The following is a 68,994-nucleotide window of genomic DNA, read 5'->3' on the forward strand; positions in this document are numbered from 1 at the left end:
CGTGACCCCTCAGCGGTGCGTCACGAGACCCCACGGGGGTGGGTCACGTGACCCCTCGGGGGTGGGTCACGTGACCCCTCAAGGGTGGGTCAGGAGACACCTCAAGGGTGGGTCCCGTGACCCGAGGGAGGCCTGTTGTGGGGTCCCTGAGTGCGCACGCGCGGCCCACGTATAGGCCCGAAGGGAGCCAGCCGCGGCTCGGAGAAAACCCATCTCCTCGGGGCCTCCCCATGTTCCTCCACTCCCCAGGGAGGGCCCCTTTACGGATGGAAGAAAAGGGGGATCTTCGCAGTGGTGGGTTCCGGCCAGAGGGGTCTGGGGTTTGTCTCCACGTACGCCAGGTGCCCGCACACCGGGCCCAGGTGTTTGAGCCCCGTGGAGGCAGACGGCTGCTTATTGCTGGATGCAAGTGTCCTGCGGGGTCAAGGAAGGGCATGGGCATTCCCTGGCGACTCAGGGCACCGGGCCCTTAGAGAGTTCCATGGAAAATCCCCCGCCCAGGGCCCCGGTATCCAAGTCTGTCCTTAGCACACTGTCTGTGCGGGGCTGAGAGTGCTGCTGGGCAGTGTGGCCTAGGAGAAATCGAGCGGTCCTCTGAGTGGCAGGGAGGGCTTCTGTTTCCACTGACAGGTGCGCAGGGACCCTGTGAAACTGCTGTGACCTCTCAAGGGCGGGTCACCTGACCCCTCCAGGGTGGGACAGGTGACCTCCCAAGGGTGGGTCACGAGACCGCGCAAGGGTGGGTCATGTGACCCCAAAAGGGTGGGTCACGAAACCCCTCAAGGGTGGGTCACGTGACCCCTCAGGGGTGGGTCACGTGACCCCTCAGCGGTGCGTCATGAGAGCCCACCAGGGGTGGGTCACGTGACCCCTCAGGGGTGCGTCACGAGACCCCACGGGGGTGGGTCACGTGACCCCTCCGGTGTGGGTCACGTGACCCCTCGGGGTGGGTCACGTGACCCCTCAAGGGTGGGTCAGGAGACACCTCAAGGGTGGGTCCCGTGACCCGAGGGAGGCCTGTTGTGGGGTCCCTGAGTGCGCACGCGCGGCCCACGTATAGGCCCGAAGGGAGCCAGCCGCGGCTCGGAGAAAACCCATCTCCTCGGGGCCTCCCCATGTTCCTCCACTCCTCAAGGAGGACCCCTTTATGGATGGAAGAAAAGTGGGATCTTCGCAGTGGTGGGTTCGGGCCAGAGGGGTCTGCGGGTTTTCCTGCACGAACGCCAGGTGCTCGCACAACGGGCCCAGGTGTTTGAGCCCCTGGAGGCAGAGGGCTGCTTATTGCTGGATGATAGTGTCCTGCAGGGTTAAGGGATGGCGTGGGCACTCCCAGGGCGACAGAGGGCACCTGGCCTTTAGAGAGTTCCCTGGAAAATTCCCCGCCCAGGCCCCTGGTCCACAAGTCTATCCTGAGCACAGTGTCTGTGCGAGGCTGGGAGTGCTTGTGGGGAGTGTTCCCCAGCGGAAATCGCGTGGTCCTTTAGGTGGCAGGGAGGGCTCCTGTGTCCACGGACAGGTGCCCAGGGACCCTGTGGAACTGCTGTGACCTCTAAAGGGCGGGTCAGGTGAGCCGAGGAAGGCGTGTGCTTGGGAGCCTGAGTGCGCATGCGGGGCCCACGTATAGGCCTGAAAGGAGCCAGCCGCGGCTCGGAGAAAAGCCATCTCCTGGGGGCCTCCCCATGTTCCTCCACTCCCCAGGGAGGGCCTCTTTACGGATGGAAGAAAAGGGGGATCTTCGCAGTGGTGGGTTCCGGCCAGAGGGGTCTGGGGGTTTGCCTCCACGTACGCCAGGTGCCCGCACACCGGGCCCAGGTGTTTGAGCCCCATGGAGGCAGACGGCTGCTTATTGCTGGATGCAAGTGTCCTGCGGGGTCAAGGAAGGGCATGGGCACTCCCGGGCGACACAGGGCACCGGGCCCTTAGAGAGTTCCATGGAAAATCCCCCGCCCACGGCCCCGGTATCCAAGTCAGTCCTTAGCACACTGTCTGTGCGGGGCTGAGAGTGCTGCTGGGCAGTGTGGCCTAGGGGAAATCGCGCGGTCCTCTGAGTGGCAGGGAGGGCTTCTGTTTCCACTGATAGGTGTGCAGGGACCCTGTGAAACTGCTGTGACCTCTCAAGGGCGGGTCACCTGACCCCTCCAGGGTGGGACAGGTGACCTCCCAAGGGTGGGCCACGAGACCCCGCAAGGGTGGGTCACGTGACCCCAAAAGGGTGGGTCATGAAACCCCTCAAGGGTGGGTCACGTGACACCTCAGGGGTGGGTCACGAGACCCCCCAGGGGTGGGTCACGTGACCCCTCAGGGGTGGGTCAGGAGACCCCACAGGGGTGGGTCACGTGACCCCTCGGCGGTGCGTCACGAGACCCCACAGGGGTGGGTCACGTGACACCTCCGGTGTGGGTCACGTGACCCCTCGGGGGTGGGTCACGTGACCCCTCAAGGGTGTGTCAGGAGACACCTCAAGGGTGGGTCCCCTGACCCGAGGGAGGCCTGTTGTGGGGAGCCTGAGTGCGCACGCGCGGCCCACGTATAGGCCCGAAAGGAGCCAGCCGCGGCTCGGAGAAAAGCCATCTCCTGGGGGACTCCCCACGTTCCTCCACTCCTCAAGGAGGACCCCTTTACGGATGGAAGAAAAGGGGGATCTTCGGAGTGGTGGGTTCCGGCCAGAGGGGTCTGGGGGTTTGCCTCCACGTACGCCAGGTGCCCGCACACCGGGCCCAGGTGTTTGAGCCCCGTGGAGGCAGACGGCTGCTTATTGCTGGATGCAAGTGTCCTGCGGGGTCAAGGAAGGGCATGGGCACTCCCGGGCGACACAGGGCACCGGGCCCTTAGAGAGTTCCATGGAAAATCCCCCGCCCAGGGCCCCGGTATCCAAGTCTGTCCTTAGCACACTGTCTGTGCGGGGCTGAGAGTGCTGCTGGGCAGTGTGGCCTAGGGGAAATCGCGCGGTCCTCTGAGTGGCAGGGAGGGCTTCTGTTTCCACTGACAGGTGCGCAGGGACCCTGTGAAACTGCTGTGACCTCTCAAGGGCGGGTCACCTGACCCCTCCAGGGTGGGACAGGTGACCTCCCAAGGGTGGGCCACGAGACCCCGCAAGGGTGGGTCACGTGACCCCAAAAGGGTGGGTAACGAAACCCCTCAAGGGTGGGTCAAGTGACCCCTCAGGGGTGGGTCACGAGACCCCCCAGGGGTGGGTCACGTGACCGCTCAGTGGTGCGTCATGAGAGCCCCCCAGGGGTGGGTCACGTGACCCCTCAGGGGTGCGTCACGAGACCCCACGGGGGTGGGTCACCTGACCCCTCGGGGGTGGGTCACGTGACCCCTCGAGGGTGGGTCAGGAGACACCTCAAGGGTGGGTCCCGTGACCCGTGGGAGGCCTGTTGTGGGGAGCCTGAGTGCGCACGGGCGGCCCACGTATAGGCCCGAAAGGAGCCAGCCGCGGCTCGGAGAAAAGCCATCTCCTGGGGGCCTCCCCATGTTCCTCCACTCCTCAAGGAGGACCCCTTTACGGATGGAAGAAAAGTGGGATCTTCGCAGTGGTGGGTTCGGGCCAGAGGAGTCTGCGGGTTTGCCTGCACGAACGCCAGGTGCTCGCACAACGGGCCCAGGTGTTTGAGCCCCGTGGAGGCAGAGGGCTATTTATTGCTGGATGATAGTGTCCTGCAGGGTTAAGGGATGGCGTGGGCACTCCCAGGGCGACAGAGGGCACCTGGCCTTTAGAGAGTTCCCTGGAAAATTCCCCGCCCAGGCCCCTGGTCCACAAGTCTATCCTGCGCACAGTGTCTGTGCGAGGCTGGGAGTGCTTCTGGGCAGTGTTCCCCAGCGGAAATCGCGTGGTCCTTTAGGTGGCAGGGAGGGCTCCTGTGTCCACGGACAGGTGCCCAGGGACCCTGTGGAACTGCTGTGACCTCTAAAGGGCGGGTCAGGTGAGCCGAGGAAGGCGTGTGCTTGGGAGCCTGAGTGCGCATGCGCGGCCCACGTATAGGCCTGAAAGGAGCCAGCCGCGGCTCGGAGAAAAGCCATCTCCTGGGGGCCTCCCCATGTTCCTCCACTCCCCAGGGAGGGCCCCTTTACGGATGGAAGAAAAGGGGGATCTTCGCAGTGGTGGGTTCCGGCCAGAGGGGTCTGTGGTTTGTCTCCACGTACGCCAGGTGCCCGCACACCGGGCCCAGGTGTTTGAGCCCCGTGGAGGCAGACGGCTGCTTATTGCTGGATGCATGTGTCCTGCGGGGTCAAGGAAGGGCATGGGCATTCCCTGGCGACTCAGGGCACCGGGCCCTTAGAGAGTTCCATGGAAAATCCTCCGCCCAGGGCCCCGGTATCCAAGTCTGTCCTTAGCACACTGTCTGTGCGGGGCTGAGAGTGCTGCTGGGCAGTGTGGCCTAGGAGAAATCGAGCGGTCCTCTGAGTGGCAGGGAGGGCTTCTGTTTCCACTGACAGGTGCGCAGGGACCCTGTGAAACTGCTGTGACCTCTCAAGGGCGGGTCACCTGACCCCTCCAGGGTGGGACAGGTGACCTCCCAAGGGTGGGTCACGAGACCGCACAAGGGTGGGTCATGTGACCCCAAAAAAGTGGGTCACAAAACCCCTCAAGGGTGGGTCACGTGACCCCTCAGGGGTGGGTCACGTGACCCCTCAAGGGTGGGTCACGTGACCCCTCAGGGGTGGGTCACGTGACCCCTCAGCGGTGCGTCACGAGACCCCACGGGGGTGGGTCACGTGACCCCTCGGGGGTGGGTCACGTGACCCCTCAAGGGTGCGTCAGGAGACACCTCAAGGGTGGGTCCCGTGACCCGAGGGAGGCCTGTTGTGGGGTCCCTGAGTGCGCACGCGCGGCCCACGTATAGGCCCGAAGGGAGCCAGCCGCGGCTCGGAGAAAACCCATCTCCTCGGGGCCTCCCCATGTTCCTCCACTCCTCAAGGAGGACCCCTTTATGGATGGAAGAAAAGTGGGATCTTCGCAGTGGTGGGTTCGGGCCAGAGGGGTCTGCGGGTTTTCCTGCACGAACGCCAGGTGCTCGCACAACGGGCCCAGGTGTTTGAGCCCCGTGGAGGCAGAGGGCTGCTTATTGCTGGATGATAGTGTCCTGCAGGGTTAAGGGATGGCGTGGGCACTCCCAGGGCGACAGAGGGCACCTGGCCTTTAGAGAGTTCCCTGGAAAATTCCCCGCCCAGGCCCCTGGTCCACAAGTCTATCCTGAGCACAGTGTCTGTGCGAGGCTGGGAGTGCTTGTGGGGAGTGTTCCCCAGCGGAAATCGCGTGGTCCTTTAGGTGGCAGGGAGGGCTCCTGTGTCCACGGACAGGTGCCCAGGGACCCTGTGGAACTGCTGTGACCTCTAAAGGGCGGGTCAGGTGAGCCGAGGAAGGCGTGTGCTTGGGAGCCTGAGTGCGCATGCGGGGCCCACGTATAGGCCTGAAAGGAGCCAGCCGCGGCTCGGAGAAAAGCCATCTCCTGGGGGCCTCCCCATGTTCCTCCACTCCCCAGGGAGGGCCTCTTTACGGATGGAAGAAAAGGGGGATCTTCGCAGTGGTGGGTTCCGGCCAGAGGGGTCTGGGGGTTTGCCTCCACGTACGCCAGGTGCCCGCACACCGGGCCCAGGTGTTTGAGCCCCATGGAGGCAGACGGCTGCTTATTGCTGGATGCAAGTGTCCTGCGGGGTCAAGGAAGGGCATGGGCACTCCCGGGCGACACAGGGCACCGGGCCCTTAGAGAGTTCCATGGAAAATCCCCCGCCCACGGCCCCGGTATCCAAGTCAGTCCTTAGCACACTGTCTGTGCGGGGCTGAGAGTGCTGCTGGGCAGTGTGGCCTAGGGGAAATCGCGCGGTCCTCTGAGTGGCAGGGAGGGCTTCTGTTTCCACTGATAGGTGTGCAGGGACCCTGTGAAACTGCTGTGACCTCTCAAGGGCGGGTCACCTGACCCCTCCAGGGTGGGACAGGTGACCTCCCAAGGGTGGGCCACGAGACCCCGCAAGGGTGGGTCACGTGACCCCAAAAGGGTGGGTCATGAAACCCCTCAAGGGTGGGTCACGTGACACCTCAGGGGTGGGTCACGAGACCCCCCAGGGGTGGGTCACGTGACCCCTCAGGGGTGGGTCAGGAGACCCCACAGGGGTGGGTCACGTGACCCCTCGGCGGTGCGTCAGGAGACCCCACAGGGGTGGGTCACGTGACACCTCCGGTGTGGGTCACGTGACCCCTCGGGGGTGGGTCACGTGACCCCTCAAGGGTGTGTCAGGAGACACCTCAAGGGTGGGTCCCCTGACCCGAGGGAGGCCTGTTGTGGGGAGCCTGAGTGCGCACGCGCGGCCCACGTATAGGCCCGAAAGGAGCCAGCCGCGGCTCGGAGAAAAGCCATCTCCTGGGGGACTCCCCACGTTCCTCCACTCCTCAAGGAGGACCCCTTTACGGATGGAAGAAAAGGGGGATCTTCGGAGTGGTGGGTTCCGGCCAGAGGGGTCTGGGGGTTTGCCTCCACGTACGCCAGGTGCCCGCACACCGGGCCCAGGTGTTTGAGCCCCGTGGAGGCAGACGGCTGCTTATTGCTGGATGCAAGTGTCCTGCGGGGTCAAGGAAGGGCATGGGCACTCCCGGGCGACACAGGGCACCGGGCCCTTAGAGAGTTCCATGGAAAATCCCCCGCCCAGGGCCCCGGTATCCAAGTCTGTCCTTAGCACACTGTCTGTGCGGGGCTGAGAGTGCTGCTGGGCAGTGTGGCCTAGGGGAAATCGCGCGGTCCTCTGAGTGGCAGGGAGGGCTTCTGTTTCCACTGACAGGTGCGCAGGGACCCTGTGAAACTGCTGTGACCTCTCAAGGGCGGGTCACCTGACCCCTCCAGGGTGGGACAGGTGACCTCCCAAGGGTGGGCCACGAGACCCCGCAAGGGTGGGTCACGTGACCCCAAAAGGGTGGGTAATGAAACCCCTCAAGGGTGGGTCAAGTGACCCCTCAGGGGTGGGTCACGAGACCCCCCAGGGGTGGGTCACGTGACCCCTCAGTGGTGCGTCATGAGAGCCCCCCAGGGGTGGGTCACGTGACCCCTCAGGGGTGCGTCACGAGACCCCACGGGGGTGGGTCACGTGACCCCTCCGGTGTGGGTCACGTGACCCCTCGGGGGTGGGTCACGTGACCCCTCGAGGGTGGGTCAGGAGACACCTCAAGGGTGGGTCCCGTGACCCGTGGGAGGCCTGTTGTGGGGAGCCTGAGTGCGCACGGGCGGCCCACGTATAGGCCCGAAAGGAGCCAGCCGCGGCTCGGAGAAAAGCCATCTCCTGGGGGCCTCCCCATGTTCCTCCACTCCTCAAGGAGGACCCCTTTACGGATGGAAGAAAAGTGGGATCTTCGCAGTGGTGGGTTCGGGCCAGAGGGGTCTGCGGGTTTGCCTGCACGAACGCCAGGTGCTCGCACAACGGGCCCAGGTGTTTGAGCCCCGTGGAGGCAGAGGGCTGCTTATTGCTGGATGATAGTGTCCTGCAGGGTTAAGGGATGGCGTGGGCACTCCCAGGGCGACAGAGGGCACCTGGCCTTTAGAGAGTTCCCTGGAAAATTCCCCGCCCAGGCCCCTGGTCCACAAGTCTATCCTGCGCACAGTGTCTGTGCGAGGCTGGGAGTGCTTCTGGGCAGTGTTCCCCAGCGGAAATCGCGTGGTCCTTTAGGTGGCAGGGAGGGCTCCTGTGTCCACGGACAGGTGCCCAGGGACCCTGTGGAACTGCTGTGACCTCTAAAGGGCGGGTCAGGTGAGCCGAGGAAGGCGTGTGCTTGGGAGCCTGAGTGCGCATGCGCGGCCCACGTATAGGCCTGAAAGGAGCCAGCCGCGGCTCGGAGAAAAGCCATCTCCTGGGGGCCTCCCCATGTTCCTCCACTCCCCAGGGAGGGCCCCTTTACGGATGGAAGAAAAGGGGGATCTTCGCAGTGGTGGGTTCCGGCCAGAGGGGTCTGGGGTTTGTCTCCACGTACGCCAGGTGCCCGCACACCGGGCCCAGGTGTTTGAGCCCCGTGGAGGCAGACGGCTGCTTATTGCTGGATGCAAGTGTCCTGCGGGGTCAAGGAAGGGCATGGGCATTCCCTGGCGACTCAGGGCACCGGGCCCTTAGAGAGTTCCATGGAAAATCCCCCGCCCAGGGCCCCGGTATCCAAGTCTGTCCTTAGCACACTGTCTGTGCGGGGCCGAGAGTGCTGCTGGGCAGTGTGGCCTAGGAGAAATCGAGCGGTCCTCTGAGTGGCAGGGAGGGCTTCTGTTTCCACTGACAGGTGCGCAGGGACCCTGTGAAACTGCTGTGACCTCTCAAGGGCGGGTCACCTGACCCCTCCAGGGTGGGACAGGTGACCTCCCAAGGGTGGGTCACGAGACCGCGCAAGGGTGGGTCATGTGACCCCAAAAGGGTGGGTCACGAAACCCCTCAAGGGTGGGTCACGTGACCCCTCAGGGGTGGGTCACGTGACCCCTCAGCGGTGCGTCATGAGAGCCCACCAGGGGTGGGTCACGTGACCCCTCAGGGGTGCGTCACGAGACCCCACGGGGGTGGGTCACGTGACCCCTCCGGTGTGGGTCACGTGACCCCTCGGGGGTGGGTCACGTGACCCCTCAAGGGTGGGTCAGGAGACACCTCAAGGGTGGGTCCCGTGACCCGAGGGAGGCCTGTTGTGGGGAGCCTGAGTGCGCACGGGCGGCCCACGTATAGGCCCGAAAGGAGCCAGCCGCGGCTCGGAGAAAAGCCATGACCTGGGGGCCTCCCCATGTTCCTCCACTCCTCAAGGAGGACCCCTTTACGGATGGAAGAAAAGTGGGATCTTCGCAGTGGTGGGTTCGGGCCAGAGGGGTCTGCGGGTTTGCCTGCACGAACGCCAGGTGCTCGCACAACGGGCCCAGGTGTTTGAGCCCCGTGGAGGCAGAGGGCTGCTTATTGCTGGATGATAGTGTCCTGCAGGGTTAAGGGATGGCGTGGGCACTCCCAGGGCGACAGAGGGCACCTGGCCTTTAGAGCGTTCCCTGGAAAATTCCCCGCCCAGGCCCCTGGTCCACAAGTCTATCCTGCGCACAGTGTCTGTGCGAGGCTGGGAGTGCTTCTGGGCAGTGTTCCCCAGCGGAAATCGCGTGGTCCTTTAGGTGGCAGGGAGGGCTCCTGTGTCCACGGACAGGTGCCCAGGGACCCTGTGGAACTGCTGTGACCTCTAAAGGGCGGGTCAGGTGAGCCGAGGAAGGCGTGTGCTTGGGAGCCTGAGTGCGCATGCGCGGCCCACGTATAGGCCTGAAAGGAGCCAGCCGCGGCTCGGAGAAAAGCCATCTCCTGGGGGCCTCCCCATGTTCCTCCACTCCCCAGGGAGGGCCCCTTTACGGATGGAAGAAAAGGGGGATCTTCGCAGTGGTGGGTTCCGGCCAGAGGGGTCTGGGGTTTGTCTCCACGTACGCCAGGTGCCCGCACACCGGGCCCAGGTGTTTGAGCCCCGTGGAGGCAGACGGCTGCTTATTGCTGGATGCAAGTGTCCTGCGGGGTCAAGGAAGGGCATGGGCATTCCCTGGCGACTCAGGGCACCGGGCCCTTAGAGAGTTCCATGGAAAATCCCCCGCCCAGGGCCCCGGTATCCAAGTCTGTCCTTAGCACACTGTCTGTGCGGGGCTGAGAGTGCTGCTGGGCAGTGTGGCCTAGGAGAAATGGAGCGGTCCTCTGAGTGGCAGGGAGGGCTTCTGTTTCCACTGACAGGTGCGCAGGGACCCTGTGAAACTGCTGTGACCTCTCAAGGGCGGGTCACCTGACCCCTCCAGGGTGGGACAGGTGACCTCCCAAGGGTGGGTCACGAGACCGCGCAAGGGTGGGTCATGTGACCCCAAAAGGGTGGGTCACGAAACCCCTCAAGGGTGGGTCACGTGACCCCAAAAGGGTGGGTCATGAAACCCCTCAAGGGTGGGTCACGTGACACCTCAGGGGTGGGTCACGAGACCCCCCAGGGGTGGGTCACGTGACCCCTCAGGGGTGGGTCAGGAGACCCCACAGGGGTGGGTCACGTGACCCCTCGGCGGTGCGTCAGGAGACCCCACAGGGGTGGGTCACGTGACACCTCCGGTGTGGGTCACGTGACCCCTCGGGGGTGGGTCACGTGACCCCTCAAGGGTGTGTCAGGAGACACCTCAAGGGTGGGTCCCCTGACCCGAGGGAGGCCTGTTGTGGGGAGCCTGAGTGCGCACGCGCGGCCCACGTATAGGCCCGAAAGGAGCCAGCCGCGGCTCGGAGAAAAGCCATCTCCTGGGGGACTCCCCACGTTCCTCCACTCCTCAAGGAGGACCCCTTTACGGATGGAAGAAAAGGGGGATCTTCGGAGTGGTGGGTTCCGGCCAGAGGGGTCTGGGGGTTTGCCTCCACGTACGCCAGGTGCCCGCACACCGGGCCCAGGTGTTTGAGCCCCGTGGAGGCAGACGGCTGCTTATTGCTGGATGCAAGTGTCCTGCGGGGTCAAGGAAGGGCATGGGCACTCCCGGGCGACACAGGGCACCGGGCCCTTAGAGAGTTCCATGGAAAATCCCCCGCCCAGGGCCCCGGTATCCAAGTCTGTCCTTAGCACACTGTCTGTGCGGGGCTGAGAGTGCTGCTGGGCAGTGTGGCCTAGGGGAAATCGCGCGGTCCTCTGAGTGGCAGGGAGGGCTTCTGTTTCCACTGACAGGTGCGCAGGGACCCTGTGAAACTGCTGTGACCTCTCAAGGGCGGGTCACCTGACCCCTCCAGGGTGGGACAGGTGACCTCCCAAGGGTGGGCCACGAGACCCCGCAAGGGTGGGTCACGTGACCCCAAAAGGGTGGGTAACGAAACCCCTCAAGGGTGGGTCAAGTGACCCCTCAGGGGTGGGTCACGAGACCCCCCAGGGGTGGGTCACGTGACCCCTCAGTGGTGCGTCATGAGAGCCCACCAGGGGTGGGTCACGTGACCCCTCAGGGGTGCGTCACGAGACCCCACGGGGGTGGGTCACGTGACCCCTCCGGTGTGGGTCACGTGACCCCTCGGGGGTGGGTCACGTGACCCCTCGAGGGTGGGTCAGGAGACACCTCAAGGGTGGGTCCCGTGACCCGTGGGAGGCCTGTTGTGGGGAGCCTGAGTGCGCACGGGCGGCCCACGTATAGGCCCGAAAGGAGCCAGCCGCGGCTCGGAGAAAAGCCATCTCCTGGGGGCCTCCCCATGTTCCTCCACTCCTCAAGGAGGACCCCTTTACGGATGGAAGAAAAGTGGGATCTTCGCAGTGGTGGGTTCGGGCCAGAGGGGTCTGCGGGTTTGCCTGCACGAACGCCAGGTGCTCGCACAACGGGCCCAGGTGTTTGAGCCCCGTGGAGGCAGAGGGCTGCTTATTGCTGGATGATAGTGTCCTGCAGGGTTAAGGGATGGCGTGGGCACTCCCAGGGCGACAGAGGGCACCTGGCCTTTAGAGCGTTCCCTGGAAAATTCCCCGCCCAGGCCCCTGGTCCACAAGTCTATCCTGCGCACAGTGTCTGTGCGAGGCTGGGAGTGCTTCTGGGCAGTGTTCCCCAGCGGAAATCGCGTGGTCCTTTAGGTGGCAGGGAGGGCTCCTGTGTCCACGGACAGGTGCCCAGGGACCCTGTGGAACTGCTGTGACCTCTAAAGGGCGGGTCAGGTGAGCCGAGGAAGGCGTGTGCTTGGGAGCCTGAGTGCGCATGCGCGGCCCACGTATAGGCCTGAAAGGAGCCAGCCGCGGCTCGGAGAAAAGCCATCTCCTGGGGGCCTCCCCATGTTCCTCCACTCCCCAGGGAGGGCCCCTTTACGGATGGAAGAAAAGGGGGATCTTCGCAGTGGTGGGTTCCGGCCAGAGGGGTCTGGGGTTTGTCTCCACGTACGCCAGGTGCCCGCACACCGGGCCCAGGTGTTTGAGCCCCGTGGAGGCAGACGGCTGCTTATTGCTGGATGCAAGTGTCCTGCGGGGTCAAGGAAGGGCATGGGCATTCCCTGGCGACTCAGGGCACCGGGCCCTTAGAGAGTTCCATGGAAAATCCCCCGCCCAGGGCCCCGGTATCCAAGTCTGTCCTTAGCACACTGTCTGTGCGGGGCCGAGAGTGCTGCTGGGCAGTGTGGCCTAGGAGAAATCGAGCGGTCCTCTGAGTGGCAGGGAGGGCTTCTGTTTCCACTGACAGGTGCGCAGGGACCCTGTGAAACTGCTGTGACCTCTCAAGGGCGGGTCACCTGACCCCTCCAGGGTGGGACAGGTGACCTCCCAAGGGTGGGTCACGAGACCGCGCAAGGGTGGGTCATGTGACCCCAAAAGGGTGGGTCACGAAACCCCTCAAGGGTGGGTCACGTGACCCCTCAGGGGTGGGTCACGTGACCCCTCAGCGGTGCGTCATGAGAGCCCACCAGGGGTGGGTCACGTGACCCCTCAGGGGTGCGTCACGAGACCCCACGGGGGTGGGTCACGTGACCCCTCCGGTGTGGGTCACGTGACCCCTCGGGGGTGGGTCACGTGACCCCTCAAGGGTGGGTCAGGAGACACCTCAAGGGTGGGTCCCGTGACCCGAGGGAGGCCTGTTGTGGGGAGCCTGAGTGCGCACGGGCGGCCCACGTATAGGCCCGAAAGGAGCCAGCCGCGGCTCGGAGAAAAGCCATGACCTGGGGGCCTCCCCATGTTCCTCCACTCCTCAAGGAGGACCCCTTTACGGATGGAAGAAAAGTGGGATCTTCGCAGTGGTGGGTTCGGGCCAGAGGGGTCTGCGGGTTTGCCTGCACGAACGCCAGGTGCTCGCACAACGGGCCCAGGTGTTTGAGCCCCGTGGAGGCAGAGGGCTGCTTATTGCTGGATGATAGTGTCCTGCAGGGTTAAGGGATGGCGTGGGCACTCCCAGGGCGACAGAGGGCACCTGGCCTTTAGAGCGTTCCCTGGAAAATTCCCCGCCCAGGCCCCTGGTCCACAAGTCTATCCTGCGCACAGTGTCTGTGCGAGGCTGGGAGTGCTTCTGGGCAGTGTTCCCCAGCGGAAATCGCGTGGTCCTTTAGGTGGCAGGGAGGGCTCCTGTGTCCACGGACAGGTGCCCAGGGACCCTGTGGAACTGCTGTGACCTCTAAAGGGCGGGTCAGGTGAGCCGAGGAAGGCGTGTGCTTGGGAGCCTGAGTGCGCATGCGCGGCCCACGTATAGGCCTGAAAGGAGCCAGCCGCGGCTCGGAGAAAAGCCATCTCCTGGGGGCCTCCCCATGTTCCTCCACTCCCCAGGGAGGGCCCCTTTACGGATGGAAGAAAAGGGGGATCTTCGCAGTGGTGGGTTCCGGCCAGAGGGGTCTGGGGTTTGTCTCCACGTACGCCAGGTGCCCGCACACCGGGCCCAGGTGTTTGAGCCCCGTGGAGGCAGACGGCTGCTTATTGCTGGATGCAAGTGTCCTGCGGGGTCAAGGAAGGGCATGGGCATTCCCTGGCGACTCAGGGCACCGGGCCCTTAGAGAGTTCCATGGAAAATCCCCCGCCCAGGGCCCCGGTATCCAAGTCTGTCCTTAGCACACTGTCTGTGCGGGGCTGAGAGTGCTGCTGGGCAGTGTGGCCTAGGAGAAATGGAGCGGTCCTCTGAGTGGCAGGGAGGGCTTCTGTTTCCACTGACAGGTGCGCAGGGACCCTGTGAAACTGCTGTGACCTCTCAAGGGCGGGTCACCTGACCCCTCCAGGGTGGGACAGGTGACCTCCCAAGGGTGGGTCACGAGACCGCGCAAGGGTGGGTCATGTGACCCCAAAAGGGTGGGTCACGAAACCCCTCAAGGGTGGGTCACGTGACCCCTCAGGGGTGCGTCACGAGACCCCACGGGGGTGGGTCACGTGACCCCTCCGGTGTGGGTCACGTGACCCCACAGGGGTGGGTCACGTGACCCCTCAAGGGTGGGTCAGGAGACACCTCAAGGGTGGGTCCCCTGACCCGAGGGAGGCCTGTTGTGGGGAGCCTGAGTGCGCACGCGCGGCCCACGTATAGGCCCGAAAGGAGCCAGCCGCGGCTCGGAGAAAAGCCATCTCCTGGGGGACTCCCCACGTTCCTCCACTCCTCAAGGAGGACCCCTTTACGGATGGAAGAAAAGGGGGATCTTCGGAGTGGTGGGTTCCGGCCAGAGGGGTCTGGGGGTTTGCCTCCACGTACGCCAGGTGCCCGCACACCGGGCCCAGGTGTTTGAGCCCCGTGGAGGCAGACGGCTGCTTATTGCTGGATGCAAGTGTCCTGCGGGGTCAAGGAAGTGCATGGGCACTCCCGGGCGACACAGGGCACCGGGCCCTTAGAGAGTTCCATGGAAAATCCCCCGCCCAGGGCCCCGGTATCCAAGTCTGTCCTTAGCACACTGTCTGTGCGGGGCTGAGAGTGCTGCTGGGCAGTGTGGCCTAGGGGAAATCGCGCGGTCCTCTGAGTGGCAGGGAGGGCTTCTGTTTCCACTGATAGGTGTGCAGGGACCCTGTGAAACTGCTGTGACCTCTCAAGGGCGGGTCACCTGACCCCTCCAGGGTGGTACAGGTGACCTCCCAAGGGTGGGCCACGAGACCCCGCAAGGGTGGGTCACGTGACCCCAAAAGGGTGGGTCATGAAACCCCTCAAGGGTGGGTCACGTGACACCTCAGGGGTGGGTCACGAGACCCCCCAGGGGTGGGTCACGTGACCCCTCAGGGGTGGGTCAGGAGACCCCACAGGGGTGGGTCACGTGACCCCTCGGCGGTGCGTCACGAGACCCCACAGGGGTGGGTCACGTGACACCTCCGGTGTGGGTCACGTGACCCCTCAGGGGTGTGTCAGGAGACACCTCAAGGGTGGGTCCCCTGACCCGAGGGAGGCCTGTTGTGGGGAGCCTGAGTGCGCACGCGCGGCCCACGTATAGGCCCGAAAGGAGCCAGCCGCGGCTCGGAGAAAAGCCATCTCCTGGGGGACTCCCCACGTTCCTCCACTCCTCAAGGAGGACCCCTTTACGGATGGAAGAAAAGGGGGATCTTCGGAGTGGTGGGTTCCGGCCAGAGGGGTCTGGGTGTTTGCCTCCACGTACGCCAGGTGCCCGCACACCGGGCCCAGGTGTTTGAGCCCCGTGGAGGCAGACGGCTGCTTATTGCTGGATGCAAGTGTCCTGCGGGGTCAAGGAAGGGCATGGGCACTCCCGGGCGACACAGGGCACCGGGCCCTTAGAGAGTTCCATGGAAAATCCCCCGCCCAGGGCCCCGGTATCCAAGTCTGTCCTTAGCACACTGTCTGTGCGGGGCTAAGAGTGCTGCTGGGCAGTGTGGCCTAGGGGAAATCGCGCGGTCCTCTGAGTGGCAGGGAGGGCTTCTGTTTCCACTGACAGGTGCGCAGGGACCCTGTGAAACTGCTGTGACCTCTCAAGGGCAGGTCACCTGACCCCTCCAGGGTGGGACAGGTGACCTCCCAAGGGTGGGCCACGAGACCCCGCAAGGGTGGGTCACGTGACCCCAAAAGGGTGGGTAACGAAACCCCTCAAGGGTGGGTCAAGTGACCCCTCAGGGGTGGGTCACGAGACCCCCCAGGGGTGGGTCACGTGACCCCTCAGTGGTGCGTCATGAGAGCCCCCCAGGGGTGGGTCACGTGACCCCTCGGGGGTGGGTCACGTGACCCCTCGAGGGTGGGTCAGGAGACACCTCAAGGGTGGGTCCCGTGACCCGTGGGAGGCCTGTTGTGGGGAGCCTGAGTGCGCACGGGCGGCCCACGTATAGGCCCGAAAGGAGCCAGCCGCGGCTCGGAGAAAAGCCATCTCCTGGGGGCCTCCCCATGTTCCTCCACTCCTCAAGGAGGACCCCTTTACGGATGGAAGAAAAGTGGGATCTTCGCAGTGGTGGGTTCGGGCCAGAGGGGTCTGCGGGTTTGCCTGCACGAACGCCAGGTGCTCGCACAACGGGCCCAGGTGTTTGAGCCCCGTGGAGGCAGAGGGCTGCTTATTGCTGGATGATAGTGTCCTGCAGGGTTAAGGGATGGCGTGGGCACTCCCAGGGCGACAGAGGGCACCTGGCCTTTAGAGAGTTCCCTGGAAAATTCCCCGCCCAGGCCCCTGGTCCACAAGTCTATCCTGCGCACAGTGTCTGTGCGAGGCTGGGAGTGCTTCTGGGCAGTGTTCCCCAGCGGAAATCGCGTGGTCCTTTAGGTGGCAGGGAGGGCTCCTGTGTCCACGGACAGGTGCCCAGGGACCCTGTGGAACTGCTGTGACCTCTAAAGGGCGGGTCAGGTGAGCCGAGGAAGGCGTGTGCTTGGGAGCCTGAGTGCGCATGCGCGGCCCACGTATAGGCCTGAAAGGAGCCAGCCGCGGCTCGGAGAAAAGCCATCTCCTGGGGGCCTCCCCATGTTCCTCCACTCCCCAGGGAGGGCCCTTTTACGGATGGAAGAAAAGGGGGATCTTCGCAGTGGTGGGTTCCGGCCAGAGGGGTCTGGGGTTTGTCTCCACGTACGCCAGGTGCCCGCACACCGGGCCCAGGTGTTTGAGCCCCGTGGAGGCAGACGGCTGCTTATTGCTGGATGCAAGTGTCCTGCGGGGTCAAGGAAGGGCATGGGCATTCCCTGGCGACTCAGGGCACCGGGCCCTTAGAGAGTTCCATGGAAAATCCCCCGCCCAGGGCCCCGGTATCCAAGTCTGTCCTTAGCACACTGTCTGTGCGGGGCTGAGAGTGCTGCTGGGCAGTGTGGCCTAGGAGAAATCGAGCGGTCCTCTGAGTGGCAGGGAGGGCTTCTGTTTCCACTGACAGGTGCGCAGGGACCCTGTGAAACTGCTGTGACCTCTCAAGGGCGGGTCACCTGACCCCTCCAGGGTGGGACAGGTGACCTCCCAAGGGTGGGTCACGAGACCGCGCAAGGGTGGGTCATGTGACCCCAAAAGGGTGGGTCACGAAACCCCTCAAGGGTGGGTCACGTGACCCCAAAAGGGTGGGTCATGAAACCCCTCAAGGGTGGGTCACGTGACACCTCAGGGGTGGGTCACGAGACCCCCCAGGGGTGGGTCACGTGACCCCTCAGGGGTGGGTCAGGAGACCCCACAGGGGTGGGTCACGTGACCCCTCGGCGGTGAGTCAGGAGACCCCACAGGGGTGGGTCACGTGACACCTCCGGTGTGGGTCACGTGACCCCTCGGGGGTGGGTCACGTGACCCCTCAAGGGTGTGTCAGGAGACACCTCAAGGGTGGGTCCCCTGACCCGAGGGAGGCCTGTTGTGGGGAGCCTGAGTGCGCACGCGCGGCCCACGTATAGGCCCGAAAGGAGCCAGCCGCGGCTCGGAGAAAAGCCATCTCCTGGGGGACTCCCCACGTTCCTCCACTCCTCAAGGAGGACCCCTTTACGGATGGAAGAAAAGGGGGATCTTCGGAGTGGTGGGTTCCGGCCAGAGGGGTCTGGGGGTTTGCCTCCACGTACGCCAGGTGCCCGCACACCGGGCCCAGGTGTTTGAGCCCCGTGGAGGCAGACGGCTGCTTATTGCTGGATGCAAGTGTCCTGCGGGGTCAAGGAAGGGCATGGGCACTCCCGGGCGACACAGGGCACCGGGCCCTTAGAGAGTTCCATGGAAAATCCCCCGCCCAGGGCCCCGGTATCCAAGTCTGTCCTTAGCACACTGTCTGTGCGGGGCTGAGAGTGCTGCTGGGCAGTGTGGCCTAGGGGAAATCGCGCGGTCCTCTGAGTGGCAGGGAGGGCTTCTGTTTCCACTGACAGGTGCGCAGGGACCCTGTGAAACTGCTGTGACCTCTCAAGGGCGGGTCACCTGACCCCTCCAGGGTGGGACAGGTGACCTCCCAAGGGTGGGCCACGAGACCCCGCAAGGGTGGGTCACGTGACCCCAAAAGGGTGGGTAACGAAACCCCTCAAGGGTGGGTCAAGTGACCCCTCAGGGGTGGGTCACGAGACCGCACAAGGGTGGGTCATGTGACCCCAAAAAAGTGGGTCACAAAACCCCTCAAGGGTGGGTCACGTGACCCCTCAGGGGTGGGTCACGTGACCCCTCAGCGGTGCGTCACGAGACCCCACGGGGGTGGGTCACGTGACCCCTCGGGGGTGGGTCACGTGACCCCTCAAGGGTGGGTCAGGAGACACCTCAAGGGTGGGTCCCGTGACCCGAGGGAGGCCTGTTGTGGGGTCCCTGAGTGCGCACGCGCGGCCCACGTATAGGCCCGAAGGGAGCCAGCCGCGGCTCGGAGAAAACCCATCTCCTCGGGGCCTCCCCATGTTCCTCCACTCCCCAGGGAGGGCCCCTTTACGGATGGAAGAAAAGGGGGATCTTCGCAGTGGTGGGTTCCGGCCAGAGGGGTCTGGGGTTTGTCTCCACGTACGCCAGGTGCCCGCACACCGGGCCCAGGTGTTTGAGCCCCGTGGAGGCAGACGGCTGCTTATTGCTGGATGCAAGTGTCCTGCGGGGTCAAGGAAGGGCATGGGCATTCCCTGGCGACTCAGGGCACCGGGCCCTTAGAGAGTTCCATGGAAAATCCCCCGCCCAGGGCCCCGGTATCCAAGTCTGTCCTTAGCACACTGTCTGTGCGGGGCTGAGAGTGCTGCTGGGCAGTGTGGCCTAGGAGAAATCGAGCGGTCCTCTGAGTGGCAGGGAGGGCTTCTGTTTCCACTGACAGGTGCGCAGGGACCCTGTGAAACTGCTGTGACCTCTCAAGGGCGGGTCACCTGACCCCTCCAGGGTGGGACAGGTGACCTCCCAAGGGTGGGTCACGAGACCGCGCAAGGGTGGGTCATGTGACCCCAAAAGGGTGGGTCACGAAACCCCTCAAGGGTGGGTCACGTGACCCCTCAGGGGTGGGTCACGTGACCCCTCAGCGGTGCGTCATGAGAGCCCACCAGGGGTGGGTCACGTGACCCCTCAGGGGTGCGTCACGAGACCCCACGGGGGTGGGTCACGTGACCCCTCCGGTGTGGGTCACGTGACCCCTCGGGGTGGGTCACGTGACCCCTCAAGGGTGGGTCAGGAGACACCTCAAGGGTGGGTCCCGTGACCCGAGGGAGGCCTGTTGTGGGGTCCCTGAGTGCGCACGCGCGGCCCACGTATAGGCCCGAAGGGAGCCAGCCGCGGCTCGGAGAAAACCCATCTCCTCGGGGCCTCCCCATGTTCCTCCACTCCTCAAGGAGGACCCCTTTATGGATGGAAGAAAAGTGGGATCTTCGCAGTGGTGGGTTCGGGCCAGAGGGGTCTGCGGGTTTTCCTGCACGAACGCCAGGTGCTCGCACAACGGGCCCAGGTGTTTGAGCCCCTGGAGGCAGAGGGCTGCTTATTGCTGGATGATAGTGTCCTGCAGGGTTAAGGGATGGCGTGGGCACTCCCAGGGCGACAGAGGGCACCTGGCCTTTAGAGAGTTCCCTGGAAAATTCCCCGCCCAGGCCCCTGGTCCACAAGTCTATCCTGAGCACAGTGTCTGTGCGAGGCTGGGAGTGCTTGTGGGGAGTGTTCCCCAGCGGAAATCGCGTGGTCCTTTAGGTGGCAGGGAGGGCTCCTGTGTCCACGGACAGGTGCCCAGGGACCCTGTGGAACTGCTGTGACCTCTAAAGGGCGGGTCAGGTGAGCCGAGGAAGGCGTGTGCTTGGGAGCCTGAGTGCGCATGCGGGGCCCACGTATAGGCCTGAAAGGAGCCAGCCGCGGCTCGGAGAAAAGCCATCTCCTGGGGGCCTCCCCATGTTCCTCCACTCCCCAGGGAGGGCCTCTTTACGGATGGAAGAAAAGGGGGATCTTCGCAGTGGTGGGTTCCGGCCAGAGGGGTCTGGGGGTTTGCCTCCACGTACGCCAGGTGCCCGCACACCGGGCCCAGGTGTTTGAGCCCCATGGAGGCAGACGGCTGCTTATTGCTGGATGCAAGTGTCCTGCGGGGTCAAGGAAGGGCATGGGCACTCCCGGGCGACACAGGGCACCGGGCCCTTAGAGAGTTCCATGGAAAATCCCCCGCCCACGGCCCCGGTATCCAAGTCAGTCCTTAGCACACTGTCTGTGCGGGGCTGAGAGTGCTGCTGGGCAGTGTGGCCTAGGGGAAATCGCGCGGTCCTCTGAGTGGCAGGGAGGGCTTCTGTTTCCACTGATAGGTGTGCAGGGACCCTGTGAAACTGCTGTGACCTCTCAAGGGCGGGTCACCTGACCCCTCCAGGGTGGGACAGGTGACCTCCCAAGGGTGGGCCACGAGACCCCGCAAGGGTGGGTCACGTGACCCCAAAAGGGTGGGTCATGAAACCCCTCAAGGGTGGGTCACGTGACACCTCAGGGGTGGGTCACGAGACCCCCCAGGGGTGGGTCACGTGACCCCTCAGGGGTGGGTCAGGAGACCCCACAGGGGTGGGTCACGTGACCCCTCGGCGGTGCGTCACGAGACCCCACAGGGGTGGGTCACGTGACACCTCCGGTGTGGGTCACGTGACCCCTCGGGGGTGGGTCACGTGACCCCTCAAGGGTGTGTCAGGAGACACCTCAAGGGTGGGTCCCCTGACCCGAGGGAGGCCTGTTGTGGGGAGCCTGAGTGCGCACGCGCGGCCCACGTATAGGCCCGAAAGGAGCCAGCCGCGGCTCGGAGAAAAGCCATCTCCTGGGGGACTCCCCACGTTCCTCCACTCCTCAAGGAGGACCCCTTTACGGATGGAAGAAAAGGGGGATCTTCGGAGTGGTGGGTTCCGGCCAGAGGGGTCTGGGGGTTTGCCTCCACGTACGCCAGGTGCCCGCACACCGGGCCCAGGTGTTTGAGCCCCGTGGAGGCAGACGGCTGCTTATTGCTGGATGCAAGTGTCCTGCGGGGTCAAGGAAGGGCATGGGCACTCCCGGGCGACACAGGGCACCGGGCCCTTAGAGAGTTCCATGGAAAATCCCCCGCCCAGGGCCCCGGTATCCAAGTCTGTCCTTAGCACACTGTCTGTGCGGGGCTGAGAGTGCTGCTGGGCAGTGTGGCCTAGGGGAAATCGCGCGGTCCTCTGAGTGGCAGGGAGGGCTTCTGTTTCCACTGACAGGTGCGCAGGGACCCTGTGAAACTGCTGTGACCTCTCAAGGGCGGGTCACCTGACCCCTCCAGGGTGGGACAGGTGACCTCCCAAGGGTGGGCCACGAGACCCCGCAAGGGTGGGTCACGTGACCCCAAAAGGGTGGGTAACGAAACCCCTCAAGGGTGGGTCAAGTGACCCCTCAGGGGTGGGTCACGAGACCCCCCAGGGGTGGGTCACGTGACCGCTCAGTGGTGCGTCATGAGAGCCCCCCAGGGGTGGGTCACGTGACCCCTCAGGGGTGCGTCACGAGACCCCACGGGGGTGGGTCACCTGACCCCTCGGGGGTGGGTCACGTGACCCCTCGAGGGTGGGTCAGGAGACACCTCAAGGGTGGGTCCCGTGACCCGTGGGAGGCCTGTTGTGGGGAGCCTGAGTGCGCACGGGCGGCCCACGTATAGGCCCGAAAGGAGCCAGCCGCGGCTCGGAGAAAAGCCATCTCCTGGGGGCCTCCCCATGTTCCTCCACTCCTCAAGGAGGACCCCTTTACGGATGGAAGAAAAGTGGGATCTTCGCAGTGGTGGGTTCGGGCCAGAGGAGTCTGCGGGTTTGCCTGCACGAACGCCAGGTGCTCGCACAACGGGCCCAGGTGTTTGAGCCCCGTGGAGGCAGAGGGCTATTTATTGCTGGATGATAGTGTCCTGCAGGGTTAAGGGATGGCGTGGGCACTCCCAGGGCGACAGAGGGCACCTGGCCTTTAGAGAGTTCCCTGGAAAATTCCCCGCCCAGGCCCCTGGTCCACAAGTCTATCCTGCGCACAGTGTCTGTGCGAGGCTGGGAGTGCTTCTGGGCAGTGTTCCCCAGCGGAAATCGCGTGGTCCTTTAGGTGGCAGGGAGGGCTCCTGTGTCCACGGACAGGTGCCCAGGGACCCTGTGGAACTGCTGTGACCTCTAAAGGGCGGGTCAGGTGAGCCGAGGAAGGCGTGTGCTTGGGAGCCTGAGTGCGCATGCGCGGCCCACGTATAGGCCTGAAAGGAGCCAGCCGCGGCTCGGAGAAAAGCCATCTCCTGGGGGCCTCCCCATGTTCCTCCACTCCCCAGGGAGGGCCCCTTTACGGATGGAAGAAAAGGGGGATCTTCGCAGTGGTGGGTTCCGGCCAGAGGGGTCTGTGGTTTGTCTCCACGTACGCCAGGTGCCCGCACACCGGGCCCAGGTGTTTGAGCCCCGTGGAGGCAGACGGCTGCTTATTGCTGGATGCATGTGTCCTGCGGGGTCAAGGAAGGGCATGGGCATTCCCTGGCGACTCAGGGCACCGGGCCCTTAGAGAGTTCCATGGAAAATCCTCCGCCCAGGGCCCCGGTATCCAAGTCTGTCCTTAGCACACTGTCTGTGCGGGGCTGAGAGTGCTGCTGGGCAGTGTGGCCTAGGAGAAATCGAGCGGTCCTCTGAGTGGCAGGGAGGGCTTCTGTTTCCACTGACAGGTGCGCAGGGACCCTGTGAAACTGCTGTGACCTCTCAAGGGCGGGTCACCTGACCCCTCCAGGGTGGGACAGGTGACCTCCCAAGGGTGGGTCACGAGACCGCACAAGGGTGGGTCATGTGACCCCAAAAAAGTGGGTCACAAAACCCCTCAAGGGTGGGTCACGTGACCCCTCAGGGGTGGGTCACGTGACCCCTCAAGGGTGGGTCACGTGACCCCTCAGGGGTGGGTCACGTGACCCCTCAGCGGTGCGTCACGAGACCCCACGGGGGTGGGTCACGTGACCCCTCGGGGGTGGGTCACGTGACCCCTCAAGGGTGCGTCAGGAGACACCTCAAGGGTGGGTCCCGTGACCCGAGGGAGGCCTGTTGTGGGGTCCCTGAGTGCGCACGCGCGGCCCACGTATAGGCCCGAAGGGAGCCAGCCGCGGCTCGGAGAAAACCCATCTCCTCGGGGCCTCCCCATGTTCCTCCACTCCTCAAGGAGGACCCCTTTATGGATGGAAGAAAAGTGGGATCTTCGCAGTGGTGGGTTCGGGCCAGAGGGGTCTGCGGGTTTTCCTGCACGAACGCCAGGTGCTCGCACAACGGGCCCAGGTGTTTGAGCCCCGTGGAGGCAGAGGGCTGCTTATTGCTGGATGATAGTGTCCTGCAGGGTTAAGGGATGGCGTGGGCACTCCCAGGGCGACAGAGGGCACCTGGCCTTTAGAGAGTTCCCTGGAAAATTCCCCGCCCAGGCCCCTGGTCCACAAGTCTATCCTGAGCACAGTGTCTGTGCGAGGCTGGGAGTGCTTGTGGGGAGTGTTCCCCAGCGGAAATCGCGTGGTCCTTTAGGTGGCAGGGAGGGCTCCTGTGTCCACGGACAGGTGCCCAGGGACCCTGTGGAACTGCTGTGACCTCTAAAGGGCGGGTCAGGTGAGCCGAGGAAGGCGTGTGCTTGGGAGCCTGAGTGCGCATGCGGGGCCCACGTATAGGCCTGAAAGGAGCCAGCCGCGGCTCGGAGAAAAGCCATCTCCTGGGGGCCTCCCCATGTTCCTCCACTCCCCAGGGAGGGCCTCTTTACGGATGGAAGAAAAGGGGGATCTTCGCAGTGGTGGGTTCCGGCCAGAGGGGTCTGGGGGTTTGCCTCCACGTACGCCAGGTGCCCGCACACCGGGCCCAGGTGTTTGAGCCCCATGGAGGCAGACGGCTGCTTATTGCTGGATGCAAGTGTCCTGCGGGGTCAAGGAAGGGCATGGGCACTCCCGGGCGACACAGGGCACCGGGCCCTTAGAGAGTTCCATGGAAAATCCCCCGCCCACGGCCCCGGTATCCAAGTCAGTCCTTAGCACACTGTCTGTGCGGGGCTGAGAGTGCTGCTGGGCAGTGTGGCCTAGGGGAAATCGCGCGGTCCTCTGAGTGGCAGGGAGGGCTTCTGTTTCCACTGATAGGTGTGCAGGGACCCTGTGAAACTGCTGTGACCTCTCAAGGGCGGGTCACCTGACCCCTCCAGGGTGGGACAGGTGACCTCCCAAGGGTGGGCCACGAGACCCCGCAAGGGTGGGTCACGTGACCCCAAAAGGGTGGGTCATGAAACCCCTCAAGGGTGGGTCACGTGACACCTCAGGGGTGGGTCACGAGACCCCCCAGGGGTGGGTCACGTGACCCCTCAGGGGTGGGTCAGGAGACCCCACAGGGGTGGGTCACGTGACCCCTCGGCGGTGCGTCAGGAGACCCCACAGGGGTGGGTCACGTGACACCTCCGGTGTGGGTCACGTGACCCCTCGGGGGTGGGTCACGTGACCCCTCAAGGGTGTGTCAGGAGACACCTCAAGGGTGGGTCCCCTGACCCGAGGGAGGCCTGTTGTGGGGAGCCTGAGTGCGCACGCGCGGCCCACGTATAGGCCCGAAAGGAGCCAGCCGCGGCTCGGAGAAAAGCCATCTCCTGGGGGACTCCCCACGTTCCTCCACTCCTCAAGGAGGACCCCTTTACGGATGGAAGAAAAGGGGGATCTTCGGAGTGGTGGGTTCCGGCCAGAGGGGTCTGGGGGTTTGCCTCCACGTACGCCAGGTGCCCGCACACCGGGCCCAGGTGTTTGAGCCCCGTGGAGGCAGACGGCTGCTTATTGCTGGATGCAAGTGTCCTGCGGGGTCAAGGAAGGGCATGGGCACTCCCGGGCGACACAGGGCACCGGGCCCTTAGAGAGTTCCATGGAAAATCCCCCGCCCAGGGCCCCGGTATCCAAGTCTGTCCTTAGCACACTGTCTGTGCGGGGCTGAGAGTGCTGCTGGGCAGTGTGGCCTAGGGGAAATCGCGCGGTCCTCTGAGTGGCAGGGAGGGCTTCTGTTTCCACTGACAGGTGCGCAGGGACCCTGTGAAACTGCTGTGACCTCTCAAGGGCGGGTCACCTGACCCCTCCAGGGTGGGACAGGTGACCTCCCAAGGGTGGGCCACGAGACCCCGCAAGGGTGGGTCACGTGACCCCAAAAGGGTGGGTAATGAAACCCCTCAAGGGTGGGTCAAGTGACCCCTCAGGGGTGGGTCACGAGACCCCCCAGGGGTGGGTCACGTGACCCCTCAGTGGTGCGTCATGAGAGCCCCCCAGGGGTGGGTCACGTGACCCCTCAGGGGTGCGTCACGAGACCCCACGGGGGTGGGTCACGTGACCCCTCCGGTGTGGGTCACGTGACCCCTCGGGGGTGGGTCACGTGACCCCTCGAGGGTGGGTCAGGAGACACCTCAAGGGTGGGTCCCGTGACCCGTGGGAGGCCTGTTGTGGGGAGCCTGAGTGCGCACGGGCGGCCCACGTATAGGCCCGAAAGGAGCCAGCCGCGGCTCGGAGAAAAGCCATCTCCTGGGGGCCTCCCCATGTTCCTCCACTCCTCAAGGAGGACCCCTTTACGGATGGAAGAAAAGTGGGATCTTCGCAGTGGTGGGTTCGGGCCAGAGGGGTCTGCGGGTTTGCCTGCACGAACGCCAGGTGCTCGCACAACGGGCCCAGGTGTTTGAGCCCCGTGGAGGCAGAGGGCTGCTTATTGCTGGATGATAGTGTCCTGCAGGGTTAAGGGATGGCGTGGGCACTCCCAGGGCGACAGAGGGCACCTGGCCTTTAGAGAGTTCCCTGGAAAATTCCCCGCCCAGGCCCCTGGTCCACAAGTCTATCCTGCGCACAGTGTCTGTGCGAGGCTGGGAGTGCTTCTGGGCAGTGTTCCCCAGCGGAAATCGCGTGGTCCTTTAGGTGGCAGGGAGGGCTCCTGTGTCCACGGACAGGTGCCCAGGGACCCTGTGGAACTGCTGTGACCTCTAAAGGGCGGGTCAGGTGAGCCGAGGAAGGCGTGTGCTTGGGAGCCTGAGTGCGCATGCGCGGCCCACGTATAGGCCTGAAAGGAGCCAGCCGCGGCTCGGAGAAAAGCCATCTCCTGGGGGCCTCCCCATGTTCCTCCACTCCCCAGGGAGGGCCCCTTTACGGATGGAAGAAAAGGGGGATCTTCGCAGTGGTGGGTTCCGGCCAGAGGGGTCTGGGGTTTGTCTCCACGTACGCCAGGTGCCCGCACACCGGGCCCAGGTGTTTGAGCCCCGTGGAGGCAGACGGCTGCTTATTGCTGGATGCAAGTGTCCTGCGGGGTCAAGGAAGGGCATGGGCATTCCCTGGCGACTCAGGGCACCGGGCCCTTAGAGAGTTCCATGGAAAATCCCCCGCCCAGGGCCCCGGTATCCAAGTCTGTCCTTAGCACACTGTCTGTGCGGGGCCGAGAGTGCTGCTGGGCAGTGTGGCCTAGGAGAAATCGAGCGGTCCTCTGAGTGGCAGGGAGGGCTTCTGTTTCCACTGACAGGTGCGCAGGGACCCTGTGAAACTGCTGTGACCTCTCAAGGGCGGGTCACCTGACCCCTCCAGGGTGGGACAGGTGACCTCCCAAGGGTGGGTCACGAGACCGCGCAAGGGTGGGTCATGTGACCCCAAAAGGGTGGGTCACGAAACCCCTCAAGGGTGGGTCACGTGACCCCTCAGGGGTGGGTCACGTGACCCCTCAGCGGTGCGTCATGAGAGCCCACCAGGGGTGGGTCACGTGACCCCTCAGGGGTGCGTCACGAGACCCCACGGGGGTGGGTCACGTGACCCCTCCGGTGTGGGTCACGTGACCCCTCGGGGGTGGGTCACGTGACCCCTCAAGGGTGGGTCAGGAGACACCTCAAGGGTGGGTCCCGTGACCCGAGGGAGGCCTGTTGTGGGGAGCCTGAGTGCGCACGGGCGGCCCACGTATAGGCCCGAAAGGAGCCAGCCGCGGCTCGGAGAAAAGCCATGACCTGGGGGCCTCCCCATGTTCCTCCACTCCTCAAGGAGGACCCCTTTACGGATGGAAGAAAAGTGGGATCTTCGCAGTGGTGGGTTCGGGCCAGAGGGGTCTGCGGGTTTGCCTGCACGAACGCCAGGTGCTCGCACAACGGGCCCAGGTGTTTGAGCCCCGTGGAGGCAGAGGGCTGCTTATTGCTGGATGATAGTGTCCTGCAGGGTTAAGGGATGGCGTGGGCACTCCCAGGGCGACAGAGGGCACCTGGCCTTTAGAGCGTTCCCTGGAAAATTCCCCGCCCAGGCCCCTGGTCCACAAGTCTATCCTGCGCACAGTGTCTGTGCGAGGCTGGGAGTGCTTCTGGGCAGTGTTCCCCAGCGGAAATCGCGTGGTCCTTTAGGTGGCAGGGAGGGCTCCTGTGTCCACGGACAGGTGCCCAGGGACCCTGTGGAACTGCTGTGACCTCTAAAGGGCGGGTCAGGTGAGCCGAGGAAGGCGTGTGCTTGGGAGCCTGAGTGCGCATGCGCGGCCCACGTATAGGCCTGAAAGGAGCCAGCCGCGGCTCGGAGAAAAGCCATCTCCTGGGGGCCTCCCCATGTTCCTCCACTCCCCAGGGAGGGCCCCTTTACGGATGGAAGAAAAGGGGGATCTTCGCAGTGGTGGGTTCCGGCCAGAGGGGTCTGGGGTTTGTCTCCACGTACGCCAGGTGCCCGCACACCGGGCCCAGGTGTTTGAGCCCCGTGGAGGCAGACGGCTGCTTATTGCTGGATGCAAGTGTCCTGCGGGGTCAAGGAAGGGCATGGGCATTCCCTGGCGACTCAGGGCACCGGGCCCTTAGAGAGTTCCATGGAAAATCCCCCGCCCAGGGCCCCGGTATCCAAGTCTGTCCTTAGCACACTGTCTGTGCGGGGCTGAGAGTGCTGCTGGGCAGTGTGGCCTAGGAGAAATGGAGCGGTCCTCTGAGTGGCAGGGAGGGCTTCTGTTTCCACTGACAGGTGCGCAGGGACCCTGTGAAACTGCTGTGACCTCTCAAGGGCGGGTCACCTGACCCCTCCAGGGTGGGACAGGTGACCTCCCAAGGGTGGGTCACGAGACCGCGCAAGGGTGGGTCATGTGACCCCAAAAGGGTGGGTCACGAAACCCCTCAAGGGTGGGTCACGTGACCCCAAAAGGGTGGGTCATGAAACCCCTCAAGGGTGGGTCACGTGACACCTCAGGGGTGGGTCACGAGACCCCCCAGGGGTGGGTCACGTGACCCCTCAGGGGTGGGTCAGGAGACCCCACAGGGGTGGGTCACGTGACCCCTCGGCGGTGCGTCAGGAGACCCCACAGGGGTGGGTCACGTGACACCTCCGGTGTGGGTCACGTGACCCCTCGGGGGTGGGTCACGTGACCCCTCAAGGGTGTGTCAGGAGACACCTCAAGGGTGGGTCCCCTGACCCGAGGGAGGCCTGTTGTGGGGAGCCTGAGTGCGCACGCGCGGCCCACGTATAGGCCCGAAAGGAGCCAGCCGCGGCTCGGAGAAAAGCCATCTCCTGGGGGACTCCCCACGTTCCTCCACTCCTCAAGGAGGACCCCTTTACGGATGGAAGAAAAGGGGGATCTTCGGAGTGGTGGGTTCCGGCCAGAGGGGTCTGGGGGTTTGCCTCCACGTACGCCAGGTGCCCGCACACCGGGCCCAGGTGTTTGAGCCCCGTGGAGGCAGACGGCTGCTTATTGCTGGATGCAAGTGTCCTGCGGGGTCAAGGAAGGGCATGGGCACTCCCGGGCGACACAGGGCACCGGGCCCTTAGAGAGTTCCATGGAAAATCCCCCGCCCAGGGCCCCGGTATCCAAGTCTGTCCTTAGCACACTGTCTGTGCGGGGCTGAGAGTGCTGCTGGGCAGTGTGGCCTAGGGGAAATCGCGCGGTCCTCTGAGTGGCAGGGAGGGCTTCTGTTTCCACTGACAGGTGCGCAGGGACCCTGTGAAACTGCTGTGACCTCTCAAGGGCGGGTCACCTGACCCCTCCAGGGTGGGACAGGTGACCTCCCAAGGGTGGGCCACGAGACCCCGCAAGGGTGGGTCACGTGACCCCAAAAGGGTGGGTAACGAAACCCCTCAAGGGTGGGTCAAGTGACCCCTCAGGGGTGGGTCACGAGACCCCCCAGGGGTGGGTCACGTGACCCCTCAGTGGTGCGTCATGAGAGCCCACCAGGGGTGGGTCACGTGACCCCTCAGGGGTGCGTCACGAGACCCCACGGGGGTGGGTCACGTGACCCCTCCGGTGTGGGTCACGTGACCCCTCGGGGGTGGGTCACGTGACCCCTCGAGGGTGGGTCAGGAGACACCTCAAGGGTGGGTCCCGTGACCCGTGGGAGGCCTGTTGTGGGGAGCCTGAGTGCGCACGGGCGGCCCACGTATAGGCCCGAAAGGAGCCAGCCGCGGCTCGGAGAAAAGCCATCTCCTGGGGGCCTCCCCATGTTCCTCCACTCCTCAAGGAGGACCCCTTTACGGATGGAAGAAAAGTGGGATCTTCGCAGTGGTGGGTTCGGGCCAGAGGGGTCTGCGGGTTTGCCTGCACGAACGCCAGGTGCTCGCACAACGGGCCCAGGTGTTTGAGCCCCGTGGAGGCAGAGGGCTGCTTATTGCTGGATGATAGTGTCCTGCAGGGTTAAGGGATGGCGTGGGCACTCCCAGGGCGACAGAGGGCACCTGGCCTTTAGAGCGTTCCCTGGAAAATTCCCCGCCCAGGCCCCTGGTCCACAAGTCTATCCTGCGCACAGTGTCTGTGCGAGGCTGGGAGTGCTTCTGGGCAGTGTTCCCCAGCGGAAATCGCGTGGTCCTTTAGGTGGCAGGGAGGGCTCCTGTGTCCACGGACAGGTGCCCAGGGACCCTGTGGAACTGCTGTGACCTCTAAAGGGCGGGTCAGGTGAGCCGAGGAAGGCGTGTGCTTGGGAGCCTGAGTGCGCATGCGCGGCCCACGTATAGGCCTGAAAGGAGCCAGCCGCGGCTCGGAGAAAAGCCATCTCCTGGGGGCCTCCCCATGTTCCTCCACTCCCCAGGGAGGGCCCCTTTACGGATGGAAGAAAAGGGGGATCTTCGCAGTGGTGGGTTCCGGCCAGAGGGGTCTGGGGTTTGTCTCCACGTACGCCAGGTGCCCGCACACCGGGCCCAGGTGTTTGAGCCCCGTGGAGGCAGACGGCTGCTTATTGCTGGATGCAAGTGTCCTGCGGGGTCAAGGAAGGGCATGGGCATTCCCTGGCGACTCAGGGCACCGGGCCCTTAGAGAGTTCCATGGAAAATCCCCCGCCCAGGGCCCCGGTATCCAAGTCTGTCCTTAGCACACTGTCTGTGCGGGGCCGAGAGTGCTGCTGGGCAGTGTGGCCTAGGAGAAATCGAGCGGTCCTCTGAGTGGCAGGGAGGGCTTCTGTTTCCACTGACAGGTGCGCAGGGACCCTGTGAAACTGCTGTGACCTCTCAAGGGCGGGTCACCTGACCCCTCCAGGGTGGGACAGGTGACCTCCCAAGGGTGGGTCACGAGACCGCGCAAGGGTGGGTCATGTGACCCCAAAAGGGTGGGTCACGAAACCCCTCAAGGGTGGGTCACGTGACCCCTCAGGGGTGGGTCACGTGACCCCTCAGCGGTGCGTCATGAGAGCCCACCAGGGGTGGGTCACGTGACCCCTCAGGGGTGCGTCACGAGACCCCACGGGGGTGGGTCACGTGACCCCTCCGGTGTGGGTCACGTGACCCCTCGGGGGTGGGTCACGTGACCCCTCAAGGGTGGGTCAGGAGACACCTCAAGGGTGGGTCCCGTGACCCGAGGGAGGCCTGTTGTGGGGAGCCTGAGTGCGCACGGGCGGCCCACGTATAGGCCCGAAAGGAGCCAGCCGCGGCTCGGAGAAAAGCCATGACCTGGGGGCCTCCCCATGTTCCTCCACTCCTCAAGGAGGACCCCTTTACGGATGGAAGAAAAGTGGGATCTTCGCAGTGGTGGGTTCGGGCCAGAGGGGTCTGCGGGTTTGCCTGCACGAACGCCAGGTGCTCGCACAACGGGCCCAGGTGTTTGAGCCCCGTGGAGGCAGAGGGCTGCTTATTGCTGGATGATAGTGTCCTGCAGGGTTAAGGGATGGCGTGGGCACTCCCAGGGCGACAGAGGGCACCTGGCCTTTAGAGCGTTCCCTGGAAAATTCCCCGCCCAGGCCCCTGGTCCACAAGTCTATCCTGCGCACAGTGTCTGTGCGAGGCTGGGAGTGCTTCTGGGCAGTGTTCCCCAGCGGAAATCGCGTGGTCCTTTAGGTGGCAGGGAGGGCTCCTGTGTCCACGGACAGGTGCCCAGGGACCCTGTGGAACTGCTGTGACCTCTAAAGGGCGGGTCAGGTGAGCCGAGGAAGGCGTGTGCTTGGGAGCCTGAGTGCGCATGCGCGGCCCACGTATAGGCCTGAAAGGAGCCAGCCGCGGCTCGGAGAAAAGCCATCTCCTGGGGGCCTCCCCATGTTCCTCCACTCCCCAGGGAGGGCCCCTTTACGGATGGAAGAAAAGGGGGATCTTCGCAGTGGTGGGTTCCGGCCAGAGGGGTCTGGGGTTTGTCTCCACGTACGCCAGGTGCCCGCACACCGGGCCCAGGTGTTTGAGCCCCGTGGAGGCAGACGGCTGCTTATTGCTGGATGCAAGTGTCCTGCGGGGTCAAGGAAGGGCATGGGCATTCCCTGGCGACTCAGGGCACCGGGCCCTTAGAGAGTTCCATGGAAAATCCCCCGCCCAGGGCCCCGGTATCCAAGTCTGTCCTTAGCACACTGTCTGTGCGGGGCTGAGAGTGCTGCTGGGCAGTGTGGCCTAGGAGAAATGGAGCGGTCCTCTGAGTGGCAGGGAGGGCTTCTGTTTCCACTGACAGGTGCGCAGGGACCCTGTGAAACTGCTGTGACCTCTCAAGGGCGGGTCACCTGACCCCTCCAGGGTGGGACAGGTGACCTCCCAAGGGTGGGTCACGAGACCGCGCAAGGGTGGGTCATGTGACCCCAAAAGGGTGGGTCACGAAACCCCTCAAGGGTGGGTCACGTGACCCCTCAGGGGTGCGTCACGAGACCCCACGGGGGTGGGTCACGTGACCCCTCCGGTGTGGGTCACGTGACCCCACAGGGGTGGGTCACGTGACCCCTCAAGGGTGGGTCAGGAGACACCTCAAGGGTGGGTCCCCTGACCCGAGGGAGGCCTGTTGTGGGGAGCCTGAGTGCGCACGCGCGGCCCACGTATAGGCCCGAAAGGAGCCAGCCGCGGCTCGGAGAAAAGCCATCTCCTGGGGGACTCCCCACGTTCCTCCACTCCTCAAGGAGGACCCCTTTACGGATGGAAGAAAAGGGGGATCTTCGGAGTGGTGGGTTCCGGCCAGAGGGGTCTGGGGGTTTGCCTCCACGTACGCCAGGTGCCCGCACACCGGGCCCAGGTGTTTGAGCCCCGTGGAGGCAGACGGCTGCTTATTGCTGGATGCAAGTGTCCTGCGGGGTCAAGGAAGTGCATGGGCACTCCCGGGCGACACAGGGCACCGGGCCCTTAGAGAGTTCCATGGAAAATCCCCCGCCCAGGGCCCCGGTATCCAAGTCTGTCCTTAGCACACTGTCTGTGCGGGGCTGAGAGTGCTGCTGGGCAGTGTGGCCTAGGGGAAATCGCGCGGTCCTCTGAGTGGCAGGGAGGGCTTCTGTTTCCACTGATAGGTGTGCAGGGACCCTGTGAAACTGCTGTGACCTCTCAAGGGCGGGTCACCTGACCCCTCCAGGGTGGTACAGGTGACCTCCCAAGGGTGGGCCACGAGACCCCGCAAGGGTGGGTCACGTGACCCCAAAAGGGTGGGTCATGAAACCCCTCAAGGGTGGGTCACGTGACACCTCAGGGGTGGGTCACGAGACCCCCCAGGGGTGGGTCACGTGACCCCTCAGGGGTGGGTCAGGAGACCCCACAGGGGTGGGTCACGTGACCCCTCGGCGGTGCGTCACGAGACCCCACAGGGGTGGGTCACGTGACACCTCCGGTGTGGGTCACGTGACCCCTCAGGGGTGTGTCAGGAGACACCTCAAGGGTGGGTCCCCTGACCCGAGGGAGGCCTGTTGTGGGGAGCCTGAGTGCGCACGCGCGGCCCACGTATAGGCCCGAAAGGAGCCAGCCGCGGCTCGGAGAAAAGCCATCTCCTGGGGGACTCCCCACGTTCCTCCACTCCTCAAGGAGGACCCCTTTACGGATGGAAGAAAAGGGGGATCTTCGGAGTGGTGGGTTCCGGCCAGAGGGGTCTGGGTGTTTGCCTCCACGTACGCCAGGTGCCCGCACACCGGGCCCAGGTGTTTGAGCCCCGTGGAGGCAGACGGCTGCTTATTGCTGGATGCAAGTGTCCTGCGGGGTCAAGGAAGGGCATGGGCACTCCCGGGCGACACAGGGCACCGGGCCCTTAGAGAGTTCCATGGAAAATCCCCCGCCCAGGGCCCCGGTATCCAAGTCTGTCCTTAGCACACTGTCTGTGCGGGGCTAAGAGTGCTGCTGGGCAGTGTGGCCTAGGGGAAATCGCGCGGTCCTCTGAGTGGCAGGGAGGGCTTCTGTTTCCACTGACAGGTGCGCAGGGACCCTGTGAAACTGCTGTGACCTCTCAAGGGCAGGTCACCTGACCCCTCCAGGGTGGGACAGGTGACCTCCCAAGGGTGGGCCACGAGACCCCGCAAGGGTGGGTCACGTGACCCCAAAAGGGTGGGTAACGAAACCCCTCAAGGGTGGGTCAAGTGACCCCTCAGGGGTGGGTCACGAGACCCCCCAGGGGTGGGTCACGTGACCCCTCAGTGGTGCGTCATGAGAGCCCCCCAGGGGTGGGTCACGTGACCCCTCGGGGGTGGGTCACGTGACCCCTCGAGGGTGGGTCAGGAGACACCTCAAGGGTGGGTCCCGTGACCCGTGGGAGGCCTGTTGTGGGGAGCCTGAGTGCGCACGGGCGGCCCACGTATAGGCCCGAAAGGAGCCAGCCGCGGCTCGGAGAAAAGCCATCTCCTGGGGGCCTCCCCATGTTCCTCCACTCCTCAAGGAGGACCCCTTTACGGATGGAAGAAAAGTGGGATCTTCGCAGTGGTGGGTTCGGGCCAGAGGGGTCTGCGGGTTTGCCTGCACGAACGCCAGGTGCTCGCACAACGGGCCCAGGTGTTTGAGCCCCGTGGAGGCAGAGGGCTGCTTATTGCTGGATGATAGTGTCCTGCAGGGTTAAGGGATGGCGTGGGCACTCCCAGGGCGACAGAGGGCACCTGGCCTTTAGAGAGTTCCCTGGAAAATTCCCCGCCCAGGCCCCTGGTCCACAAGTCTATCCTGCGCACAGTGTCTGTGCGAGGCTGGGAGTGCTTCTGGGCAGTGTTCCCCAGCGGAAATCGCGTGGTCCTTTAGGTGGCAGGGAGGGCTCCTGTGTCCACGGACAGGTGCCCAGGGACCCTGTGGAACTGCTGTGACCTCTAAAGGGCGGGTCAGGTGAGCCGAGGAAGGCGTGTGCTTGGGAGCCTGAGTGCGCATGCGCGGCCCACGTATAGGCCTGAAAGGAGCCAGCCGCGGCTCGGAGAAAAGCCATCTCCTGGGGGCCTCCCCATGTTCCTCCACTCCCCAGGGAGGGCCCTTTTACGGATGGAAGAAAAGGGGGATCTTCGCAGTGGTGGGTTCCGGCCAGAGGGGTCTGGGGTTTGTCTCCACGTACGCCAGGTGCCCGCACACCGGGCCCAGGTGTTTGAGCCCCGTGGAGGCAGACGGCTGCTTATTGCTGGATGCAAGTGTCCTGCGGGGTCAAGGAAGGGCATGGGCATTCCCTGGCGACTCAGGGCACCGGGCCCTTAGAGAGTTCCATGGAAAATCCCCCGCCCAGGGCCCCGGTATCCAAGTCTGTCCTTAGCACACTGTCTGTGCGGGGCTGAGAGTGCTGCTGGGCAGTGTGGCCTAGGAGAAATCGAGCGGTCCTCTGAGTGGCAGGGAGGGCTTCTGTTTCCACTGACAGGTGCGCAGGGACCCTGTGAAACTGCTGTGACCTCTCAAGGGCGGGTCACCTGACCCCTCCAGGGTGGGACAGGTGACCTCCCAAGGGTGGGTCACGAGACCGCGCAAGGGTGGGTCATGTGACCCCAAAAGGGTGGGTCACGAAACCCCTCAAGGGTGGGTCACGTGACCCCAAAAGGGTGGGTCATGAAACCCCTCAAGGGTGGGTCACGTGACACCTCAGGGGTGGGTCACGAGACCCCCCAGGGGTGGGTCACGTGACCCCTCAGGGGTGGGTCAGGAGACCCCACAGGGGTGGGTCACGTGACCCCTCGGCGGTGAGTCAGGAGACCCCACAGGGGTGGGTCACGTGACACCTCCGGTGTGGGTCACGTGACCCCTCGGGGGTGGGTCACGTGACCCCTCAAGGGTGTGTCAGGAGACACCTCAAGGGTGGGTCCCCTGACCCGAGGGAGGCCTGTTGTGGGGAGCCTGAGTGCGCACGCGCGGCCCACGTATAGGCCCGAAAGGAGCCAGCCGCGGCTCGGAGAAAAGCCATCTCCTGGGGGACTCCCCACGTTCCTCCACTCCTCAAGGAGGACCCCTTTACGGATGGAAGAAAAGGGGGATCTTCGGAGTGGTGGGTTCCGGCCAGAGGGGTCTGGGGGTTTGCCTCCACGTACGCCAGGTGCCCGCACACCGGGCCCAGGTGTTTGAGCCCCGTGGAGGCAGACGGCTGCTTATTGCTGGATGCAAGTGTCCTGCGGGGTCAAGGAAGGGCATGGGCACTCCCGGGCGACACAGGGCACCGGGCCCTTAGAGAGTTCCATGGAAAATCCCCCGCCCAGGGCCCCGGTATCCAAGTCTGTCCTTAGCACACTGTCTGTGCGGGGCTGAGAGTGCTGCTGGGCAGTGTGGCCTAGGGGAAATCGCGCGGTCCTCTGAGTGGCAGGGAGGGCTTCTGTTTCCACTGACAGGTGCGCAGGGACCCTGTGAAACTGCTGTGACCTCTCAAGGGCGGGTCACCTGACCCCTCCAGGGTGGGACAGGTGACCTCCCAAGGGTGGGCCACGAGACCCCGCAAGGGTGGGTCACGTGACCCCAAAAGGGTGGGTAACGAAACCCCTCAAGGGTGGGTCAAGTGACCCCTCAGGGGTGGGTCACGAGACCCCCCAGGGGTGGGTCACGTGACCCCTCAGTGGTGCGTCATGAGAGCCCACCAGGGGTGGGTCACGTGACCCCTCAGGGGTGCGTCACGAGACCCCACGGGGGTGGGTCACGTGACCCCTCCGGTGTGGGTCACGTGACCCCTCGGGGGTGGGTCACGTGACCCCTCGAGGGTGGGTCAGGAGACACCTCAAGGGTGGGTCCCGTGACCCGTGGGAGGCCTGTTGTGGGGAGCCTGAGTGCGCACGGGCGGCCCACGTATAGGCCCGAAAGGAGCCAGCCGCGGCTCGGAGAAAAGCCATCTCCTGGGGGCCTCCCCATGTTCCTCCACTCCTCAAGGAGGACCCCTTTACGGATGGAAGAAAAGTGGGATCTTCGCAGTGGTGGGTTCGGGCCAGAGGGGTCTGCGGGTTTGCCTGCACGAACGCCAGGTGCTCGCACAACGGGCCCAGGTGTTTGAGCCCCGTGGAGGCAGAGGGCTGCTTATTGCTGGATGATAGTGTCCTGCAGGGTTAAGGGATGGCGTGGGCACTCCCAGGGCGACAGAGGGCACCTGGCCTTTAGAGAGTTCCCTGGAAAATTCCCCGCCCAGGCCCCTGGTCCACAAGTCTATCCTGCGCACAGTGTCTGTGCGAGGCTGGGAGTGCTTCTGGGCAGTGTTCCCCAGCGGAAATCGCGTGGTCCTTTAGGTGGCAGGGAGGGCTCCTGTGTCCACGGACAGGTGCCCAGGGACCCTGTGGAACTGCTGTGACCTCTAAAGGGCGGGTCAGGTGAGCCGAGGAAGGCGTGTGCTTGGGAGCCTGAGTGCGCATGCGCGGCCCACGTATAGGCCTGAAAGGAGCCAGCCGCGGCTCGGAGAAAAGCCATCTCCTGGGGGCCTCCCCATGTTCCTCCACTCCCCAGGGAGGGCCCCTTTACGGATGGAAGAAAAGGGGGATCTTCGCAGTGGTGGGTTCCGGCCAGAGGCGTCTGGGGTTTGTCTCCACGTACGCCAGGTGCCCGCACACCGGGCCCAGGTGTTTGAGCCCCGTGGAGGCAGACGGCTGCTTATTGCTGGATGCAAGTGTCCTGCGGGGTCAAGGAAGGGCATGGGCATTCCCTGGCGACTCAGGGCACCGGGCCCTTAGAGAGTTCCATGGAAAATCCCCCGCCCAGGGCCCCGGTATCCAAGTCTGTCCTTAGCACACTGTCTGTGCGGGGCCGAGAGTGCTGCTGGGCAGTGTGGCCTAGGAGAAATCGAGCGGTCCTCTGAGTGGCAGGGAGGGCTTCTGTTTCCACTGACAGGTGCGCAGGGACCCTGTGAAACTGCTGTGACCTCTCAAGGGCGGGTCACCTGACCCCTCCAGGGTGGGACAGGTGACCTCCCAAGGGTGGGTCACGAGACCGCGCAAGGGTGGGTCATGTGACCCCAAAAGGGTGGGTCACGAAACCCCTCAAGGGTGGGTCACGTGACCCCTCAGGGGTGGGTCACGTGACCCCTCAGCGGTGCGTCATGAGAGCCCACCAGGGGTGGGTCACGTGACCCCTCAGGGGTGTGTCACGAGACCCCACGGGGGTGGGTCACGTGACCCCTCCGGTGTGGGTCACGTGACCCCTCGGGGGTGGGTCACGTGACCCCTCAAGGGTGGGTCAGGAGACACCTCAAGGGTGGGTCCCGTGACCCGAGGGAGGCCTGTTGTGGGGAGCCTGAGTGCGCACGGGCGGCCCACGTATAGGCCCGAAAGGAGCCAGCCGCGGCTCGGAGAAAAGCCATGACCTGGGGGCCTCCCCATGTTCCTCCACTCCTCAAGGAGGACCCCTTTACGGATGGAAGAAAAGTGGGATCTTCGCAGTGGTGGGTTCGGGCCAGAGGGGTCTGCGGGTTTGCCTGCACGAACGCCAGGTGCTCGCACAACGGGCCCAGGTGTTTGAGCCCCGTGGAGGCAGAGGGCTGCTTATTGCTGGATGATAGTGTCCTGCAGGGTTAAGGGATGGCGTGGGCACTCCCAGGGCGACAGAGGGCACCTGGCCTTTAGAGCGTTCCCTGGAAAATTCCCCGCCCAGGCCCCTGGTCCACAAGTCTATCCTGCGCACAGTGTCTGTGCGAGGCTGGGAGTGCTTCTGGGCAGTGTTCCCCAGCGGAAATCGCGTGGTCCTTTAGGTGGCAGGGAGGGCTCCTGTGTCCACGGACAGGTGCCCAGGGACCCTGTGGAACTGCTGTGACCTCTAAAGGGCGGGTCAGGTGAGCCGAGGAAGGCGTGTGCTTGGGAGCCTGAGTGCGCATGCGCGGCCCACGTATAGGCCTGAAAGGAGCCAGCCGCGGCTCGGAGAAAAGCCATCTCCTGGGGGCCTCCCCATGTTCCTCCACTCCCCAGGGAGGGCCCCTTTACGGATGGAAGAAAAGGGGGATCTTCGCAGTGGTGGGTTCCGGCCAGAGGGGTCTGGGGTTTGTCTCCACGTACGCCAGGTGCCCGCACACCGGGCCCAGGTGTTTGAGCCCCGTGGAGGCAGACGGCTGCTTATTGCTGGATGCAAGTGTCCTGCGGGGTCAAGGAAGGGCATGGGCATTCCCTGGCGACTCAGGGCACCGGGCCCTTAGAGAGTTCCATGGAAAATCCCCCGCCCAGGGCCCCGGTATCCAAGTCTGTCCTTAGCACACTGTCTGTGCGGGGCTGAGAGTGCTGCTGGGCAGTGTGGCCTAGGAGAAATGGAGCGGTCCTCTGAGTGGCAGGGAGGGCTTCTGTTTCCACTGACAGGTGCGCAGGGACCCTGTGAAACTGCTGTGACCTCTCAAGGGCGGGTCACCTGACCCCTCCAGGGTGGGACAGGTGACCTCCCAAGGGTGGGTCACGAGACCGCGCAAGGGTGGGTCATGTGACCCCAAAAGGGTGGGTCACGAAACCCCTCAAGGGTGGGTCACGTGACCCCTCAGGGGTGCGTCACGAGACCCCACGGGGGTGGGTCACGTGACCCCTCCGGTGTGGGTCACGTGACCCCACAGGGGTGGGTCACGTGACCCCTCAAGGGTGGGTCAGGAGACACCTCAAGGGTGGGTCCCCTGACCCGAGGGAGGCCTGTTGTGGGGAGCCTGAGTGCGCACGCGCGGCCCACGTATAGGCCCGAAAGGAGCCAGCCGCGGCTCGGAGAAAAGCCATCTCCTGGGGGACTCCCCACGTTCCTCCACTCCTCAAGGAGGACCCCTTTACGGATGGAAGAAAAGGGGGATCTTCGGAGTGGTGGGTTCCGGCCAGAGGGGTCTGGGGGTTTGCCTCCACGTACGCCAGGTGCCCGCACACCGGGCCCAGGTGTTTGAGCCCCGTGGAGGCAGACGGCTGCTTATTGCTGGATGCAAGTGTCCTGCGGGGTCAAGGAAGGGCATGGGCACTCCCGGGCGACACAGGGCACCGGGCCCTTAGAGAGTTCCATGGAAAATCCCCCGCCCAGGGCCCCGGTATCCAAGTCTGTCCTTAGCACACTGTCTGTGCGGGGCTGAGAGTGCTGCTGGGCAGTGTGGCCTAGGGGAAATCGCGCGGTCCTCTGAGTGGCAGGGAGGGCTTCTGTTTCCACTGATAGGTGTGCAGGGACCCTGTGAAACTGCTGTGACCTCTCAAGGGCGGGTCACCTGACCCCTCCAGGGTGGGACAGGTGACCTCCCAAGGGTGGGCCACGAGACCCCGCAAGGGTGGGTCACGTGACCCCAAAAGGGTGGGTCATGAAACCCCTCAAGGGTGGGTCACGTGACACCTCAGGGGTGGGTCACGAGACCCCCCAGGGGTGGGTCACGTGACCCCTCAGGGGTGGGTCAGGAGACCCCACAGGGGTGGGTCACGTGACCCCTCGGCGGTGCGTCACGAGACCCCACAGGGGTGGGTCACGTGACACCTCCGGTGTGGGTCACGTGACCCCTCAGGGGTGTGTCAGGAGACACCTCAAGGGTGGGTCCCCTGACCCGAGGGAGGCCTGTTGTGGGGAGCCTGAGTGCGCACGCGCGGCCCACGTATAGGCCCGAAAGGAGCCAGCCGCGGCTCGGAGAAAAGCCATCTCCTGGGGGACTCCCCACGTTCCTCCACTCCTCAAGGAGGACCCCTTTACGGATGGAAGAAAAGGGGGATCTTCGGAGTGGTGGGTTCCGGCCAGAGGGGTCTGGGTGTTTGCCTCCACGTACGCCAGGTGCCCGCACACCGGGCCCAGGTGTTTGAGCCCCGTGGAGGCAGACGGCTGCTTATTGCTGGATGCAAGTGTCCTGCGGGGTCAAGGAAGGGCATGGGCACTCCCGGGCGACACAGGGCACCGGGCCCTTAGAGAGTTCCATGGAAAATCCCCCGCCCAGGGCCCCGGTATCCAAGTCTGTCCTTAGCACACTGTCTGTGCGGGGCTGAGAGTGCTGCTGGGCAGTGTGGCCTAGGGGAAATCGCGCGGTCCTCTGAGTGGCAGGGAGGGCTTCTGTTTCCACTGACAGGTGCGCAGGGACCCTGTGAAACTGCTGTGACCTCTCAAGGGCGGGTCACCTGACCCCTCCAGGGTGGGACAGGTGACCTCCCAAGGGTGGGCCACGAGACCCCGCAAGGGTGGGTCACGTGACCCCAAAAGGGTGGGTAACGAAACCCCTCAAGGGTGGGTCAAGTGACCCCTCAGGGGTGGGTCACGAGACCCCCCAGGGGTGGGTCACGTGACCCCTCAGTGGTGCGTCATGAGAGCCCCCCAGGGGTGGGTCACGTGACCCCTCGGGGGTGGGTCACGTGACCCCTCGAGGGTGGGTCAGGAGACACCTCAAGGGTTGGTCCCGTGACCCGTGGGAGGCCTGTTGTGGGGAGCCTGAGTGCGCACGGGCGGCCCACGTATAGGCCCGAAAGGAGCCAGCCGCGGCTCGGAGAAAAGCCATCTCCTGGGGGCCTCCCCATGTTCCTCCACTCCTCAAGGAGGACCCCTTTACGGATGGAAGAAAAGTGGGATCTTCGCAGTGGTGGGTTCGGGCCAGAGGGGTCTGCGGGTTTGCCTGCACGAACGCCAGGTGCTCGCACAACGGGCCCAGGTGTTTGAGCCCCGTGGAGGCAGAGGGCTGCTTATTGCTGGATGATAGTGTCCTGCAGGGTTAAGGGATGGCGTGGGCACTCCCAGGGCGACAGAGGGCACCTGGCCTTTAGAGAGTTCCCTGGAAAATTCCCTGCCCAGGCCCCTGGTCCACAAGTCTATCCTGCGCACAGTGTCTGTGCGAGGCTGGGAGTGCTTCTGGGCAGTGTTCCCCAGCGGAAATCGCGTGGTCCTTTAGGTGGCAGGGAGGGCTCCTGTGTCCACGGACAGGTGCCCAGGGACCCTGTGGAACTGCTGTGACCTCTAAAGGGCGGGTCAGGTGAGCCGAGGAAGGCGTGTGCTTGGGAGCCTGAGTGCGCATGCGCGGCCCACGTATAGGCCTGAAAGGAGCCAGCCGCGGCTCGGAGAAAAGCCATCTCCTGGGGGCCTCCCCATGTTCCTCCACTCCCCAGGGAGGGCCCCTTTACGGATGGAAGAAAAGGGGGATCTTCGCAGTGGTGGGTTCCGGCCAGAGGGGTCTGGGGTTTGTCTCCACGTACGCCAGGTGCCCGCACACCGGGCCCAGGTGTTTGAGCCCCGTGGAGGCAGACGGCTGCTTATTGCTGGATGCAAGTGTCCTGCGGGGTCAAGGAAGGGCATGGGCATTCCCTGGCGACTCAGGGCACCGGGCCCTTAGAGAGTTCCATGGAAAATCCCCCGCCCAGGGCCCCGGTATCCAAGTCTGTCCTTAGCACACTGTCTGTGCGGGGCTGAGAGTGCTGCTGGGCAGTGTGGCCTAGGAGAAATCGAGCGGTCCTCTGAGTGGCAGGGAGGGCTTCTGTTTCCACTGACAGGTGCGCAGGGACCCTGTGAAACTGCTGTGACCTCTCAAGGGCGGGTCACCTGACCCCTCCAGGGTGGGACAGGTGACCTCCCAAGGGTGGGTCACGAGACCGCGCAAGGGTGGGTCATGTGACCCCAAAAGGGTGGGTCACGAAACCCCTCAAGGGTGGGTCACGTGACCCCTCAGGGGTGGGTCACGTGACCCCTCAGCGGTGCGTCATGAGAGCCCACCAGGGGTGGGTCACGTGACCCCTCAGGGGTGCGTCACGAGACCCCACGGGGGTGGGTCACGTGACCCCTCCGGTGTGGGTCACGTGACCCCTCGGGGTGGGTCACGTGACCCCTCAAGGGTGGGTCAGGAGACACCTCAAGGGTGGGTCCCGTGACCCGAGGGAGGCCTGTTGTGGGGTCCCTGAGTGCGCACGCGCGGCCCACGTATAGGCCCGAAGGGAGCCAGCCGCGGCTCGGAGAAAACCCATCTCCTCGGGGCCTCCCCATGTTCCTCCACTCCTCAAGGAGGACCCCTTTATGGATGGAAGAAAAGTGGGATCTTCGCAGTGGTGGGTTCGGGCCAGAGGGGTCTGCGGGTTTTCCTGCACGAACGCCAGGTGCTCGCACAACGGGCCCAGGTGTTTGAGCCCCGTGGAGGCAGAGGGCTGCTTATTGCTGGATGATAGTGTCCTGCAGGGTTAAGGGATGGCGTGGGCACTCCCAGGGCGACAGAGGGCACCTGGCCTTTAGAGAGTTCCCTGGAAAATTCCCCGCCCAGGCCCCTGGTCCACAAGTCTATCCTGAGCACAGTGTCTGTGCGAGGCTGGGAGTGCTTGTGGGGAGTGTTCCCCAGCGGAAATCGCGTGGTCCTTTAGGTGGCAGGGAGGGCTCCTGTGTCCACGGACAGGTGCCCAGGGACCCTGTGGAACTGCTGTGACCTCTAAAGGGCGGGTCAGGTGAGCCGAGGAAGGCGTGTGCTTGGGAGCCTGAGTGCGCATGCGGGGCCCACGTATAGGCCTGAAAGGAGCCAGCCGCGGCTCGGAGAAAAGCCATCTCCTGGGGGCCTCCCCATGTTCCTCCACTCCCCAGGGAGGGCCCCTTTACGGATGGAAGAAAAGGGGGATCTTCGCAGTGGTGGGTTCCGGCCAGAGGGGTCTGGGGTTTGTCTCCACGTACGCCAGGTGCCCGCACACCGGGCCCAGGTGTTTGAGCCCCGTGGAGGCAGACGGCTGCTTATTGCTGGATGCAAGTGTCCTGCGGGGTCAAGGAAGGGCATGGGCATTCCCTGGCGACTCAGGGCACCGGGCCCTTAGAGAGTTCCATGGAAAATCCCCCGCCCAGGGCCCCGGTATCCAAGTCTGTCCTTAGCACACTGTCTGTGCGGGGCTGAGAGTGCTGCTGGGCAGTGTGGCCTAGGAGAAATCGAGCGGTCCTCTGAGTGGCAGGGAGGGCTTCTGTTTCCACTGACAGGTGCGCAGGGACCCTGTGAAACTGCTGTGACCTCTCAAGGGCGGGTCACCTGACCCCTCCAGGGTGGGACAGGTGACCTCCCAAGGGTGGGTCACGAGACCGCGCAAGGGTGGGTCATGTGACCCCAAAAGGGTGGGTCACGAAACCCCTCAAGGGTGGGTCACGTGACCCCTCAGGGGTGGGTCACGTGACCCCTCAGCGGTGCGTCATGAGAGCCCACCAGGGGTGGGTCACGTGACCCCTCAGGGGTGCGTCACGAGACCCCACGGGGGTGGGTCACGTGACCCCTCCGGTGTGGGTCACGTGACCCCTCGGGGTGGGTCACGTGACCCCTCAAGGGTGGGTCAGGAGACACCTCAAGGGTGGGTCCCGTGACCCGAGGGAGGCCTGTTGTGGGGTCCCTGAGTGCGCACGCGCGGCCCACGTATAGGCCCGAAGGGAGCCAGCCGCGGCTCGGAGAAAACCCATCTCCTCGGGGCCTCCCCATGTTCCTCCACTCCTCAAGGAGGACCCCTTTATGGATGGAAGAAAAGTGGGATCTTCGCAGTGGTGGGTTCGGGCCAGAGGGGTCTGCGGGTTTTCCTGCACGAACGCCAGGTGCTCGCACAACGGGCCCAGGTGTTTGAGCCCCGTGGAGGCAGAGGGCTGCTTATTGCTGGATGATAGTGTCCTGCAGGGTTAAGGGATGGCGTGGGCACTCCCAGGGCGACAGAGGGCACCTGGCCTTTAGAGAGTTCCCTGGAAAATTCCCCGCCCAGGCCCCTGGTCCACAAGTCTATCCTGAGCACAGTGTCTGTGCGAGGCTGGGAGTGCTTGTGGGGAGTGTTCCCCAGCGGAAATCGCGTGGTCCTTTAGGTGGCAGGGAGGGCTCCTGTGTCCACGGACAGGTGCCCAGGGACCCTGTGGAACTGCTGTGACCTCTAAAGGGCGGGTCAGGTGAGCCGAGGAAGGCGTGTGCTTGGGAGCCTGAGTGCGCATGCGGGGCCCACGTATAGGCCTGAAAGGAGCCAGCCGCGGCTCGGAGAAAAGCCATCTCCTGGGGGCCTCCCCATGTTCCTCCACTCCCCAGGGAGGGCCTCTTTACGGATGGAAGAAAAGGGGGATCTTCGCAGTGGTGGGTTCCGGCCAGAGGGGTCTGGGGGTTTGCCTCCACGTACGCCAGGTGCCCGCACACCGGGCCCAGGTGTTTGAGCCCCATGGAGGCAGACGGCTGCTTATTGCTGGATGCAAGTGTCCTGCGGGGTCAAGGAAGGGCATGGGCACTCCCGGGCGACACAGGGCACCGGGCCCTTAGAGAGTTCCATGGAAAATCCCCCGCCCACGGCCCCGGTATCCAAGTCAGTCCTTAGCACACTGTCTGTGCGGGGCTGAGAGTGCTGCTGGGCAGTGTGGCCTAGGGGAAATCGCGCGGTCCTCTGAGTGGCAGGGAGGGCTTCTGTTTCCACTGATAGGTGTGCAGGGACCCTGTGAAACTGCTGTGACCTCTCAAGGGCGGGTCACCTGACCCCTCCAGGGTGGGACAGGTGACCTCCCAAGGGTGAGCCACGAGACCCCGCAAGGGTGGGTCACGTGACCCCAAAAGGGTGGGTCATGAAACCCCTCAAGGGTGGGTCACGTGACACCTCAGGGGTGGGTCACGAGACCCCCCAGGGGTGGGTCACGTGACCCCTCAGGGGTGGGTCAGGAGACCCCACAGGTGTGGGTCACGTGACCCCTCGGCGGTGCGTCACGAGACCCCACAGGGGTGGGTCACGTGACACCTCCGGTGTGGGTCACGTGACCCCTCGGGGGTGGGTCACGTGACCCCTCAAGGGTGTGTCAGGAGACACCTCAAGGGTGGGTCCCCTGACCCGAGGGAGGCCTGTTGTGGGGAGCCTGAGTGCGCACGCGCGGCCCACGTATAGGCCCGAAAGGAGCCAGCCGCGGCTCGGAGAAAAGCCATCTCCTGGGGGACTCCCCACGTTCCTCCACTCCTCAAGGAGGACCCCTTTACGGATGGAAGAAAAGGGGGATCTTCGGAGTGGTGGGTTCCGGCCAGAGGGGTCTGGGGGTTTGCCTCCACGTACGCCAGGTGCCCGCACACCGGGCCCAGGTGTTTGAGCCCCGTGGAGGCAGACGGCTGCTTATTGCTGGATGCAAGTGTCCTGCGGGGTCAAGGAAGGGCATGGGCACTCCCGGGCGACACAGGGCAACGGGCCCTTAGAGAGTTCCATGGAAAATCCCCCGCCCAGGGCCCCGGTATCCAAGTCTGTCCTTAGCACACTGTCTGTGCGGGGCTGAGAGTGCTGCTGGGCAGTGTGGCCTAGGGGAAATCGCGCGGTCCTCTGAGTGGCAGGGAGGGCTTCTGTTTCCACTGACAGGTGCGCAGGGACCCTGTGAAACTGCTGTGACCTCTCAAGGGCGGGTCACCTGACCCCTCCAGGGTGGGACAGGTGACCTCCCAAGGGTGGGCCACGAGACCCCGCAAGGGTGGGTCAAGTGACCCCAAAAGGGTGGGTAACGAAACCCCTCAAGGGTGGGTCAAGTGACCCCTCAGGGGTGGGTCACGAGACCCCCCAGGGGTGGGTCACGTGACCCCTCAGTGGTGCGTCATGAGAGCCCCCCAGGGGTGGGTCACGTGACCCCGCAGGGGTGCGTCACGAGACCCCACGGGGGTGGGTCACCTGACCCCTCGGGGGTGGGTCACGTGACCCCTCGAGGGTGGGTCAGGAGACACCTCAAGGGTGGGTCCCGTGACCCGTGGGAGGCCTGTTGTGGGGAGCCTGAGTGCGCACGGGCGGCCCACGTATAGGCCCGAAAGGAGCCAGCCGCGGCTCGGAGAAAAGCCATCTCCTGGGGGCCTCCCCATGTTCCTCCACTCCTCAAGGAGGACCCCTTTACGGATGGAAGAAAAGTGGGATCTTCGCAGTGGTGGGTTCGGGCCAGAGGAGTCTGCGGGTTTGCCTGCACGAACGCCAGGTGCTCGCACAACGGGCCCAGGTGTTTGAGCCCCGTGGAGGCAGAGGGCTGCTTATTGCTGGATGATAGTGTCCTGCAGGGTTAAGGGATGGCGTGGGCACTCCCAGGGCGACAGAGGGCACCTGGCCTTTAGAGAGTTCCCTGGAAAATTCCCCGCCCAGGCCCCTGGTCCACAAGTCTATCCTGCGCACAGTGTCTGTGCGAGGCTGGGAGTGCTTCTGGGCAGTGTTCCCCAGCGGAAATCGCGTGGTCCTTTAGGTGGCAGGGAGGGCTCCTGTGTCCACGGACAGGTGCCCAGGGACCCTGTGGAACTGCTGTGACCTCTAAAGGGCGGGTCAGGTGAGCCGAGGAAGGCGTGTGCTTGGGAGCCTGAGTGCGCATGCGCGGCCCACGTATAGGCCTGAAAGGAGCCAGCCGCGGCTCGGAGAAAAGCCATCTCCTGGGGGCCTCCCCATGTTCCTCCACTCCCCAGGGAGGGCCCCTTTACGGATGGAAGAAAAGGGGGATCTTCGCAGTGGTGGGTTCCGGCCAGAGGGGTCTGGGGTTTGTCTCCACGTACGCCAGGTGCCCGCACACCGGGCCCAGGTGTTTGAGCCCCGTGGAGGCAGACGGCTGCTTATTGCTGGATGCAAGTGTCCTGCGGGGTCAAGGAAGGGCATGGGCATTCCCTGGCGACTCAGGGCACCGGGCCCTTAGAGAGTTCCATGGAAAATCCCCCGCCCAGGGCCCCGGTATCCAAGTCTGTCCTTAGCACACTGTCTGTGCGGGGCTGAGAGTGCTGCTGGGCAGTGTGGCCTAGGAGAAATCGAGCGGTCCTCTGAGTGGCAGGGAGGGCTTCTGTTTCCACTGACAGGTGCGCAGGGACCCTGTGAAACTGCTGTGACCTCTCAAGGGCGGGTCACCTGACCCCTCCAGGGTGGGACAGGTGACCTCCCAAGGGTGGGTCACGAGACCGCACAAGGGTGGGTCATGTGACCCCAAAAAAGTGGGTCACAAAACCCCTCAAGGGTGGGTCACGTGACCCCTCAGGGGTGGGTCACGTGACCCCTCAAGGGTGGGTCACGTGACCCCTCAGGGGTGGGTCACGTGACCCCTCAGCGGTGCGTCACGAGACCCCACGGGGGTGGGTCAGGAGACACCTCAAGGGTGGGTCCCGTGACCCGAGGGAGGCCTGTTGTGGGGTCCCTGAGTGCGCACGCGCGGCCCACGTATAGGCCCGAAGGGAGCCAGCCGCGGCTCGGAGAAAACCCATCTCCTCGGGGCCTCCCCATGTTCCTCCACTCCTCAAGGAGGACCCCTTTATGGATGGAAGAAAAGTGGGATCTTCGCAGTGGTGGGTTCGGGCCAGAGGGGTCTGCGGGTTTTCCTGCACGAACGCCAGGTGCTCGCACAACGGGCCCAGGTGTTTGAGCCCCGTGGAGGCAGAGGGCTGCTTATTGCTGGATGATAGTGTCCTGCAGGGTTAAGGGATGGCGTGGGCACTCCCAGGGCGACAGAGGGCACCTGGCCTTTAGAGAGTTCCCTGGAAAATTCCCCGCCCAGGCCCCTGGTCCACAAGTCTATCCTGAGCACAGTGTCTGTGCGAGGCTGGGAGTGCTTGTGGGGAGTGTTCCCCAGCGGAAATCGCGTGGTCCTTTAGGTGGCAGGGAGGGCTCCTGTGTCCACGGACAGGTGCCCAGGGACCCTGTGGAACTGCTGTGACCTCTAAAGGGCGGGTCAGGTGAGCCGAGGAAGGCGTGTGCTTGGGAGCCTGAGTGCGCATGCGGGGCCCACGTATAGGCCTGAAAGGAGCCAGCCGCGGCTCGGAGAAAAGCCATCTCCTGGGGGCCTCCCCATGTTCCTCCACTCCCCAGGGAGGGCCTCTTTACGGATGGAAGAAAAGGGGGATCTTCGCAGTGGTGGGTTCCGGCCAGAGGGGTCTGGGGGTTTGCCTCCACGTACGCCAGGTGCCCGCACACCGGGCCCAGGTGTTTGAGCCCCATGGAGGCAGACGGCTGCTTATTGCTGGATGCAAGTGTCCTGCGGGGTCAAGGAAGGGCATGGGCACTCCCGGGCGACACAGGGCACCGGGCCCTTAGAGAGTTCCATGGAAAATCCCCCGCCCAGGGCCCCGGTATCCAAGTCTGTCCTTAGCACACTGTCTGTGCGGGGCTGAGAGTGCTGCTGGGCAGTGTGGCCTAGGGGAAATCGCGCGGTCCTCTGAGTGGCAGGGAGGGCTTCTGTTTCCACTGATAGGTGTGCAGGGACCCTGTGAAACTGCTGTGACCTCTCAAGGGCGGGTCACCTGACCCCTCCAGGGTGGGACAGGTGACCTCCCAAGGGTGGGCCACGAGACCCCGCAAGGGTGGGTCACGTGACCCCAAAAGGGTGGGTCATGAAACCCCTCAAGGGTGGGTCACGTGACACCTCAGGGGTGGGTCACGAGACCCCCCAGGGGTGGGTCACGTGACCCCTCAGGGGTGGGTCAGGAGACCCCACAGGGGTGGGTCACGTGACCCCTCGGCGGTGCGTCACGAGACCCCACAGGGGTGGGTCACGTGACACCTCCGGTGTGGGTCACGTGACCCCTCAGGGGTGTGTCAGGAGACACCTCAAGGGTGGGTCCCCTGACCCGAGGGAGGCCTGTTGTGGGGAGCCTGAGTGCGCACGCGCGGCCCACGTATAGGCCCGAAAGGAGCCAGCCGCGGCTCGGAGAAAAGCCATCTCCTGGGGGACTCCCCACGTTCCTCCACTCCTCAAGGAGGACCCCTTTACGGATGGAAGAAAAGGGGGATCTTCGGAGTGGTGGGTTCCGGCCAGAGGGGTCTGGGTGTTTGCCTCCACGTACGCCAGGTGCCCGCACACCGGGCCCAGGTGTTTGAGCCCCGTGGAGGCAGACGGCTGCTTATTGCTGGATGCAAGTGTCCTGCGGGGTCAAGGAAGGGCATGGGCACTCCCGGGCGACACAGGGCACCGGGCCCTTAGAGAGTTCCATGGAAAATCCCCCGCCCAGGGCCCCGGTATCCAAGTCTGTCCTTAGCACACTGTCTGTGCAGGGCTAAGAGTGCTGCTGGGCAGTGTGGCCTAGGGGAAATCGCGCGGTCCTCTGAGTGGCAGGGAGGGCTTCTGTTTCCACTGACAGGTGCGCAGGGACCCTGTGAAACTGCTGTGACCTCTCAAGGGCAGGTCACCTGACCCCTCCAGGGTGGGACAGGTGACCTCCCAAGGGTGGGCCACGAGACCCCGCAAGGGTGGGTCACGTGACCCCAAAAGGGTGGGTAACGAAACCCCTCAAGGGTGGGTCAAGTGACCCCTCAGGGGTGGGTCACGAGACCCCCCAGGGGTGGGTCACGTGACCCCTCAGTGGTGCGTCATGAGAGCCCCCCAGGGGTGGGTCACGTGACCCCTTGGGGGTGGGTCACGTGACCCCTCGAGGGTGGGTCAGGAGACACCTCAAGGGTGGGTCCCGTGACCCGTGGGAGGCCTGTTGTGGGGAGCCTGAGTGCGCACGGGCGGCCCACGTATAGGCCCGAAAGGAGCCAGCCGCGGCTCGGAGAAAAGCCATCTCCTGGGGGCCTCCCCATGTTCCTCCACTCCTCAAGGAGGACCCCTTTACGGATGGAAGAAAAGTGGGATCTTCGCAGTGGTGGGTTCGGGCCAGAGGGGTCTGCGGGTTTGCCTGCACGAACGCCAGGTGCTCGCACAACGGGCCCAGGTGTTTGAGCCCCGTGGAGGCAGAGGGCTGCTTATTGCTGGATGATAGTGTCCTGCAGGGTTAAGGGATGGCGTGGGCACTCCCAGGGCGACAGAGGGCACCTGGCCTTTAGAGAGTTCCCTGGAAAATTCCCTGCCCAGGCCCCTGGTCCACAAGTCTATCCTGCGCACAGTGTCTGTGCGAGGCTGGGAGTGCTTCTGGGCAGTGTTCCCCAGCGGAAATCGCGTGGTCCTTTAGGTGGCAGGGAGGGCTCCTGTGTCCACGGACAGGTGCCCAGGGACCCTGTGGAACTGCTGTGACCTCTAAAGGGCGGGTCAGGTGAGCCGAGGAAGGCGTGTGCTTGGGAGCCTGAGTGCGCATGCGCGGCCCACGTATAGGCCTGAAAGGAGCCAGCCGCGGCTCGGAGAAAAGCCATCTCCTGGGGGCCTCCCCATGTTCCTCCACTCCCCAGGGAGGGCCCCTTTACGGATGGAAGAAAAGGGGGATCTTCGCAGTGGTGGGTTCCGGCCAGAGGGGTCTGGGGTTTGTCTCCACGTACGCCAGGTGCCCGCACACCGGGCCCAGGTGTTTGAGCCCCGTGGAGGCAGACGGCTGCTTATTGCTGGATGCAAGTGTCCTGCGGGGTCAAGGAAGGGCATGGGCATTCCCTGGCGACTCAGGGCACCGGGCCCTTAGAGAGTTCCATGGAAAATCCCCCGCCCAGGGCCCCGGTATCCAAGTCTGTCCTTAGCACACTGTCTGTGCGGGGCTGAGAGTGCTGCTGGGCAGTGTGGCCTAGGAGAAATCGAGCGGTCCTCTGAGTGGCAGGGAGGGCTTCTGTTTCCACTGACAGGTGCGCAGGGACCCTGTGAAACTGCTGTGACCTCTCAAGGGCGGGTCACCTGACCCCTCCAGGGTGGGACAGGTGACCTCCCAAGGGTGGGTCACGAGACCGCGCAAGGGTGGGTCATGTGACCCCAAAAGGGTGGGTCACGAAACCCCTCAAGGGTGGGTCACGTGACCCCTCAGGGGTGGGTCACGTGACCCCTCAGCGGTGCGTCATGAGAGCCCACCAGGGGTGGGTCACGTGACCCCTCAGGGGTGCGTCACGAGACCCCACGGGGGTGGGTCACGTGACCCCTCCGGTGTGGGTCACGTGACCCCTCGGGGGTGGGTCACGTGACCCCTCAAGGGTGGGTCAGGAGACACCTCAAGGGTGGGTCCCGTGACCCGAGGGAGGCCTGTTGTGGGGAGCCTGAGTGCGCACGGGCGGCCCACGTATAGGCCCGAAAGGAGCCAGCCGAGGCTCGGAGAAAAGCCATGTCCTGGGGGCCTCCCCATGTTCCTCCACTCCTCAAGGAGGACCCCTTTACGGATGGAAGAAAAGTGGGATCTTCGCAGTGGTGGGTTCGGGCCAGAGGGGTCTGCGGGTTTGCCTGCACGAACGCCAGGTGCTCGCACAACGGGCCCAGGTGTTTGAGCCCCGTGGAGGCAGAGGGCTGCTTATTGCTGGATGATAGTGTCCTGCAGGGTTAAGGGATGGCGTGGGCACTCCCAGGGCGACAGAGGGCACCTGGCCTTTAGAGCGTTCCCTGGAAAATTCCCCGCCCAGGCCCCTGGTCCACAAGTCTATCCTGCGCACAGTGTCTGTGCGAGGCTGGGAGTGCTTCTGGGCAGTGTTCCCCAGCGGAAATCGCGTGGTCCTTTAGGTGGCAGGGAGGGCTCCTGTGTCCACGGACAGGTGCCCAGGGACCCTGTGGAACTGCTGTGACCTCTAAAGGGCGGGTCAGGTGAGCCGAGGAAGGCGTGTGCTTGGGAGCCTGAGTGCGCATGCGCGGCCCACGTATAGGCCTGAAAGGAGCCAGCCGCGGCTCGGAGAAAAGCCATCTCCTGGGGGCCTCCCCATGTTCCTCCACTCCCCAGGGAGGGCCCCTTTACGGATGGAAGAAAAGGGGGATCTTCGCAGTGGTGGGTTCCGGCCAGAGGGGTCTGGGGTTTGTCTCCACGTACGCCAGGTGCCCGCACACCGGGCCCAGGTGTTTGAGCCCCGTGGAGGCAGACGGCTGCTTATTGCTGGATGCAAGTGTCCTGCGGGGTCAAGGAAGGGCATGGGCATTCCCTGGCGACTCAGGGCACCGGGCCCTTAGAGAGTTCCATGGAAAATCCCCCGCCCAGGGCCCCGGTATCCAAGTCTGTCCTTAGCACACTGTCTGTGCGGGGCTGAGAGTGCTGCTGGGCAGTGTGGCCTAGGAGAAATCGAGCGGTCCTCTGAGTGGCAGGGAGGGCTTCTGTTTCCACTGACAGGTGCGCAGGGACCCTGTGAAACTGCTGTGACCTCTCAAGGGCGGGTCACCTGACCCCTCCAGGGTGGGACAGGTGACCTCCCAAGGGTGGGTCACGAGACCGCGCAAGGGTGGGTCATGTGACCCCAAAAGGGTGGGTCACGAAACCCCTCAAGGGTGGGTCACGTGACCCCTCAGGGGTGGGTCACGTGACCCCTCAGCGGTGCGTCATGAGAGCCCACCAGGGGTGGGTCACGTGACCCCTCAGGGGTGCGTCACGAGACCCCACGGGGGTGGGTCACGTGACCCCTCCGGTGTGGGTCACGTGACCCCTCGGGGTGGGTCACGTGACCCCTCAAGGGTGGGTCAGGAGACACCTCAAGGGTGGGTCCCGTGACCCGAGGGAGGCCTGTTGTGGGGTCCCTGAGTGCGCACGCGCGGCCCACGTATAGGCCCGAAGGGAGCCAGCCGCGGCTCGGAGAAAACCCATCTCCTCGGGGCCTCCCCATGTTCCTCCACTCCTCAAGGAGGACCCCTTTATGGATGGAAGAAAAGTGGGATCTTCGCAGTGGTGGGTTCGGGCCAGAGGGGTCTGCGGGTTTTCCTGCACGAACGCCAGGTGCTCGCACAACGGGCCCAGGTGTTTGAGCCCCGTGGAGGCAGAGGGCTGCTTATTGCTGGATGATAGTGTCCTGCAGGGTTAAGGGATGGCGTGGGCACTCCCAGGGCGACAGAGGGCACCTGGCCTTTAGAGAGTTCCCTGGAAAATTCCCCGCCCAGGCCCCTGGTCCACAAGTCTATCCTGAGCACAGTGTCTGTGCGAGGCTGGGAGTGCTTGTGGGGAGTGTTCCCCAGCGGAAATCGCGTGGTCCTTTAGGTGGCAGGGAGGGCTCCTGTGTCCACGGACAGGTGCCCAGGGACCCTGTGGAACTGCTGTGACCTCTAAAGGGCGGGTCAGGTGAGCCGAGGAAGGCGTGTGCTTGGGAGCCTGAGTGCGCATGCGGGGCCCACGTATAGGCCTGAAAGGAGCCAGCCGCGGCTCGGAGAAAAGCCATCTCCTGGGGGCCTCCCCATGTTCCTCCACTCCCCAGGGAGGGCCTCTTTACGGATGGAAGAAAAGGGGGATCTTCGCAGTGGTGGGTTCCGGCCAGAGGGGTCTGGGGGTTTGCCTCCACGTACGCCAGGTGCCCGCACACCGGGCCCAGGTGTTTGAGCCCCATGGAGGCAGACGGCTGCTTATTGCTGGATGCAAGTGTCCTGCGGGGTCAAGGAAGGGCATGGGCACTCCCGGGCGACACAGGGCACCGGGCCCTTAGAGAGTTCCATGGAAAATCCCCCGCCCACGGCCCCGGTATCCAAGTCAGTCCTTAGCACACTGTCTGTGCGGGGCTGAGAGTGCTGCTGGGCAGTGTGGCCTAGGGGAAATCGCGCGGTCCTCTGAGTGGCAGGGAGGGCTTCTGTTTCCACTGATAGGTGTGCAGGGACCCTGTGAAACTGCTGTGACCTCTCAAGGGCGGGTCACCTGACCCCTCCAGGGTGGGACAGGTGACCTCCCAAGGGTGGGCCACGAGACCCCGCAAGGGTGGGTCACGTGACCCCAAAAGGGTGGGTCATGAAACCCCTCAAGGGTGGGTCACGTGACACCTCAGGGGTGGGTCACGAGACCCCCCAGGGGTGGGTCACGTGACCCCTCAGGGGTGGGTCAGGAGACCCCACAGGGGTGGGTCACGTGACCCCTCGGCGGTGCGTCACGAGACCCCACAGGGGTGGGTCACGTGACACCTCCGGTGTGGGTCACGTGACCCCTCGGGGGTGGGTCACGTGACCCCTCAAGGGTGTGTCAGGAGACACCTCAAGGGTGGGTCCCCTGACCCGAGGGAGGCCTGTTGTGGGGAGCCTGAGTGCGCACGCGCGGCCCACGTATAGGCCCGAAAGGAGCCAGCCGCGGCTCGGAGAAAAGCCATCTCCTGGGGGACTCCCCACGTTCCTCCACTCCTCAAGGAGGACCCCTTTACGGATGGAAGAAAAGGGGGATCTTCGGAGTGGTGGGTTCCGGCCAGAGGGGTCTGGGGGTTTGCCTCCACGTACGCCAGGTGCCCGCACACCGGGCCCAGGTGTTTGAGCCCCGTGGAGGCAGACGGCTGCTTATTGCTGGATGCAAGTGTCCTGCGGGGTCAAGGAAGGGCATGGGCACTCCCGGGCGACACAGGGCACCGGGCCCTTAGAGAGTTCCATGGAAAATCCCCCGCCCAGGGCCCCGGTATCCAAGTCTGTCCTTAGCACACTGTCTGTGCGGGGCTGAGAGTGCTGCTGGGCAGTGTGGCCTAGGGGAAATCGCGCGGTCCTCTGAGTGGCAGGGAGGGCTTCTGTTTCCACTGACAGGTGCGCAGGGACCCTGTGAAACTGCTGTGACCTCTCAAGGGCGGGTCACCTGACCCCTCCAGGGTGGGACAGGTGACCTCCCAAGGGTGGGCCACGAGACCCCGCAAGGGTGGGTCACGTGACCCCAAAAGGGTGGGTAACGAAACCCCTCAAGGGTGGGTCAAGTGACCCCTCAGGGGTGGGTCACGAGACCCCCCAGGGGTGGGTCACGTGACCGCTCAGTGGTGCGTCATGAGAGCCCCCCAGGGGTGGGTCACGTGACCCCTCAGGGGTGCGTCACGAGACCCCACGGGGGTGGGTCACCTGACCCCTCGGGGGTGGGTCACGTGACCCCTCGAGGGTGGGTCAGGAGACACCTCAAGGGTGGGTCCCGTGACCCGTGGGAGGCCTGTTGTGGGGAGCCTGAGTGCGCACGGGCGGCCCACGTATAGGCCCGAAAGGAGCCAGCCGCGGCTCGGAGAAAAGCCATCTCCTGGGGGCCTCCCCATGTTCCTCCACTCCTCAAGGAGGACCCCTTTACGGATGGAAGAAAAGTGGGATCTTCGCAGTGGTGGGTTCGGGCCAGAGGAGTCTGCGGGTTTGCCTGCACGAACGCCAGGTGCTCGCACAACGGGCCCAGGTGTTTGAGCCCCGTGGAGGCAGAGGGCTATTTATTGCTGGATGATAGTGTCCTGCAGGGTTAAGGGATGGCGTGGGCACTCCCAGGGCGACAGAGGGCACCTGGCCTTTAGAGAGTTCCCTGGAAAATTCCCCGCCCAGGCCCCTGGTCCACAAGTCTATCCTGCGCACAGTGTCTGTGCGAGGCTGGGAGTGCTTCTGGGCAGTGTTCCCCAGCGGAAATCGCGTGGTCCTTTAGGTGGCAGGGAGGGCTCCTGTGTCCACGGACAGGTGCCCAGGGACCCTGTGGAACTGCTGTGACCTCTAAAGGGCGGGTCAGGTGAGCCGAGGAAGGCGTGTGCTTGGGAGCCTGAGTGCGCATGCGCGGCCCACGTATAGGCCTGAAAGGAGCCAGCCGCGGCTCGGAGAAAAGCCATCTCCTGGGGGCCTCCCCATGTTCCTCCACTCCCCAGGGAGGGCCCCTTTACGGATGGAAGAAAAGGGGGATCTTCGCAGTGGTGGGTTCCGGCCAGAGGGGTCTGTGGTTTGTCTCCACGTACGCCAGGTGCCCGCACACCGGGCCCAGGTGTTTGAGCCCCGTGGAGGCAGACGGCTGCTTATTGCTGGATGCATGTGTCCTGCGGGGTCAAGGAAGGGCATGGGCATTCCCTGGCGACTCAGGGCACCGGGCCCTTAGAGAGTTCCATGGAAAATCCTCCGCCCAGGGCCCCGGTATCCAAGTCTGTCCTTAGCACACTGTCTGTGCGGGGCTGAGAGTGCTGCTGGGCAGTGTGGCCTAGGAGAAATCGAGCGGTCCTCTGAGTGGCAGGGAGGGCTTCTGTTTCCACTGACAGGTGCGCAGGGACCCTGTGAAACTGCTGTGACCTCTCAAGGGCGGGTCACCTGACCCCTCCAGGGTGGGACAGGTGACCTCCCAAGGGTGGGTCACGAGACCGCACAAGGGTGGGTCATGTGACCCCAAAAAAGTGGGTCACAAAACCCCTCAAGGGTGGGTCACGTGACCCCTCAGGGGTGGGTCACGTGACCCCTCAAGGGTGGGTCACGTGACCCCTCAGGGGTGGGTCACGTGACCCCTCAGCGGTGCGTCACGAGACCCCACGGGGGTGGGTCACGTGACCCCTCGGGGGTGGGTCACGTGACCCCTCAAGGGTGGGTCAGGAGACACCTCAAGTGTGGGTCCCGTGACCCGAGGGAGGCCTGTTGTGGGGTCCCTGAGTGCGCACGCGCGGCCCACGTATAGGCCCGAAGGGAGCCAGCCGCGGCTCGGAGAAAACCCATCTCCTCGGGGCCTCCCCATGTTCCTCCACTCCTCAAGGAGGACCCCTTTATGGATGGAAGAAAAGTGGGATCTTCGCAGTGGTGGGTTCGGGCCAGAGGGGTCTGCGGGTTTTCCTGCACGAACGCCAGGTGCTCGCACAACGGGCCCAGGTGTTTGAGCCCCGTGGAGGCAGAGGGCTGCTTATTGCTGGATGATAGTGTCCTGCAGGGTTAAGGGATGGCGTGGGCACTCCCAGGGCGACAGAGGGCACCTGGCCTTTAGAGAGTTCCCTGGAAAATTCCCCGCCCAGGCCCCTGGTCCACAAGTCTATCCTGAGCACAGTGTCTGTGCGAGGCTGGGAGTGCTTGTGGGGAGTGTTCCCCAGCGGAAATCGCGTGGTCCTTTAGGTGGCAGGGAGGGCTCCTGTGTCCACGGACAGGTGCCCAGGGACCCTGTGGAACTGCTGTGACCTCTAAAGGGCGGGTCAGGTGAGCCGAGGAAGGCGTGTGCTTGGGAGCCTGAGTGCGCATGCGGGGCCCACGTATAGGCCTGAAAGGAGCCAGCCGCGGCTCGGAGAAAAGCCATCTCCTGGGGGCCTCCCCATGTTCCTCCACTCCCCAGGGAGGGCCTCTTTACGGATGGAAGAAAAGGGGGATCTTCGCAGTGGTGGGTTCCGGCCAGAGGGGTCTGGGGGTTTGCCTCCACGTACGCCAGGTGCCCGCACACCGGGCCCAGGTGTTTGAGCCCCATGGAGGCAGACGGCTGCTTATTGCTGGATGCAAGTGTCCTGCGGGGTCAAGGAAGGGCATGGGCACTCCCGGGCGACACAGGGCACCGGGCCCTTAGAGAGTTCCATGGAAAATCCCCCGCCCACGGCCCCGGTATCCAAGTCAGTCCTTAGCACACTGTCTGTGCGGGGCTGAGAGTGCTGCTGGGCAGTGTGGCCTAGGGGAAATCGCGCGGTCCTCTGAGTGGCAGGGAGGGCTTCTGTTTCCACTGATAGGTGTGCAGGGACCCTGTGAAACTGCTGTGACCTCTCAAGGGCGGGTCACCTGACCCCTCCAGGGTGGGACAGGTGACCTCCCAAGGGTGGGCCACGAGACCCCGCAAGGGTGGGTCACGTGACCCCAAAAGGGTGGGTCATGAAACCCCTCAAGGGTGGGTCACGTGACACCTCAGGGGTGGGTCACGAGACCCCCCAGGGGTGGGTCACGTGACCCCTCAGGGGTGGGTCAGGAGACCCCACAGGGGTGGGTCACGTGACCCCTCGGCGGTGCGTCAGGAGACCCCACAGGGGTGGGTCACGTGACACCTCCGGTGTGGGTCACGTGACCCCTCGGGGGTGGGTCACGTGACCCCTCAAGGGTGTGTCAGGAGACACCTCAAGGGTGGGTCCCCTGACCCGAGGGAGGCCTGTTGTGGGGAGCCTGAGTGCGCACGCGCGGCCCACGTATAGGCCCGAAAGGAGCCAGCCGCGGCTCGGAGAAAAGCCATCTCCTGGGGGACTCCCCACGTTCCTCCACTCCTCAAGGAGGACCCCTTTACGGATGGAAGAAAAGGGGGATCTTCGGAGTGGTGGGTTCCGGCCAGAGGGGTCTGGGGGTTTGCCTCCACGTACGCCAGGTGCCCGCACACCGGGCCCAGGTGTTTGAGCCCCGTGGAGGCAGACGGCTGCTTATTGCTGGATGCAAGTGTCCTGCGGGGTCAAGGAAGGGCATGGGCACTCCCGGGCGACACAGGGCACCGGGCCCTTAGAGAGTTCCATGGAAAATCCCCCGCCCAGGGCCCCGGTATCCAAGTCTGTCCTTAGCACACTGTCTGTGCGGGGCTGAGAGTGCTGCTGGGCAGTGTGGCCTAGGGGAAATCGCGCGGTCCTCTGAGTGGCAGGGAGGGCTTCTGTTTCCACTGACAGGTGCGCAGGGACCCTGTGAAACTGCTGTGACCTCTCAAGGGCGGGTCACCTGACCCCTCCAGGGTGGGACAGGTGACCTCCCAAGGGTGGGCCACGAGACCCCGCAAGGGTGGGTCACGTGACCCCAAAAGGGTGGGTAACGAAACCCCTCAAGGGTGGGTCAAGTGACCCCTCAGGGGTGGGTCACGAGACCCCCCAGGGGTGGGTCACGTGACCCCTCAGTGGTGCGTCATGAGAGCCCCCCAGGGGTGGGTCACGTGACCCCTCAGGGGTGCGTCACGAGACCCCACGGGGGTGGGTCACGTGACCCCTCCGGTGTGGGTCACGTGACCCCTCGGGGGTGGGTCACGTGACCCCTCGAGGGTGGGTCAGGAGACACCTCAAGGGTGGGTCCCGTGACCCGTGGGAGGCCTGTTGTGGGGAGCCTGAGTGCGCACGGGCGGCCCACGTATAGGCCCGAAAGGAGCCAGCCGCGGCTCGGAGAAAAGCCATCTCCTGGGGGCCTCCCCATGTTCCTCCACTCCTCAAGGAGGACCCCTTTACGGATGGAAGAAAAGTGGGATCTTCGCAGTGGTGGGTTCGGGCCAGAGGGGTCTGCGGGTTTGCCTGCACGAACGCCAGGTGCTCGCACAACGGGCCCAGGTGTTTGAGCCCCGTGGAGGCAGAGGGCTGCTTATTGCTGGATGATAGTGTCCTGCAGGGTTAAGGGATGGCGTGGGCACTCCCAGGGCGACAGAGGGCACCTGGCCTTTAGAGAGTTCCCTGGAAAATTCCCCGCCCAGGCCCCTGGTCCACAAGTCTATCCTGCGCACAGTGTCTGTGCGAGGCTGGGAGTGCTTCTGGGCAGTGTTCCCCAGCGGAAATCGCGTGGTCCTTTAGGTGGCAGGGAGGGCTCCTGTGTCCACGGACAGGTGCCCAGGGACCCTGTGGAACTGCTGTGACCTCTAAAGGGCGGGTCAGGTGAGCCGAGGAAGGCGTGTGCTTGGGAGCCTGAGTGCGCATGCGCGGCCCACGTATAGGCCTGAAAGGAGCCAGCCGCGGCTCGGAGAAAAGCCATCTCCTGGGGGCCTCCCCATGTTCCTCCACTCCCCAGGGAGGGCCCCTTTACGGATGGAAGAAAAGGGGGATCTTCGCAGTGGTGGGTTCCGGCCAGAGGGGTCTGGGGTTTGTCTCCACGTACGCCAGGTGCCCGCACACCGGGCCCAGGTGTTTGAGCCCCGTGGAGGCAGACGGCTGCTTATTGCTGGATGCAAGTGTCCTGCGGGGTCAAGGAAGGGCATGGGCATTCCCTGGCGACTCAGGGCACCGGGCCCTTAGAGAGTTCCATGGAAAATCCCCCGCCCAGGGCCCCGGTATCCAAGTCTGTCCTTAGCACACTGTCTGTGCGGGGCCGAGAGTGCTGCTGGGCAGTGTGGCCTAGGAGAAATCGAGCGGTCCTCTGAGTGGCAGGGAGGGCTTCTGTTTCCACTGACAGGTGCGCAGGGACCCTGTGAAACTGCTGTGACCTCTCAAGGGCGGGTCACCTGACCCCTCCAGGGTGGGACAGGTGACCTCCCAAGGGTGGGTCACGAGACCGCGCAAGGGTGGGTCATGTGACCCCAAAAGGGTGGGTCACGAAACCCCTCAAGGGTGGGTCACGTGACCCCTCAGGGGTGGGTCACGTGACCCCTCAGCGGTGCGTCATGAGAGCCCACCAGGGGTGGGTCACGTGACCCCTCAGGGGTGCGTCACGAGACCCCACGGGGGTGGGTCACGTGACCCCTCCGGTGTGGGTCACGTGACCCCTCGGGGGTGGGTCACGTGACCCCTCAAGGGTGGGTCAGGAGACACCTCAAGGGTGGGTCCCGTGACCCGAGGGAGGCCTGTTGTGGGGAGCCTGAGTGCGCACGGGCGGCCCACGTATAGGCCCGAAAGGAGCCAGCCGCGGCTCGGAGAAAAGCCATGACCTGGGGGCCTCCCCATGTTCCTCCACTCCTCAAGGAGGACCCCTTTACGGATGGAAGAAAAGTGGGATCTTCGCAGTGGTGGGTTCGGGCCAGAGGGGTCTGCGGGTTTGCCTGCACGAACGCCAGGTGCTCGCACAACGGGCCCAGGTGTTTGAGCCCCGTGGAGGCAGAGGGCTGCTTATTGCTGGATGATAGTGTCCTGCAGGGTTAAGGGATGGCGTGGGCACTCCCAGGGCGACAGAGGGCACCTGGCCTTTAGAGCGTTCCCTGGAAAATTCCCCGCCCAGGCCCCTGGTCCACAAGTCTATCCTGCGCACAGTGTCTGTGCGAGGCTGGGAGTGCTTCTGGGCAGTGTTCCCCAGCGGAAATCGCGTGGTCCTTTAGGTGGCAGGGAGGGCTCCTGTGTCCACGGACAGGTGCCCAGGGACCCTGTGGAACTGCTGTGACCTCTAAAGGGCGGGTCAGGTGAGCCGAGGAAGGCGTGTGCTTGGGAGCCTGAGTGCGCATGCGCGGCCCACGTATAGGCCTGAAAGGAGCCAGCCGCGGCTCGGAGAAAAGCCATCTCCTGGGGGCCTCCCCATGTTCCTCCACTCCCCAGGGAGGGCCCCTTTACGGATGGAAGAAAAGGGGGATCTTCGCAGTGGTGGGTTCCGGCCAGAGGGGTCTGGGGTTTGTCTCCACGTACGCCAGGTGCCCGCACACCGGGCCCAGGTGTTTGAGCCCCGTGGAGGCAGACGGCTGCTTATTGCTGGATGCAAGTGTCCTGCGGGGTCAAGGAAGGGCATGGGCATTCCCTGGCGACTCAGGGCACCGGGCCCTTAGAGAGTTCCATGGAAAATCCCCCGCCCAGGGCCCCGGTATCCAAGTCTGTCCTTAGCACACTGTCTGTGCGGGGCTGAGAGTGCTGCTGGGCAGTGTGGCCTAGGAGAAATGGAGCGGTCCTCTGAGTGGCAGGGAGGGCTTCTGTTTCCACTGACAGGTGCGCAGGGACCCTGTGAAACTGCTGTGACCTCTCAAGGGCGGGTCACCTGACCCCTCCAGGGTGGGACAGGTGACCTCCCAAGGGTGGGTCACGAGACCGCGCAAGGGTGGGTCATGTGACCCCAAAAGGGTGGGTCACGAAACCCCTCAAGGGTGGGTCACGTGACCCCAAAAGGGTGGGTCATGAAACCCCTCAAGGGTGGGTCACGTGACACCTCAGGGGTGGGTCACGAGACCCCCCAGGGGTGGGTCACGTGACCCCTCAGGGGTGGGTCAGGAGACCCCACAGGGGTGGGTCACGTGACCCCTCGGCGGTGCGTCAGGAGACCCCACAGGGGTGGGTCACGTGACACCTCCGGTGTGGGTCACGTGACCCCTCGGGGGTGGGTCACGTGACCCCTCAAGGGTGTGTCAGGAGACACCTCAAGGGTGGGTCCCCTGACCCGAGGGAGGCCTGTTGTGGGGAGCCTGAGTGCGCACGCGCGGCCCACGTATAGGCCCGAAAGGAGCCAGCCGCGGCTCGGAGAAAAGCCATCTCCTGGGGGACTCCCCACGTTCCTCCACTCCTCAAGGAGGACCCCTTTACGGATGGAAGAAAAGGGGGATCTTCGGAGTGGTGGGTTCCGGCCAGAGGGGTCTGGGGGTTTGCCTCCACGTACGCCAGGTGCCCGCACACCGGGCCCAGGTGTTTGAGCCCCGTGGAGGCAGACGGCTGCTTATTGCTGGATGCAAGTGTCCTGCGGGGTCAAGGAAGGGCATGGGCACTCCCGGGCGACACAGGGCACCGGGCCCTTAGAGAGTTCCATGGAAAATCCCCCGCCCAGGGCCCCGGTATCCAAGTCTGTCCTTAGCACACTGTCTGTGCGGGGCTGAGAGTGCTGCTGGGCAGTGTGGCCTAGGGGAAATCGCGCGGTCCTCTGAGTGGCAGGGAGGGCTTCTGTTTCCACTGACAGGTGCGCAGGGACCCTGTGAAACTGCTGTGACCTCTCAAGGGCGGGTCACCTGACCCCTCCAGGGTGGGACAGGTGACCTCCCAAGGGTGGGCCACGAGACCCCGCAAGGGTGGGTCACGTGACCCCAAAAGGGTGGGTAACGAAACCCCTCAAGGGTGGGTCAAGTGACCCCTCAGGGGTGGGTCACGAGACCCCCCAGGGGTGGGTCACGTGACCCCTCAGTGGTGCGTCATGAGAGCCCCCCAGGGGTGGGTCACGTGACCCCTCAGGGGTGCGTCACGAGACCCCACGGGGGTGGGTCACGTGACCCCTCCGGTGTGGGTCACGTGACCCCTCGGGGGTGGGTCACGTGACCCCTCGAGGGTGGGTCAGGAGACACCTCAAGGGTGGGTCCCGTGACCCGTGGGAGGCCTGTTGTGGGGAGCCTGAGTGCGCACGGGCGGCCCACGTATAGGCCCGAAAGGAGCCAGCCGCGGCTCGGAGAAAAGCCATCTCCTGGGGGCCTCCCCATGTTCCTCCACTCCTCAAGGAGGACCCCTTTACGGATGGAAGAAAAGTGGGATCTTCGCAGTGGTGGGTTCGGGCCAGAGGGGTCTGCGGGTTTGCCTGCACGAACGCCAGGTGCTCGCACAACGGGCCCAGGTGTTTGAGCCCCGTGGAGGCAGAGGGCTGCTTATTGCTGGATGATAGTGTCCTGCAGGGTTAAGGGATGGCGTGGGCACTCCCAGGGCGACAGAGGGCACCTGGCCTTTAGAGAGTTCCCTGGAAAATTCCCCGCCCAGGCCCCTGGTCCACAAGTCTATCCTGCGCACAGTGTCTGTGCGAGGCTGGGAGTGCTTCTGGGCAGTGTTCCCCAGCGGAAATCGCGTGGTCCTTTAGGTGGCAGGGAGGGCTCCTGTGTCCACGGACAGGTGCCCAGGGACCCTGTGGAACTGCTGTGACCTCTAAAGGGCGGGTCAGGTGAGCCGAGGAAGGCGTGTGCTTGGGAGCCTGAGTGCGCATGCGCGGCCCACGTATAGGCCTGAAAGGAGCCAGCCGCGGCTCGGAGAAAAGCCATCTCCTGGGGGCCTCCCCATGTTCCTCCACTCCCCAGGGAGGGCCCCTTTACGGATGGAAGAAAAGGGGGATCTTCGCAGTGGTGGGTTCCGGCCAGAGGGGTCTGGGGTTTGTCTCCACGTACGCCAGGTGCCCGCACACCGGGCCCAGGTGTTTGAGCCCCGTGGAGGCAGACGGCTGCTTATTGCTGGATGCAAGTGTCCTGCGGGGTCAAGGAAGGGCATGGGCATTCCCTGGCGACTCAGGGCACCGGGCCCTTAGAGAGTTCCATGGAAAATCCCCCGCCCAGGGCCCCGGTATCCAAGTCTGTCCTTAGCACACTGTCTGTGCGGGGCCGAGAGTGCTGCTGGGCAGTGTGGCCTAGGAGAAATCGAGCGGTCCTCTGAGTGGCAGGGAGGGCTTCTGTTTCCACTGACAGGTGCGCAGGGACCCTGTGAAACTGCTGTGACCTCTCAAGGGCGGGTCACCTGACCCCTCCAGGGTGGGACAGGTGACCTCCCAAGGGTGGGTCACGAGACCGCGCAAGGGTGGGTCATGTGACCCCAAAAGGGTGGGTCACGAAACCCCTCAAGGGTGGGTCACGTGACCCCTCAGGGGTGGGTCACGTGACCCCTCAGCGGTGCGTCATGAGAGCCCACCAGGGGTGGGTCACGTGACCCCTCAGGGGTGCGTCACGAGACCCCACGGGGGTGGGTCACGTGACCCCTCCGGTGTGGGTCACGTGACCCCTCGGGGGTGGGTCACGTGACCCCTCAAGGGTGGGTCAGGAGACACCTCAAGGGTGGGTCCCGTGACCCGAGGGAGGCCTGTTGTGGGGAGCCTGAGTGCGCACGGGCGGCCCACGTATAGGCCCGAAAGGAGCCAGCCGCGGCTCGGAGAAAAGCCATGACCTGGGGGCCTCCCCATGTTCCTCCACTCCTCAAGGAGGACCCCTTTACGGATGGAAGAAAAGTGGGATCTTCGCAGTGGTGGGTTCGGGCCAGAGGGGTCTGCGGGTTTGCCTGCACGAACGCCAGGTGCTCGCACAACGGGCCCAGGTGTTTGAGCCCCGTGGAGGCAGAGGGCTGCTTATTGCTGGATGATAGTGTCCTGCAGGGTTAAGGGATGGCGTGGGCACTCCCAGGGCGACAGAGGGCACCTGGCCTTTAGAGCGTTCCCTGGAAAATTCCCCGCCCAGGCCCCTGGTCCACAAGTCTATCCTGCGCACAGTGTCTGTGCGAGGCTGGGAGTGCTTCTGGGCAGTGTTCCCCAGCGGAAATCGCGTGGTCCTTTAGGTGGCAGGGAGGGCTCCTGTGTCCACGGACAGGTGCCCAGGGACCCTGTGGAACTGCTGTGACCTCTAAAGGGCGGGTCAGGTGAGCCGAGGAAGGCGTGTGCTTGGGAGCCTGAGTGCGCATGCGCGGCCCACGTATAGGCCTGAAAGGAGCCAGCCGCGGCTCGGAGAAAAGCCATCTCCTGGGGGCCTCCCCATGTTCCTCCACTCCCCAGGGAGGGCCCCTTTACGGATGGAAGAAAAGGGGGATCTTCGCAGTGGTGGGTTCCGGCCAGAGGGGTCTGGGGTTTGTCTCCACGTACGCCAGGTGCCCGCACACCGGGCCCAGGTGTTTGAGCCCCGTGGAGGCAGACGGCTGCTTATTGCTGGATGCAAGTGTCCTGCGGGGTCAAGGAAGGGCATGGGCATTCCCTGGCGACTCAGGGCACCGGGCCCTTAGAGAGTTCCATGGAAAATCCCCCGCCCAGGGCCCCGGTATCCAAGTCTGTCCTTAGCACACTGTCTGTGCGGGGCTGAGAGTGCTGCTGGGCAGTGTGGCCTAGGAGAAATGGAGCGGTCCTCTGAGTGGCAGGGAGGGCTTCTGTTTCCACTGACAGGTGCGCAGGGACCCTGTGAAACTGCTGTGACCTCTCAAGGGCGGGTCACCTGACCCCTCCAGGGTGGGACAGGTGACCTCCCAAGGGTGGGTCACGAGACCGCGCAAGGGTGGGTCATGTGACCCCAAAAGGGTGGGTCACGAAACCCCTCAAGGGTGGGTCACGTGACCCCTCAGGGGTGCGTCACGAGACCCCACGGGGGTGGGTCACGTGACCCCTCCGGTGTGGGTCACGTGACCCCACAGGGGTGGGTCACGTGACCCCTCAAGGGTGGGTCAGGAGACACCTCAAGGGTGGGTCCCGTGACCCGAGGGAGGCCTGTTGTGGGGTCCCTGAGTGCGCACGCGCGGCCCACGTATAGGCCCGAAGGGAGCCAGCCGCGGCTCGGAGAAAACCCATCTCCTCGGGGCCTCCCCATGTTCCTCCACTCCTCAAGGAGGACCCCTTTATGGATGGAAGAAAAGTGGGATCTTCGCAGTGGTGGGTTCGGGCCAGAGGGGTCTGCGGGTTTTCCTGCACGAACGCCAGGTGCTCGCACAACGGGCCCAGGTGTTTGAGCCCCGTGGAGGCAGAGGGCTGCTTATTGCTGGATGATAGTGTCCTGCAGGGTTAAGGGATGGCGTGGGCACTCCCAGGGCGACAGAGGGCACCTGGCCTTTAGAGAGTTCCCTGGAAAATTCCCCGCCCAGGCCCCTGGTCCACAAGTCTATCCTGAGCACAGTGTCTGTGCGAGGCTGGGAGTGCTTGTGGGGAGTGTTCCCCAGCGGAAATCGCGTGGTCCTTTAGGTGGCAGGGAGGGCTCCTGTGTCCACGGACAGGTGCCCAGGGACCCTGTGGAACTGCTGTGACCTCTAAAGGGCGGGTCAGGTGAGCCGAGGAAGGCGTGTGCTTGGGAGCCTGAGTGCGCATGCGGGGCCCACGTATAGGCCTGAAAGGAGCCAGCCGCGGCTCGGAGAAAAGCCATCTCCTGGGGGCCTCCCCATGTTCCTCCACTACCCAGGGAGGGCCTCTTTACGGATGGAAGAAAAGGGGGATCTTCGCAGTGGTGGGTTCCGGCCAGAGGGGTCTGGGGGTTTGCCTCCACGTACGCCAGGTGCCCGCACACCGGGCCCAGGTGTTTGAGCCCCATGGAGGCAGACGGCTGCTTATTGCTGGATGCAAGTGTCCTGCGGGGTCAAGGAAGGGCATGGGCACTCCCGGGCGACACAGGGCACCGGGCCCTTAGAGAGTTCCATGGAAAATCCCCCGCCCACGGCCCCGGTATCCAAGTCAGTCCTTAGCACACTGTCTGTGCGGGGCTGAGAGTGCTGCTGGGCAGTGTGGCCTAGGGGAAATCGCGCGGTCCTCTGAGTGGCAGGGAGGGCTTCTGTTTCCACTGATAGGTGTGCAGGGACCCTGTGAAACTGCTGTGACCTCTCAAGGGCGGGTCACCTGACCCCTCCAGGGTGGGACAGGTGACCTCCCAAGGGTGGGCCACGAGACCCCGCAAGGGTGGGTCACGTGACCCCAAAAGGGTGGGTCATGAAACCCCTCAAGGGTGGGTCACGTGACACCTCAGGGGTGGGTCACGAGACCCCCCAGGGGTGGGTCACGTGACACCTCAGGGGTGGGTCAGGAGACCCCACAGGGGTGGGTCACGTGACCCCTCGGCGGTGCGTCAGGAGACCCCACAGGGGTGGGTCACGTGACACCTCCGGTGTGGGTCACGTGACCCCTCGGGGGTGGGTCACGTGACCCCTCAAGGGTGTGTCAGGAGACACCTCAAGGGTGGGTCCCCTGACCCGAGGGAGGCCTGTTGTGGGGAGCCTGAGTGCGCACGCGCGGCCCACGTATAGGCCCGAAAGGAGCCAGCCGCGGCTCGGAGAAAAGCCATCTCCTGGGGGACTCCCCACGTTCCTCCACTCCTCAAGGAGGACCCCTTTACGGATGGAAGAAAAGGGGGATCTTCGGAGTGGTGGGTTCCGGCCAGAGGGGTCTGGGGGTTTGCCTCCACGTACGCCAGGTGCCCGCACACCGGGCCCAGGTGTTTGAGCCCCGTGGAGGCAGACGGCTGCTTATTGCTGGATGCAAGTGTCCTGCGGGGTCAAGGAAGGGCATGGGCACTCCCGGGCGACACAGGGCACCGGGCCCTTAGAGAGTTCCATGGAAAATCCCCCGCCCAGGGCCCCGGTATCCAAGTCTGTCCTTAGCACACTGTCTGTGCGGGGCTGAGAGTGCTGCTGGGCAGTGTGGCCTAGGGGAAATCGCGCGGTCCTCTGAGTGGCAGGGAGGGCTTCTGTTTCCACTGACAGGTGCGCAGGGACCCTGTGAAACTGCTGTGACCTCTCAAGGGCGGGTCACCTGACCCCTCCAGGGTGGGACAGGTGACCTCCCAAGGGTGGGCCACGAGACCCCGCAAGGGTGGGTCACGTGACCCCAAAAGGGTGGGTAACGAAACCCCTCAAGGGTGGGTCAAGTGACCCCTCAGGGGTGGGTCACGAGACCCCCCAGGGGTGGGTCACGTGACCCCTCAGTGGTGCGTCATGAGAGCCCCCCAGGGGTGGGTCACGTGACCCCTCAGGGGTGCGTCACGAGACCCCACGGGGGTGGGTCACGTGACCCCTCCGGTGTGGGTCACGTGACCCCTCGGGGGTGGGTCACGTGACCCCTCGAGGGTGGGTCAGGAGACACCTCAAGGGTGGGTCCCGTGACCCGTGGGAGGCCTGTTGTGGGGAGCCTGAGTGCGCACGGGCGGCCCACGTATAGGCCCGAAAGGAGCCAGCCGCGGCTCGGAGAAAAGCCATCTCCTGGGGGCCTCCCCATGTTCCTCCACTCCTCAAGGAGGACCCCTTTACGGATGGAAGAAAAGTGGGATCTTCGCAGTGGTGGGTTCGGGCCAGAGGGGTCTGCGGGTTTGCCTGCACGAACGCCAGGTGCTCGCACAACGGGCCCAGGTGTTTGAGCCCCGTGGAGGCAGAGGGCTGCTTATTGCTGGATGATAGTGTCCTGCAGGGTTAAGGGATGGCGTGGGCACTCCCAGGGCGACAGAGGGCACCTGGCCTTTAGAGAGTTCCCTGGAAAATTCCCCGCCCAGGCCCCTGGTCCACAAGTCTATCCTGCGCACAGTGTCTGTGCGAGGCTGGGAGTGCTTCTGGGCAGTGTTCCCCAGCGGAAATCGCGTGGTCCTTTAGGTGGCAGGGAGGGCTCCTGTGTCCACGGACAGGTGCCCAGGGACCCTGTGGAACTGCTGTGACCTCTAAAGGGCGGGTCAGGTGAGCCGAGGAAGGCGTGTGCTTGGGAGCCTGAGTGCGCATGCGCGGCCCACGTATAGGCCCGAAAGGAGCCAGCCGCGGCTCGGAGAAAAGCCATCTCCTGGGGGCCTCCCCATGTTCCTCCACTCCCCAGGGAGGGCCCCTTTACGGATGGAAGAAAAGGGGGATCTTCGCAGTGGTGGGTTCCGGCCAGAGGGGTCTGGGGTTTGTCTCCACGTACGCCAGGTGCCCGCACACCGGGCCCAGGTGTTTGAGCCCCGTGGAGGCAGACGGCTGCTTATTGCTGGATGCAAGTGTCCTGCGGGGTCAAGGAAGGGCATGGGCATTCCCTGGCGACTCAGGGCACCGGGCCCTTAGAGAGTTCCATGGAAAATCCCCCGCCCAGGGCCCCGGTATCCAAGTCTGTCCTTAGCACACTGTCTGTGCGGGGCTGAGAGTGCTGCTGGGCAGTGTGGCCTAGGAGAAATCGAGCGGTCCTCTGAGTGGCAGGGAGGGCTTCTGTTTCCACTGACAGGTGCGCAGGGACCCTGTGAAACTGCTGTGACCTCTCAAGGGCGGGTCACCTGACCCCTCCAGGGTGGGACAGGTGACCTCCCAAGGGTGGGTCACGAGACCGCGCAAGGGTGGGTCATGTGACCCCAAAAGGGTGGGTCACGAAACCCCTCAAGGGTGGGTCACGTGACCCCTCAGGGGTGGGTCACGTGACCCCTCAGCGGTGCGTCATGAGAGCCCACCAGGGGTGGGTCACGTGACCCCTCAGGGGTGCGTCACGAGACCCCACGGGGGTGGGTCACGTGACCCCTC

This window comes from Desmodus rotundus, chromosome 4, assembly GCF_022682495.2.
Source record: "Desmodus rotundus isolate HL8 chromosome 4, HLdesRot8A.1, whole genome shotgun sequence".
In the NCBI taxonomy this organism is placed as follows: Eukaryota; Metazoa; Chordata; class Mammalia; order Chiroptera; family Phyllostomidae; genus Desmodus; species Desmodus rotundus.